Source organism: Carassius carassius, chromosome 41, assembly GCF_963082965.1.
Source record: "Carassius carassius chromosome 41, fCarCar2.1, whole genome shotgun sequence".
NCBI lineage: Eukaryota > Metazoa > Chordata > Actinopteri > Cypriniformes > Cyprinidae > Carassius > Carassius carassius.
Genome location: NC_081795.1, coordinates 2,985,176 through 3,045,175, shown reverse-complemented (window position 1 = coordinate 3,045,175; position 60,000 = coordinate 2,985,176). Strand labels below are relative to the sequence as shown.

Sequence of the window (60,000 nt, the reverse complement as noted above, 5' to 3'; positions counted from 1 at the left end):
TTGTATATTCATTAAGGTTTTTATTTTATTATTTGTGGACACAAAGATCTGTTAGCATTAGCATTCTCATACTGCTCATTTCCTGAGGTGTAATTTGCAGTATTATATAGTATATACTGTTATAGTATTTATTAATATTTTTAATTATTTATTTACTTAATTTGTTGATTGGTTTTAATTGTAGTTTTTGTAATTGTATGTGCTTTTATTTTTATTATTATTATTTTTACATTTGTATATTCAGTTTTAATAATTTAAGTACTTTAAAAGTTTTTAGAATTATTTGACATGTAATATTTATTGTATATTTATTTTATGTCATTTTATGAGTTTTAACATTTTTTTATAGTTTTATTTCACAGTAACAACACTGCTTTAAAGTGGACAAAAATAGTATTGGCACATTTAAATCCAGTTCACAATGACATATTATACACCGATGAAACTATTTTTAGCATAAACACTTTTTATGTATAAGCTTATGCAGTAATTTTCATAATTTACCTAATAAACTAGTTACTGCAGTTATTGCTACTTAAAAAAGATTTTATTTAATAGTAACAATAAACCGCATATTTTATATATTTCTGTGTAGCTTTATATTGATTTTAGTTTAAGTAATTCAAGCTAATGAGAAACTGTTTCATTTTTAGTTTTAGTAGTTTTGTATTGTGCTTTTGTTGTTATTTGTGTTATTATTTCCTCATAGATTTAATTCATATTTATTTTATTTTTAGTAATTTAAGCAAACATAAATCATGTTTTATATTTAGTTTAAGTAATGTTATGTGTTTTTGTATTTCTATGTAGCTATAAATGTACCTATAATTTATATTTTAGATTTAGTAATTTTAGCAATTCAAGCTAAAAAGAAATCATTTAAATTTTAGCTTTAGTAATTTTTTTAGTTTGGTGCTTTTGCTGTTATTTGCTTTATTATTCTATTATTATATTGCTTTATTATTTCTGTAATTTATATTTATAAACTTTTTAGTAAATTAAACTGAAAGAAATCATGTTTTTGTTTTTTGTTTTTTTGAGTAATTTTATGTGCTTTTGTCATTGTAGGTTGCTATTTCCATTTAACTTTAATTTATATTTTAGATTTAGTAATTTTAGTCAATTCAAACTGCAACTAATTTTAAGCTTAAGTTTTAGTAATTTTGTTATGTGCTTTTGTAATTGTTATTTACTTTAATATTTCTGTATAGCTTTAATTAAATTTTGTTCATTTGTTCATTGGAAAAAAAGGAACCATGTTAAATTTTTGTAAGGGATCCAATAGTATATCACAAAGCACACAGAAAATACAAATGATAGTGTTTTTTCACTGAGCTAAATGTCAAGTTTGATTTCAAAAACATATCTACATGCATGATCGAGTGCATTTGAATATGGCATTTGTACACAAACCTGTCTCTTTCTCTTTCTCTTTCTCTTTCTCTTTCTCTTTCTCTTTCTCTGTCTTCCTGCTTCTTTTCTGCCTGCCAGTGTCTGTTATGGATCAAGGTCAAAACTTCAACAGAGGTGATTCACGTTCTCTCTCCTGCTTTGTTCAGCTAATTCTCCCAGAGTTCTTGCCCTCCTTCCTTTTCAGACTTTGTTCTCTGTCTATTCCTCCCTCTCTCGCTCTCCCTTTCCGTATTGCTGACAAACTGAGCTACTGCATTCTGGGAAATGTCACATCATCCAGCAGCTAGATGCTCTTTGTCGACACACACACACACACACGCACACATCAGAGTACCTGCAGTCCTCCGTCACCCTTTTCCTCTCTTTCTCGTCTGTCTCTTCCCCCGCAGTGCTTCCATAGCTGACTTTGTGTTTTTCTTTTGTTTGATATTGATGTTTTCTGATAGCGAGGTTTAGGCCGTGTGTGTACAGTGTGTGTGTTTGTGAGTGTGTGCGTCCCTGCGCTTCTGTGTTTTCATGCATCACTGCATGCAATCCTCACTCTCATTTATTTTTGTTTGTGTATATTTGCTGAATGCGTTTCGCTTGTGTCAACAATGCGTCACTGACCTCTGAACCTTGACCTCTTGTCCTGGCTGTGTCTTCGGTCACCTCACAGGCATGTCCACTCACTACAGCAAGACCTGCATGTATGTGGAGATGTTCAGTGTAATGTTTATGCCCAAAATACCCAAATGGATCTCGAGTGGGCAACCAAGACTCTTTTGAAAAACGTGCCTGTGGCGACATTTCTGAAAATTAAATTAGTTGCTTCCTGCAGTTTCCAAAACATTTTTAAAGTGAAATATCCAGGGAGTGACACTAAAATCATGTTCAGTTTCATCCAAAACACATGAACATGAATAAGGTAATGTTTTATTATGTTGGTTGTTGGATGAAATGCTTGGTTATATTAGTATCAAGATACTTTATTTATTTTAACTTTATTTAGTTTTATTCATTTTGCTTTGTGTTTATTTTGTATTAGTTTATTCAGTTTTATTTCAGTTTTAGTTATATTAGCATAGAATTTCATTTCAAACTAAATGAAAATGAGAATTGATTAATAAGGTTAATATATATATATATATGCCAAGGCAAAATTTCTCATTTTCATTTAGTTTCAAATGTATAAAGTATATAAAAAAAGTGTAAAAAGATGTAAAAAATCCTTATTAGTGGCATAAACATAACCGATAGTGTTTACAAAACCAAATATGAGATAAAAATGCATTTACATCATAATTTTATTTCATTATTATCATTTTAGCTTACTTTACTCAGAAGCACAATGATTTACCAGGTCTGCTACTGAGCAAGTTTACTACATCAGAAATACCATACATATGTAGCTATTTATGTGATGCATGAAACATGAAAATAAATAAACAATAAAATAATTGCACTGGAAAACAATGGTGGAATTTACTTTGAAACCATTTTCACTCCGAAATTGCAAGTAAGTTTCACAAATAATTTAAAAGAAACTGCAATTAACATTGGATTAAACATAAAAATTTTAAGTAGAAAGACTAAAAAAACAAATATATATATATATATATATATATATATAGTAGCTCGCACATCATGGCTGCATTGGATCGAAATATAATATTAGCTAGAAAAATTCAAGTTTGCATAATCACAAAAAAATTAGTAATCTGACATGAAAAAAAAAAAGAAAAAGAAAAAAAAGAGGGGAAGTCGTGGCCTGGTGGTTAGAGAATCGGACTCCCAATCGAAGGGTTGTGGGTTCGAGTCCCGGGCCGGCAGAAATTGTGGGTGGGGGGGAGTGCATGTACAGTTCTCTCTCCACCCTCAATACCACAACTGAGGTGCCCTTGAGCAAGGCACCGAACCCCCAACTGCTCCCCGGGCGCAGCAGAATAAAAAATGGCTGCCCACTGCTCCGGGTGTGTGTTCACAGTGTGTGTGTGTGTGTGTGTTCACTGCTCTGTGTGTGTGCACTTCGGATGGGTTAAATGCAGAGCACAAATTCTGAGTATGGGTCACCATACTTGGCCGAATGTCACTTCACTTTTTTCACTTTATGTAATCATAATTTGTGTTAATTTAAAAAGTTGTTGTTTTACCAGCACTAGTGCTCATTTCTGCTGGAAACAGCAGTGAATTATATGTATAAGTACATTTAATTAATTTTTTGGAGTTTCGGAAAGCTTTAATTAGAGGCACGTTTTTCCCATGAGCTTAGGTTGCGAATGGGACGCACTAGAGTCTCAACAAATGCACCATTTGGGACAGGGGCAATGTCTAACCTGTTAAACCTCCCTTCAGAATGACCAAGCATGCATCCTTACATGATTACGTACCTACCGAAGGATCCCCTTAGTTGTTTGCCCACTCGATGTTTACTAACTTCCTGTTTCCTGTTTCTCCAGCATACCACTGGGACACTTCCGATTGGCTGCCGAGTACACGCCTGCCTGACATCCAGGAAGTCCCAACCTATGAGACAGGCGAAGTGGGCGTGGCCTTAGAATCCGACTATTACCTCGGTGGATTCGATATTGACAGTGACTACTCACCGCCTCAGGAGGAGGAGTTTATGTCCCAGGACCAGCTGCCCCCGCCCCTTCCCACCGAGGAATATGACACCTCACCCGCCAATCAACCCGTGTCCAGAGAGAGCACTCTGAGCGGGGACCGCAAGCCCCGCCCACACTTCCACCCCAGCCAATACCTGCCTCCCCATCAGCTGCCACTCGGCTGTACGGGGGAGGAGTTTAGCACTTTTACAGGCAGGGAGGAGCGCCTGTCCGTCAACGCCTCCTCTGCCTCTGATGTTTCCTCCATGCCCTGCGGGTTCGAAGACTCTGAGACAGGAGGAAGTTTGGATAGTTTGGAAGACACGCATATACACCCACATACACTGCAAACTGAGGTCTGATATGCCACCAGGAACTAAAGATGCAGTTAGTGATGTTAACAGGAAGTGTTGTCCCACGTAAAAGACACTAAACTCTTGCGTCTGTCAGATGCAGCAGATTCAGTCTGAGGATTGCTGACGCCGCAGACAGACTCTTAGCTCTGCCCTGCATGAGCAGCTGAAATATAAAAGCACAGAAAGTGTCTGGAAGTGATGTCATGGGTGGGGCCCATACATTTAAAGCAACAAGAAGCGTCATAGCGAACAGAGACCAATGATCTGTAGACGTGTTTTCAGAAAACACCTGGTGCATTTCATTGTTTCTTCCAGTTCCTGATTTGATGGTGCTCCGCTTTGAGTGTTTGAAATATGGATCTGTTCTAAAACCTAGTGAGCCGCCTACCTAGACGGTATAATGCTGCCTTCTAAGATACAAATTGTTAGTGTAATTGTAATTTATTTGGAATTTCACTAAATAAAATCCTCTCCAATTACATTTTTTTAAATGATTAATGCAAAAACAAAACTTGTAATTACATACAGTACAATAAACAAAATCCTAATAGTAATAGCCAACCAAAATTAAAATAGGAAATTAATTAAAATATTAATTATTAAAACATTTTTAATACAAAACCATACAGTTTTGTTCAAATACACAAATTTTTCATGCAAAAACAAAACTTATAATTAAATACAATAAAGAATGAAAATAAATAATATACTAATAGTAATATCAAACCTATATTAAAATTTGGAAATTAATAAAAAATGCAGGGTAAAAGAGGTAGCATCGCACATATACATCCTTGAATTCATTGTAAAAAAATACGCAATATCTGTGTGTTTTTTTTATATTTTTATTTGTGGTTAGCATCAAACTCTACTGTCAAGATTCAATTGTGACTCAAGACTCACATGAAGAAAATAATACAACTAAACCAGCTATAGTGGGTTTGCTGGTCTTAGCTGGTTTAAAATGGTTTAACTGTTCTCCTAGCAAGCATATGTTTAGCTAATGTTTCCAAAATGTCCAAACCCCCTCTATAACGATCAAAAAGATCCAGCTTGGCCACCTTGGCTAGTTTCAGCAGGGGTGCGCTTTGCATCAAACTGGGCAGTTGAGGTGATTTCTTTGTAAATTGTTCCAAATCACTCACTTCAGTTTGGATGCCACCTTAGAAGGAAGCTCATCAGGTTTTGGAACAGATCTGGTCTGTGTGCACAGGTGGATATGAATATGAAACTGTTTTCTATAAACAGTCAAAAAAGCACATGAGTTTGCTGTATCTTCCCAAAATTTAGTTTTAGTGTTTATATATATATATATATATATATATATATATAAATGCATTGATTTTTTTTGCACTTAAACAATAATGTTCAGATTTACAATGGCCCTGTCTAAAATAATCATGTCATGTCACATTTAAGGCCTTGGATTGGTAGTCGAGTTATCTTTTTTGTGAAGCATTAGTCGGATCCTGAATAGCACTATTTTTCAAGCCGATCATTTTAGATGAGTGTTTTAAAGGAACGTAACTTCTGTTACTTATGTCTCCCCTTTTTTGTTTCGTGAAAAAACCACGATTACATATCAGAAAGCCATAAGCAGAAGATCGTCTATTACGTTTGTGTGTTCACAGGTACTTACAATGCAAGAATGACACATGCCTGTAGCATGCAGTCCAAAAACCTCCTTCGGTTCTGAACCGACCCAAACCAGAGAAAGGAGTAGAGTGAGAGAGCGAAGCAATAACGGCGAGTCCGAAAGAGGGAAACGCTGAGAAGTCCTGAAACAGAATACTGAATACATGAAATGTAAAGAAAGTGAAAATCAATAAAACATAAATCAAAATGAGAACAAGGGAGAAGGAAAGAGAGAGAGGCATGAGACTGTGGACCAACTTCAGCTCAGAAAGGCGTTTTGGCCTGAAGGGAGCAGGATTGAGACGTTTGGCAGAGTTTGCACTGTCATTTTGAATGCCATTGGGCAGATTGTTTTTGTAAAAGCTGTAATTTTGACGTCAGTTGTTGTACAGTGTATATAAGTTGATCAGATGCAGATTTTGTAGATATTGAACTGCAATCATGGAAGGGTTTGTGCATCCTGTGAGCATTTGGAGAGGGTGAAATGGACAAACACAAACTCACGTACTTTTGCTGACATTTTAACCGATGTGCGCATCTTTTTTTGCAACTGTTTTTCACCACTTTTTACTTTTTCACAATATCAGTTTCTCCACCCATCTTTTTTAATTGTGTTTTTATTTCTATTTCACAGTGTTTATATTATAGTAAAGGGAATTACTCTGCTCCTGATGGATTCCTGCAGGGGGGTTATTTTTATTAATGATTTAATTTCGCCTTTGATTCATATTGTTCTTTTGACTGTGTAAAACAGTATTAAAACATGCTTGTTATACGTGTGAACATGCTTTCTTCACTCCTGTTTTATTTATTATTATTATTATTATTATTAGTGTGTTTGGTTTTTTATTAATGCCAAGTATTGATCAAACTCATTATCACTTCAAAGTTTGTGGGTGATTTTGTTGAAAGGCAACATGAAATGAAAATTAGTTGATCTTCGTTATCATTACTTTATAAAAGTAAAACTGTTTGTGTTAGCTCAAGTCCATTAAATAATATAAACAGGTACAAGGTTTGATTAGTTGAGATTAATAAATGCTTTAGAATTATTTTTGTAGTTATTTAGCTGTTAACAAATGGAAGCTTTCTTTGAAGTATTACCAAAATTATTCTTAAAAATGTTAAATTACATAAACAGTTATACTTTGCAATAAGGTCCTATTAGTTAACGTTAGTTGACTAACAGTTATCACTACATTTATTAATCGTTGTTAACATATAAAAATATTAATGTTTAGTTCATGTTGTTCAAGTCTACTTTTGATTGAAATGGTCAAATTAACAATAAATTTGATTGCGATCTAAAATATAAAATAAAGATTTAATATTAATGCTTCAGAAGTATGATTCATTGTTCCTGTTAACTAACGTTATTAATGTTAACAAGTGGAAACTTGTAAAGACCTTTTTATGATCTAGTCTAATTCTATAAAATTAAATCCTGCCTTACATTATATTCAACTGAATTTGGAAATGCTTCCTGTTATGGAAGATATAAATGTTTCATGGTGTCTTAACACCTAAAAGTATGCAAAAGCCATACGCTGTGTAATAATTTCTATGTTTGACCAGAACACACACTAAAAAATCTTGTTTTGAAGATTAACACTTAGCTGGCGAGTGCAATAACTCCACATCAGATGTTTACAATCGGTGTGTGTATAATAAGAGTTCGGGATCGATAGTAACTCATCAGAGTCTTTGCAGAAGCGAGGAGAACGTATGCGGTTTGCTATTTAATCAGGTCTGTGTAAGTGTGTGTGTGGTTGGAGTGTAATTAGACTCTCACTTTCAGAGCCTCAGAGGCTCATTATCTTCTCCAGCACTGTGGCTTTTGGACTGGACAGGGTGCTTAGATTTCTTGTCCTCAATCAATTTTCAAACTTTAAGGGCCTATCCAGCTGAACTGATGTACATGTCCTCTCTGATCACGATGGGATTCTACTGAGAAAACCTCCAGATTAAACATGGTGGATGGCGGACATAGAACGTTGCAAAACTTCATGATTACTGCTCTATTTTGATGACAAGAGAGGTTCAATTCTGTTCCAAAATTAGCAGCTAAGAAAACAGAAATTTATTAATCATGGAAAGAGTCATGGAAAGTCATGGAAAATGTAATAATAATTATAAATACTGTAGTTCATCAGATGGTCAAATTTGCTCACAAGCAATAGCGAAGATCAATTAGTAAGTGAATAGTTCACCCTGTAATGAAAATTGACAGAAAACATGTAGATGAGTTTATTGCTCAGAAATGGATGCTCTGCAGTGAATGGGTGCCGTCAGAATGAGAGTCCAAACAGCTGATAAAAACATCCTTGTAATCCACACCAGTCCATCAATTAACATCCTGTAAAATAAAATCCTGCCTGTTTGTAAGAAACAAATTTATCATTAAGGGGTTTTAACTTTAATACCATCATTTCTGCCCAAAATATTTTTTATATAATATAAAAAGAGTTCATAATCCATAATAACACTTCCTCCAGTGAAAACATCCTTCCCTTATTGTTTTCTCACATCAGATCCACTCACATATTTGTTTAGTGCTGCTTTTGACAGTTTTTGCTCATAAATGGTGCTAGATCTGTGCATATTTCTCTCCTGATTCAGACGTGACAACTTGAGAAAGCAATATTATGGGTAGAGGACTGTTTCAGCTGGAAGCAATGGTTTGGAGTTTAAAAAAATGCCTTAATAATGGATTTGTTTCTTACAAACATACAGATTTTTGTAGTTTGAAGTCTGAAGGTTTGTTAGTTTGTTAGCAAAAAAAATTTAAATTGGTCTGTTCTTCACCCAAAGCTATCTTGAAATATAGAGCATTAGTCATAGTTGTTTTCATAAACTAAAACTATTAAAATGTTTTTCATTAATTTTGATAAATTTGTAGTAAAATAAAATATAAATATTACCAGAAATACTTTCATTGACAAATAACTGAAATAGAAGTTGAAGAATTAAAATTACTCAAACTAAAGCTGAAGTAAAAAATAAAGCTAAACATAAATAAAAAAATAACTAATAAAATAAATAAATAAACATTAAATTATATAAAGCATGAAATTACTAAACTTTAAAATGAAAATAAAAGATAAAAGTTAACTAAATTTTAAAGGGCTCATTTGATGGATGCTTTTTTAAAGATAATAATTTTTTGTATTTGTTGTAACAGAATATATTGACATGCTCAATAAACATTATTTTTCAAATATTGTACATTATTATAGGTCCTCTATGCCACGCCTCTCTCTCAAATGGTCGTTTTCTACAAAGTCCCTCCTTCTGACAAGCACAGTCTGCTCTGATTGGCCAACTGACCCAGTGCATTGTGATTGGCCGAACCTGGCAAGCTTTCGTCAGAAATGTAACTCCTCTTTCCATAATCGCAAGCTTCACCTTTCAAAATAAATGTAAAGACCATTAATAACGTCTTAGTTTTACCATCAGTTCAAGCCCGAAAGAGGAACAGAGTCGCGTGACAGACTCAGTGATGAAGCTCGTATGTGTTTGCAGAACACAAGCCACGTACGGTTAAGACAGCTGACTCCATTGTGCGACCCTCTCCATCTCTCTCTCACACACACATACACATGGAGCGCAAAACTCTGCATTTGAACAGTCAATAGCAAATACTTAAACTAATAACAAAACATACTTACAGTAGCTGATTCAGGAGCGCCAGATTGTCGTAGCAAAGTAGGAATGACCTCCTCTCCTAGGTTCATGAAATAGTTGTCCATAAAATGCGTCGCTGTTCTGTTGTGAGTAATCTTAAAGATTCCTAAATGTATCTCCTTTCAGAAGGCCAAATAAAGTGCTTTTGCTTTCTCCTAGATACACACAGCATCTCCCGGACATGACTAACTGTGTTACTGAAACCAGCCTTCTTTCTTTGTGTGAACATTTGGATTTGAGGCTTTAGTTTTCTAACTTTACAGATCTATTTTTTGCAACGAGAGACACTCCAAAGAGAAAGAAAAATGGAAATCGCATCATATGACCTCTTTAATAAATACTATATTAGAAAACATTGCTAACATAAAGCTGCTTGAAAGCTCAAGTACTGATGATCTTTTTTCTTTTTCTTTTGTAGAATTAAAATTTTCAATTTGCCACCTAGCAAGCACTTATTGCCAAGAATGCAACATCTGGAAAGTACTGCAAATTTGTATCATATTTGCATGCAAAAATCAGATAAACACCTCAAGAGCCAATTCACGTACAGTGTAAATCATGAATGCCATGAAAACAGCTGCTGAAGGTTGTTCTCACATCCAACCGGGAACTTTTTATGAAGTTTTACAGGCTAAAAGTTATAAATACAACATATACTGCATGCTTTCAGGATGGATTCAGCCCTTCTGCGTTTGCCTGAGAAGATATTTTCATTGAATTATCATAAACACCTAGAAATGGATACAGGGCCCTTGGGGAACAACTGGAGATTGTAATATCGCTCTCTAACATGTTCACTGTTCTGTTACATGCATACATAATTGCTTTTTTTAAATGGACTAGCATCTTCCTCTCTGTCCTTCTGCAGTCTGTTTTGTTTGTACAATAGCATCTGTATTTTCTCCATGCTGTCTATTTAGATCATTTGTCCTCACTCGAATGTATTTAAAAATGCAACAAGCGTAGTTGTAGTTTCGGCCCTTGGTATTATTCATTACCTCTGCTGAGATATTCATGAGCAGGATCTAATCGAGCACACAAGGCAGATGAGGACACATTTGCTAATGTGTGGAGATGTGTTGTGGCGTGACACCATGTCAGAGTTTGCAGGTGGTCTTCTCCATCGAATCTATCTTTATCCCCTCTGTTTGCTGCAGTAATTGTGTGTGTTTTTGTCATTTATGTCACTGGCTGTCGAAGAACTCGCTGCTGTTTGGTTGCTGGGGATTTTGAGCTTCAAGGGTTTAAATTGCAAGGCTCAGGTGTGACAAACAATTAAATGAAGACAATCCTTAATGGTTGTCATTATGATCACTAATGGTCTTCTTAACTGAAGGGGTTTGTTGTATCTGGCTGGAGACTGATGGTCTGCTGGGTTCAGGTTTTGTCAGCCAGGCTCTGTTCGATCAGATTGAGTTGGTTCATGTTGTGTCCTGCCCTACTGCTGTAACAAAGACCTGTTAAAAACCAGCACTTGTGGTTGCCAGATATTCACTTATATTTCAATTATATACTTTATTATTAATATATAATTATATACGGTACAACAGCAACACTTGTAAAGCGAGGAAATCAAAGTAATCAGTAAATGAAACTTTTTTGTATTTAAGTAAAATAAACTTTTAATAAAATAAAATTGTAAACATTTAATTGAATTAAAAATTAAATTAAAAAGAAAATTAAAATGAAAAAATATTTTATTTAAAAAAAACTGCCATGTAATTACCAAAGCAACATTTATAAATTAAATTTTGTTTAATCTGATGTACGCTAATAACTAAAACTAAAAAGAAAAAATAATAAAAATTTAAAAAGTTAACGGAAATTACTGAAACATGTAAAAAATATTATATATATATATATATATATATATATATATATATATATATATATATATATATATATATATATATATATATATATATAAATGCTTTGAAACGATGCTGTCATCCAAAATAAAAGATTTTATATAATATATATGTGTATGTATTGTGTATATTTATTATGTATAGAAAAATACACACAAAACATATATTTGAAAAATATTTATATGTATTTACATGCATATATTTGTTTATATAATATATAAATATATTAAACATATAAATAACATATTTTTCTGAAATATATACATGCATGTGTGTGTATTTAAATATATATAATAAATATTCACAGTACACACATATATTATGTAAACTATATATATATATATATATTGGATGCGTTAATCGTGATTAATCATTTGACAGCTCCAATATATATATATATATATACGTATATTGTGTGTGTGTGTATATATTAACTTTTATAAGGTAATGTGTCCCAAATTAATTTGTAAAAATAAAATACATTTGTAAATAAATTAATAAAAATATATAAGTTGGTATATTAATGTTATATAAGTTTATTTTGCTGGTGTATAGACTTTTAATCCTGAAAAAAATAATAATAATAATAATAAAAAATATATATGTATATATAAATGTTTCTTGATCAGCAAGTAAGCATTTTAGAATTATTTCTGAAGGATCATGTAATGGTGTCTATAATTTACAATATAATAATACACGACAGTGAACAGTATATATATATATATATATATATATATATATATATATATATATATATAATTTTGTTTTTGTTGTTGTTTTTCAATGTGTTCTTATAATATTTTCTTTAAAAACACAAATATATAAACCTAAATAAATGTCCATGCTTGAAATGTACTGAATTAATTTTTTTTAAGCAGGGTGAGTTTTCATTTTTAATTTCTTTTTATTTTTTACTTTTATTTAAGTTTTAGTAATTTTATTGTCTTTTTTATTTTTAGTTATTAGATTTTTTAAATGTATCTAAATGTTTTTCATTTATTTCAGTTGTAGTTATTTTAATACATCACATTAAACTTTTTATTTTTATTTTATCTTTCATAACGTTTATTTTATTTCAAGTAGCAAAAATGTTTTTATGGTTTTAGTAAACCATGTTGGACATGGTGTGTGTGTGTGTGTGTGTGTCCATTTTGATTTCATGCTTTTGCCACATATATCACACTGAACTTGTTCATAAACCTGACAGTAAAAAAAGATTTTAAGAATTTGAAAAGTAATAGCAAATTTGACAAGAAATTGCATTAGAAAATATTTTCAATTCTACTCTATTTTTTTTATAATATGTTAAAAAGCGATTTTATCACATTCTGCTTTCATAATACAGTTGGTTTTATCTCCACTTTAGTTTTCAACTGTGAATGTTTTATAAAAAAAATGTTATGAACTTTTAGAAAGGGTTAGTTTGATTGAATGCATGACCTTTGACAAAACATACAGGAAGTGTTTTTCTTCATGTTTTAAAATGTTACAGTTTATTAGCATTGTTTCTCCCTGTTGTCTGTGCTTCACCACTGTTATTGTGTGCTGCTTGCAAAGACTGAATTGGCACCCGGATGTTCTTTAGTTCACCGTGTGTGTGTGAATGTACAGAAAAGCTATATTCTGTCCTGGTTATGTCGTCTTGTGTGTGCATGTTCTCTATCTAGCTCTTTGTAAAGCGTGAATGAAGCAATAGATCACAGTTTTGTTTTCCAGGATTGCGAGTAGAAAGCGCATTACTTTGCCTTTCTCGTTCTCTTCCCCGCAAACCACAATTTTCACTTTCTTTTTCTTTTTGTTCTTTTAAAGTTTGTAATATTTGTTTTTGTTCTTTCTCTTGCCCCCTCAATCTATCTCATCCCCTGATTAACAGAGAGACAGACAGATAGACGGGAAGAAAACTGAAGCATGAACTGACTTCAGATCAGCTCCAGCTCAGCTTTATTAGATGCTTGGACTGACTGTAGATTAATAGAGATAAACATAATCAGTGTAAAGAGAGGTAAAAACTCTACATAATATGACGATAAAGACAGAAGGGCATTTGTCATTTAAACAAGACTTACAGTAACTGTCCTAAGTTTCCTTCCATCGTTCTTTAGTGAATTCATCTTGGGATACAGATTGTACCCTTGTGCTGACTTGTGTGATGGTAACATCAAAATCAGTGGAGCGTCTCAGAGAGACTGATGTAACATAAAAGATTGATGTGAGATAGTTAAACCTGATAATGGAGACAACATGTCAGCAGGGAGCAAAGCAGAGCGATGACAGATCAGTGGACATGTTGTTGTGAACCGGTGATGCATGAAGACATGATCAGGACGAAGCTTTGAGATCCAGTGAACTCAAAATGTATTTGCACAATAAAGTCACACTTAAAATGTCTGTTGTTATGTTAAATACAAAATATCAATATCAGCTAGTTTGAACAAATGATTTGAGATTTTCTCAAAACTATCTTCACCTTCACCTGACATCAAGGAAGAAAAATTACAATGTTAAAGATGTGAAAGTTTTGTTTATATATTTTGATTTTAATATACAACTTGCTAAATTTAATGCATATGAAAACAAGGCTGTGATGAATAGACTTGCAGTTTTTACAATGGCATGCCCTGTATAAAAGTGCTACATCGTGTAATTTTCATAACTTTCACAACTATTATGGAGTTTCTGTCAGCTGAAGACATTTCATCAGATGAACAATTATAAACCATTGGATGCACTGTACTTTTATCCCTCACAGCCTTGTTTTCATTCATGCCAAACATTAAATATGGCGACTACGATTCATAGCAAAGTCCACACCACAACTACAATGATAACAACACAGAAGAATGATATTGTTGGACTGACTTTCAGAATTTTTTTTGTCTAGCTGATGATAAAATTATAAAACACTTGCACACAAAAAGCAAATTCAATTATTTGGGCAAGTAGATAACATACAAAGTCAATGCAAAGACGCAAATAGATGCAAATTTTCACACGGTAATGTAAATGACGTGAACTGAGTGACGCGATTCCCACGTGATATTCACCTCAGTCGTGTCTTCTGCGCAAGTTGAAAAAATTTAATCTGGAGTGGGAAACCTGTATGATGTGTTGTCGCACAAGCCAATCAGGGAAGAGCTTATTGACACATCAGTTTGAGAAAACTCGTTCCGAAATGGATGATAGCATTATTACGTTTTTATTTACAAAAAATATCCCAAGAGTTATCTACAGCGAATAATGTGATGCTTCACTTTTGGTATGTACACAACACAAGCCCGTGTGTCCCCTAAAGTGTTTTTAGCCAGCTGAAAACACTAGGTGCTTATTTATATTTCCTTATTTTGAAACGCTTTTGCTGTTATGATACAGAATATCTGTGGAAGTGTAACTAGTTTCTGCTTTCGCAGATCATTTATTTCTGAATATAAAAATGTTGACACAATATAAAGTAGTTCTACTTGTTCTTGCCCTTGTGTTAATTTTATTTCATTTTTTATCATTGTGTACTGTTCTCTGAGATCCACTTATAATGTTATTTAAAAACTTGCATCATAATTTAGATATTTTTCTTCAAAATATGCACCACATTGGTAGACTATTTGATAATAAGCACAACATGAACTGATAGTATAGCAATAGAGAAACAAGCACACAGCCATCTTTAGAATTGCGTCTTTGAACATCTTTTGTGTGTGTGTGTGTGTGTGTGTGTGTGTAGCTCTAGCATCACTTGCTAATTAGCTGGTGAAGTGGATTTACTAACTGTAGTGTTTACAGAAGTTATCGTGCGCTTTGTAATGTTCGAAGTGGATGTCATAAAAAATGCCAGTAGACTGTTTTTTGCGATTCTGTGCGATATAGGCTACAGTTTACACTTGTGTGACTTTTGAAGCGGCTGTACGTTGTTCTTCCAATGTGAGGAACGGTAGAGACGGTAAAACCTAAAATTTTACTCATTAACCAGTCTCAGAACTGCACAAACCCTTTAACTCACCCACACACACCACTCTTGCACAGACACGCATGTCAATTCTTTTACATGCCCTACAAATGAAATAAAACACATAGAAAGTGACAAGCACCGCCGGACTCGAGAGGGTTTCCTGTAGTTTCACATCTAAGAAAGAGAGGCCTCTCTCTGTCTCTTTCTCTATCTCTCTCTCTTTGTCCCGGAGAAACTTACCCGCTTACATAACCTGATTTTCCTAATGATACAGACGCACACACTCAACCGAAGATTCGCAGCCAGCAGTGGTTTCTAGACGGTAAACACCCCCTTTATTCAGAGCGGTGGTGTCGTGGGTGTTCAAAAAATAATCATTCAAACAGCTGGCACTGGACTGATTTAAGTAGGCACATTTCTCTGCCATATCTGTAAACAGAAAAAAATATGTGTAACGTGTACCTGTGTAAATATTGCTCAGTTGCTGTTTTTCTCATTCTGGCATTGAAAAAAAAAAGTGGAGATGAATCCTAATTTCTAATCTATCTATCTATCCCTATATGTCCATTAACTTTTAAACACACACAAATACATGCATGCATATGCACACATATAAAATATGTAATTATGGCAATCCATACATCACTCTTTCATCATGAGCGTAAAGTTTTGATGTATTTCTATCATTGTGGAAAGATTTATTCAAACCTCACAGGGCTAAATTTATTTCAGTGTCTCCATTATTTATCCATATCCATTGTTTAATTGATTCATAGTTAATGATATGCTGGAACTCTTTTCCCCATGCTGCAAGGAAATTCACAAGGTGAAGCTGTGTTAAACTTGGATAATATTCCTTTCTGACTCAGGTGGTGGCATCCTCAGGGGTGGCACAGGCCCCGCTCCGTCACACTGCTGTCAGACATGCACTCTCTGCAGTGGCTGTGCACTTAAATGAATTGTGACAGAGCGGGTAACTTTTCTTTGGAGTGGCTCCCTGTGTCATACTTCTCCACCCTCTCTCATTTCAGCTGCTATTCGTCTGCACCATAGAAATAGGACAGACTTGATGAAGAAAAAAAAACCTTTTATCTGCTAGAAGCCAGGAAAAGTTCAGGTTAATCAAATCCAGTGGCATAGGTTTCAATTGATCACTTGCAAGGACACATCTCCTCTTAAAAACTTATTTTAAACCATAGGAAATAAGTAAACATTGTAGTTTTTGAAAATTGGATTTTTTAGCCGGCCTTTACTGGCAAGTGTTTATGAGCTCTTCAAGAGCCATAGCTCATCTTTAGCAGGCACGACTCCAGCGCTAGGTCATGGGGACTCTCAGGATGGGCCGACTGTTGGGAGAAGTGAGTGGTGAGGTGGTTGCCAGGCTGCTTCATGAATTTATTATATTCAGTGTTGTTTAAAAGTATGTGTAGTCTCAGTTTTAAACAATGCTTCAGGCGGTATGCCCACGGACCACCTACAGTCCGTTCACACACCATCTAATGTGTGTTGCAAACAGAACTGGATGGCACTTTCTCGACCTAGTAAACTCTAATCTGACTGGCTGACTTCTAGTCCATCTTGGAACAAAGTTTACAATATATGCAGATACACATGCATTTTTGAGGAAGAGATAAGAACTGAGCAGAGCTGAATATTTTGAATAATGTAAAATTGTCTCAATTTACTGTATTTTCTGTCACTCAACATTTTCTGCCTGTGTTTTTTACAATCTGAGATTGCTATACTAGGTTATTTTTTTTCCCACACACATGTCTATTATTAACATATTAATTTATTGTAGATGAACCCACCCCTATGGCACAAATAAATGTGACTGATCATTTTGCATGTCACTTAGAATCTTCATCCTGTCAAAGTGAATGATTTATGGCTAGAAAAACTGCAAAAATGTCTAAAGCACTGGGGGCAGGGCTTTAACTCCCAGCATGCATTGCTGTTTGGGAATATTGGAACAACATATTTTTATATTTAATTCGCTAATACTAAGTTTAGTTAGATGTTTTTTTTTCTCATTACATTGCAAACAGGTATTTATATAATTTAAGCAAGTTAGACCCATCATCCATCAATTATGGGTAATAAATGACGTTCTTGTTAATGAATTTTGTCATTTTCCCAGCTTGAGTTCACTGCTCCGTGCAATGGCTTTTCATTATTTAAAAGAGGCGATATGTTAAAGAGACATCTTTATTTGCTCTGTAGTAATTTTACTACAGATTTATTTGATATAATGTATTCAGATAAATTCTTGGTGTTTGGTGATGGTTGTGGAAGCTGATTTTAAAGTATCGCTCGGTATCAAGCAATCAGTAAAAAAAAGCTGCAAGGCCTTTTAATTCAAACCCGTTGTGGCAGGACGCCCTCACGTGCACCTGCGCGCTCTCAGTTCAAGTTCAGACGCACGCGGAGGCTCCCAGAGCGAGTGAACGGAGCAGCTGTAAACATCGCTGGCGCGCTCGCGGATTTCGGTCCTCAATGAAGAGAGCGCGAGAGACCGGTCGCGCGGAGCGGGTCGAAGGCGATGACTCTCCGGCTGGACTTAACCGAGAACTGGACCGGAAACCGCTCGCTGAGGGACACTGAGTCGCCGAGGGACGTCGCTTTTAAAGCGGCAAAGCACGGAATTACCGCTCAGAAATGCTCGTTTTCTAAGTTGGATTCTTTCATTTAACGACAGTCTTGCCCCTCAAACGCCAAGACCATCGTAGACAAAAAATAAGCGTTTTTTAACGACACACACTTGTGCCAAAACCAGTCACACATTGCACTTTATGGTTTGACACTCCCCAGACGGGAATTCGACCGAAACGGGAGCCCATCATCTGATCTCACGCATCGGATTCCGTCGCCACCGAGTGAATTAATGAATAAATAAAGTCTGACTGACTGGACAGAGCGGCGAGCCGACGCGTCACACGTTTGAAGCTTTTTGACGCCTCTTAGCTCAAGCCTCAATGTAAATAAGGCAAAAGGATGAAGAACTGGACGAGGAGGAAGAGGGGTGAATCCACGCCAGCGTGATTCTTCAGTAATCAATGGGAATACCGGAGACCTTCTCGTGCGTCTCTGCGCTCTCACCGTGAGCGAGTTTTAAAAGAGCGCGCGGCGAGGGAGAACGAGCACTGTGAAGTTGAACGTATTTGTTAATCAAGTGGAAAAAAATGTTTTTATGTGGCACATGAATGAGAAAACAAAGCGCGTCACCGAGCTCCCCAAGGCTCGCTGAGAATGTGGAAATGTTTAATTGTTGACGAGGGTGAAGATGGCAGAGGCTTCGTGAGAAAGATACCGAGCGTGTTTTTGTGAGAGAGGGTGAAGTTAATTCGACATGCCCGAGAATGTCTCCCTAATCAGGAACCGGACGGAAGTCGGGCAGGGTCGCGCTTGGGGTGTCGGAGCGGGCGCGCGGCCAGCATGGGTCGTCATGGTGCTCGCCGGTGTGCTGATCTTCACGAGCGTGGTGGATGTGCTCGGTAACGTGCTGGTTATCATCTCGGTTCTCAGAAATAGGAAACTGAGAAACGCGGGTGAGTGAGTGAGTGCACGCGCTCAGCCAACATTAATTAACGGAGACATGAGGGGATGTTCGCACATTACCCGTTCTTGCATTCAAAACAGCTGAACGCAAGGTAACGGAAACGCATTCCGAGACGCCGTTTCCAAAGTTAAACTAAAATGCAAAACGATAAAAAAAATAAAAATAAGAACGCGTCCCTGGTGAACGACCCTTAAAAGTAGACTATCATTCATTGGTTCATGAAAAGAAGTTATTAGGATAATACGCGTATGACTCATTTGCAGGTTCAGATGAGGGTTATTAATACTGTCATCAGCTGTCGTGCATGTGTTCCCGTGAGAAATTCAAGAATATACCTAGTGCTTCATTCACACGATTACCTACCATTCACGTGTACACTATGGCCTGAGCATGAATGACAATACAAATCTCATACTAAAAGATGACAATTGGTCTTAAATCATTTCCAGTGATTTCCATCAACCGTCCTGCATGCATAAAGCAGTCGAGGCTCTGTATTTGATCCTTTAATTCCTTTCATTGCCTTTAAATCCGTTTTAAGACACTCATCATCTTTTATGAGTGAAAATGTGGAAATTATTTCATTTATTTGTTTTTTACACATCTGTCATTCATTGCTCATGAACCCATTCATTATTTGTTCATTCATTCAGTGTTCATTGAACAATATGTTTCATGGACACTATGGGGATGTTACATAACACACAGATATGAAAGATGGTTAGAGCCAGAGAATAACACTGTGCACTCGAGACTGATACTTTAACGGACATTTGGAGATCACGTGAATGTGAGCTAGAGAGTTGTGGTATGCTTATGAAGATGACAAATGTATGTTAGGATATTTAATTTTAAAATTCAGAGAAAAAAGGCAGTCCTTTGGTGTGCATCAATAATTTACACACACACACCTACATATGTGTGTACCTGAGATTGAGTGCTGGGGTGTGAATTGCATGTCTGAAACCGCAATAGCTCAGATTTACCACCAGCATTTATCACTTGTGTGCTTGCTGTGTTGGTGTGAGTGAGTGTGAGAGAAAATGCAAAGCAATTACAATTAATTTCACTCAGAAAAAGCATTTTATTGAAGTACCTCATTCATTAATATGAAGTACCATATGGTTTCAAGTGAAAGATTTTCATTTGCATTGTCTTCATTATTATCTGGCGGTTCTTCCCACTCTCAAGCTTCACATAGCTGTGATCTCTTCATATTGTGAAGTGTACAAAACTTTAAAAAGCATGTTCATTCTCTAAAAGAAAGAATCTAGTATGTATTTAGAAAAAAAAGTCACAAATTGAGATGTGAGAGAGTGAATGCATAAGCAAAGGACAATGTAAAAATAAATAAAAAGGGAACAAATTGTCAGAAAAAAAGGGAAATTACAGGGTAGTTTTAAAATATTATTTTGTTCTGTCTATAATTAGCTTGATCTGACCTCATAATTCTGGAGTTCTTGCCCTCTGTGATGTCTTAAGGGCCAGTGGGGTTTTAAAATGCATTATTTTAGATTTCAGCTTTTTGTTACTCACTACAGCACAGGAAAAATAAAACTGTCAATGGCAACAGAAAAAAGAGAGAATAGGTAAACAGATTTTAACTGCAGTATCTCCAAACAGGCAGTTCATCTCAAACCATTCAACAGTGCTGTGTTATTAGGTCAGGGTTTATATGTCGGCTGTGTTCTTTAATAGCCATCTGTAATATGGAGAGTGTGAGAGTGAGAACAGACAAAGTGAGAGCATGCAGCAAGGGAAGAGACATCTTTTCTATGCATGTCATTGTATCTTTGGAGATTTTTGACATTTTCTTATCTTGAAATGTGCAGGTGGTATCATCCGATCACTGTTTTAACAAATGTACCCGTTCACCAGCACGACCCTGCACTCCAGCTTTCAAATAAAACTTGTTGTCTACAAAAGGATGTAGACAGAGACCGAAATGACAGAAATGCTGATGTCATTCCCCTCTAAACAGTCCCTTTCACTCTTAATCTTTATCTCTATCATGCTTTCAGTCCAGTCAGCTGTTAGAGTCGTAATTGTTGAGCTGGTGTTTATTCAGACAAATAGATTTGGTCCTTGACCTCTCATGTTATGGGCTTCTGCTTGTGTTTGGTAGAGTATATTTGTGTATCACAAGGTGACATTCAGTGTCTCATTAGCATAGAGTTGATGAGCTTGCTGGTGCTCTATATAGATACTCAAAGGGCATGCAATAAATGTTGCCCTTGACTGCATCCTTCACTTTGACCTGTGATGATTAAGGAAACACAAGTATCGGAGCTCTCAAATGATGGCACGAGTGCCTTTTTGTTCTTTTACATGCCCAGCTTTGGGCTGTGTCCAGTAGAACTGCAGGAGCAGGAAGTATTGATTAATGCATCGGATCTGTTTAGTTTTTCCTAAAGGTTCCTATTGCTGTGCAGTTCCGGACAGAATGGCATCCTGTTGGGTCTGGGTAAACTTTATGCAAATTAGATGACAAAACCACGCCCTTACTTCTGTCCAGCTGTGTTCCATCACACCCCGGCAGCCTTGCAATTCCCTAGAGGAAAAGAAAGTGATGTGTTTAAGACATTTTTCTTGTAAAGTTGAGGGTCATATCCCTGAAGAGCAGTAAAGGCCTTTTCAGATGATTGATGAAAATGTTTCCAGAAGCATTGAACTATGAGGAGTGAAGCATTAATCGGATAGTTTTAAATGGAAAACTTTTTTCTTCAGAGGAACAGAAAAGAAGATCTTTTGGGAAAAAAGTGTGGGTTTTTTGTAGATACAATGAATGTACAACACTTGTCAAAAGTCATTCGGCAAGTCATTTCTTTTTGCAGTAATTGTAAGGACTTTTCTGTTAGCTTAAAAGCCATGACACACAAATCAACAACAAAAATGGTCTTTGATGGTAGCTGATGAACATAGTAATTCATGCACACAGTTCAAAGTACTCCACTATGTGAACTGCGTCCCAATAAATCCTGTTAATATGCATTGGGACACATATGACCCTCAGTTTTGTTTTAAATGTCTTACAGTGACAGTAATTTAATGTCTTAATTTTTGTCAAGAGGAATGCAAAATCCAAAATTCTGTCCATGCATTTAAATATGAGGTTCTTATGCATTCACTGAGAAAAAAATTCCTGTACTCTTGGGCATCAGAGTCCTTTTTACTAAACAATGTCTTTCAGGGCTCATAGTCCAAACGTGCTTAGTTAAAGAAAATGTATGGATTATCATGTTTACTTTAAATTTCTAGAGAGAGGAGTATTATTTATTCTGTTTTTACCAAAAATGGGGCATTATGGAGTGCTAAACACTCTCAATAATGTCTGTTTCATTGATACTCGTAGCTGCAGGGTGCCTTTGCACAGAAGGTCCACAAGTGAGACTCATAGAATTCATAGTCTGCATCCAAAATGGCACACTCTTGAGTAGGTTCTTTTTTGAATAAGCAATTACTTCAAGACTGCAAAAAGAGTACATTCTATATAGCATGAATGTGTGTAGTATGATTGTAATGTGGACGTACTTTATTTGCCATGTTCTCATTATCACGTGACCTTATACTCTCCTACTCTATGGCCTCATGGGATGGTAAAGTGTCCATTATATGCACACTTCAGAATCTCTCTGGAAGTTGTAGGTCATCTGGGTACTTTTTGCTGTGAATTTGGACACATTTGTCACATACTGTTTTTCATCCTACTATATAGAAGGGAAGTATGCGATTTTGGATGCAGTCATTAACTAGCAGGAAATCCCAAATATGGACTAAGACATCCATCTATTGCTGTAGTTGAATAAAATGCAGATAGAGATGTTTTATTGTTTATTGTAAAATGGATCCCCATTAACTGTCACCAAAGTGAACGAGCTAGTCTTCCTGGGGTCCACAACAACAACAAAAATCACATAATGTTAATATAAAAACAATATAGCACTACAACATTATATACATCAATACACATCATCATAAATTAGTCTGAATAAATGACTACAGTATTACATTCATAAAATAAATATGTCCTTTCCTTACTCACAATTTTAAATAGTGCATTCTCAGATGGTACCTAAAACAGTCTTTGCCATTCATTTTACGTATATTCAATGGGTCGTTTGTAATTTTAGTTGACCTTTAGATATAGATGACCATACAGGGGCACAATAATCCAAATGACATAAAATTAAAGATTTAGCCACCTGCTCCACAATGTGTGTGGGGACATAAGAAAGACATTTCTTCACCATAGAGATAACACTACCCATCTTCTTCACTATGGTATCAATATGTTCTACCCATGACAGCTTACTATCCACTATTGTGCCCAGTAATTTTACTTTATCTACCTGTTCTATAGGTTCCCCAGACAAGTTCAAACTCATCTTTGGAATTAATGACAATTTATGACTCGATCCAAAAATAATTGATTTGGTTTTTGAGATATTCAGCACCAACTTATTCTGTTTTATCCAATCAGAAACCATATTTAACTCAGCTGATAAAACATAATCCAGTTCACAGACAGTTTTTGCAGCATAATACAATGTGGAATCATCAGCATACATTTGTACAGTACAGTTGCTTTACACAAAACAGATGGTAAATCATTTGTGAAGATGGCGTATAAAAGTGGTCCCAGGCAGCTCCCTTGCGGAACCCCACAGTCCAAGACTAATGTTTTGAATGATGAAACATGAAAGCAATAAACATGTTTGCAATAATATATGGTTCATGTGTACTCAAGCCATCTCGCGTATTTAACTAAGAATAAGGTATATTTATAATTCAGTGCTAATCAACATCGTCTGGATCACAGTATAGAATTCTATAAAATAATATACTTTCTGTCTCATTCAATTATAAAATTTGATCAGAGAAAGAGGTTATTTTAAACACTTGACAGATGTTGTAGTTAATTTTGGAGCAAACAAGATGTGATTTAATGCTATGCTAAGCTAATATGCTAGCCTAGCCCTTATTCACTGGTTGCCAGAATGTGATTTATATTTTATGATTCATTTGAAAATCAGATCAGCATAATATTTCTTTTTTAAGAAGGTCATTTCATACAGAGGCAAAGAAAGTGAGGTGAGAAGTTTGATCAAAGTAATGAGGGAATAAAACAGTGTGACTAGACAAAGGCATTCACTCCTGCAGTCATCAACATGCGCTCCATACTGCCATCACAAGCACAGCAGTCATCTTAAACCTTTGGCGGCTGCCAAAATATTAGGGTCTTGAAGCAGCTGCCATTGATGGAACGGCATTCAGACGTCATATTGCGCATGCGCAACTTCAGCTACTACTTCTTGAAGTTCTGCTGTAACCGTCTACTATAGGAGAACAGAAGGTTTGCCGTAGTCATTACAATGTGACAGATTAGTTAAGTAAATGTTACGGTGTATGGTATATAATAGTGCAATTGCTTCAGTTTATGACTCTTCTTCTGACAATAGATTATCATTTAAAGGGACTGTAAGTAGGAATTACTCCCATCTAGTGGTGAAATTGTATTTTGCATTCAAACTAATTTTGCTCTCCAGCGCCTCGCTTTTTCAAATGCGCGTTGCATCTACGGTAGGCGATATGTACCAAAAAGCTTTGACTGGATGTCTTCTAATAGCACTTCGTCGAGTTTTCCTTCAGGTGAACAGGTGTGTTATTTCAAACAAACTGCAACATGACAACTAACAAACGAATGTTACAGTATGAATTACTGACTGTGGAAAACATGAAATATTGTCAAGATCAAGGTTTATTGACCAATTAATCTTACAAAAATAAAAGAAAATTGACTCCAGCAGTTGTTGACCCTCTTCAGCGTTCACAAATAACACTATACGTGTAAGATACTGAATTACGGTATGCGTCTTTATTATTCAATGCGAGGACACAGTATAACTGATAAATAACAGAAAATGTCAGATAAAATTCAAGAAAAATCATATGCTCTACTAAAATATTTCTATAGAAGTTCTGGGTTACAAAAACTAAAACATACAAATCTAGTTTTTTGCACCTTCGCTACATTACTCAATAGCTGCTATTCATCAAATAGCCTGTTTAACTTTTAACTATAAATGTTCGTCTATCTATATAATAAGAACCAAGCAAAGAAAAAATATTATAATATAGATTGTAACACTGACTTACCTGTCGAGAAGAAAACGTCTCGGTTACGTCTGTAACCTCGGTTCCCCGAGAAGGGAATGAGACGATGCGTCGATAACGCTTTGGGAATGCATTCTGCGTGAGTGCGTCTGAAGCATCCATGTCAACTAGTCCAATGGCGAGAGTGAGCGTCAGGAGTGACGTCACGACCAGGAATTGATAAAAACCCCAACCGGAGCAACCGGTGTTAGCTTCGACAGTGCCGAAGCAAGTCGATCACAGGAACGAAGGAAGTATGGCAGGGAGACGCATCGTCTCATTCCCTTCTCGGGGAACCGAGGTTACAGACGTAACCGAGACGTTCCCCATCGAGGGAGAGACGATGCGTCGATAACGCTTTGGGAACGAGAATACCCAAACCGCCATATAACAAGTGCCTGAGTGTCAACCAGAAAAAAACAACGGCTCAAGAATTAAAAACCTGAGACCCGGGAGTAGCGTCCAGGTCTAGGCTATAAAACCTGATGAATGTGAGTGGCGAGGACCAGCCTGCCGCGTAGCAAACATCCTGAAGAGAGGCCCCAGATAATAAGGCTCTAGAGGCCGCCATACTCCTAGTAGAATGAGCTCTGACCCCCAAAGGGCACGGTAGGTCAGAAGACTCATAGGCAAGAAGGATAGCCCCAACTATCCACTTACTAAGTGTCTGTTTAGTGGCAGGAAGACCTATCTTAGGTGACCCGAAACAAACAAACAGCTGATCGGATTTCCGAAAAGAAGAAGTCCGATGAACATAAGTGTCCAATGCTCGCACCGGTCACAAGAGGTTAGACTTTTCCTGGTCCGATGATGCAAACGGGGGAGGACAGAAAGCCTGCAGAACAATAGGTCTCGGAACAATGGTCGGTACCTTAGGGACGTATCCCTGCTTAGGGTAGAGAAATGCTTTGACCATCCCAGGTGCAAATTCAAGGCAGGTGGGAGAATTCGAGAGAGCCTGAAGGTCTCCGACTCTTTTTAGGGACGAAATAGCAAGGAGAAAGGTAGTCTTAAACGAAAGAAACTTCTCAGAGACAGAATCTAGGGGTTCAAAAGGAGCCCTAGAAAGGCCTTCTAAAACTATAGCCAGGTCCCAGGCCGGCACTCTAGTACGAGTTGCAGGTCTCAGCCTCAAGGTGCCACGAAGGAAACGAGAGATAAGAGGGTCACGACCCAGAGATGCACCATCCACTGGAGCGTGGAAAGCCGAAATGGGCGCCACGTAAACATTTAAGGTGGATGGACATAGACCAGAAGTGAAGCGGTCCTGTAAAAACTCAAGAACTGAGCTAAGAATGGTCTCCACAACCTCAGTTGAGAGACCACTCTCTATGAGTTGCGCCCCCTCAGAGGCCACACCCAAAGCTTCCAAATCTCTGGCCGGGGGTGAAATATAGTGCCCCCGGCCTGAGATAGAAGGTCTTTCCTGATCGGGATCTCCAAGGGAGGACCGTCGAGGAGATAAATGAGGTCCGCAAACCAGATTCGACTCGGCCAGTGGGGAGCTACGAGAAGTAGACTTACTCCGTCCTGGCGGACTCTCTCCAGAACTCCTGGGAGCAGAGCAACAGGGGGAAAGGCGTACAGACGTAGCCTCGGCCACGTCTGTACCATAGCGTCCAACCCCAGGGGGGCTGGATGAGTAAGGGAGAACCATAGTGGACAGTGCGTCGTGTACTGAGACGCAAACAGATCCACTTCTGCTTGGCCATAAGATTCCCATATGAGCTCCACCACCTCGGGGTAAAGCCTCCATTCCCCTGACCTCAGCACCTGCCTCGACAGGGTGTCTGCTCCAATATTCTGAGTCCCTGGTATATACATTGCCCTCAGAGAGCGTAATTTCCCCAGGGACCACAGGAGGATCTGGTGCGCTAATTTGCAGAGTGGGCGCGAGCGCAGACCCCCCTGGCGGTTGATGTAAGAGACCACCGATGTATTGTCTGTGCGGACCAGCACATGATGGTCCCTCAGGTCTGGCAGGAAGTGCCTCAAAGCTTTGAAGACCACCATCATCTCCAGGCAGTTGATGTGCCAAGAGTGATGATGGCTCTCCCACAGACCCTGAGCGGCCTTCCATTACCGCTCCCCAGCCGGTAAGGGAAGCATCTGTCGAGATGGCAACCCGATGACAAAGAGCTCCCAATACCGGACCCTGGGACAGGAACCAGTGTTCTCTCCAAATGACCAAGGCGCGGAGAAACCGCCGCGTGATCTTGATCGTACGAAGTGGGTTTCCCTTCGGGGAAAACCCTCTGGTCCTGAGCCACCACTGTAAAGGTCTCATGCCCAGCAGGCCAAAGGGGATCACATTGTACGCTGCTGTCATGAGACCCAACAATCTCTCGAACTGTTTTACAGTGCGTGACTGGCCTAGCTTTAGCTCTGATGTGGCTTTGAGGATGTTGGCTACACGAGCGGGCGAAAGAGCGGCTCGCATCGTGACCGAATCCCATACCACCCCAAGAAAAGTGGTCCTCTGTAATGGAGATAGCACACTCTTCTTGTTATTGAGCCTCAAACCCAACTTCTGCATATGAGCGAGGACGACATCTCGATGCCGAACCGCCAACTGTTCTGATTCCGCTAAAATCAACCAGTCGTCCAAGTAATTCAGAATACGTATGCCCTGCAGCCTGAGCGGGGCCAGAGCTGCATCTACGCATTTCGTGAGTGTGCGGGGTGAGAGAGCTAGACCGAAGGGAAGTACCCGATACTGGTATTCTTTGCCCCCGAAAGAAAACCTTAGGAACTTCCTGTGCAGAGGGAGGATGGAGATATGGAAGTACGCATCTTTTAGGTCTATCGTGACAAACCAGTCCTCGGATCTGATTTGAGTCACGATCTGTTTGAGTGTCAGCATCTTGAATTTTAATTTCTGAACTGTACGATTCAACAGATGAAGATCTAAAATGGGACGCAGCCCTCCATCCTTTTTTGGAACAATGAAATAACGGCTGTAAAAACCCGATGCCCTGTCGGGAGGATACACCTGCTCTATAGCATTTTTTCGCTAAAAGAGATTTCACTTCTTGCTCCATGACCAGAGCCTGCTCGGGATGCACTACTGTGAGCAACACCCCGTTGTAGCGAGGGGGACGAGAACCGAACTGGATTCTGTAACCCTTCTCTACTATCTGCAGGACCCATTGAGATATATTCGGCAGACTTTTCCATTCTGTCAGACATTCTACTAAGGGAACCAGCCTCTCGAGGCTGGCCTCTGGTGTAATTTGAACAGCTAGTGCGGGGACCTGAAGCCGAAACGCAGGAACCACCGGAGCTAACTGCTCTTGAACCCCCCTCAGAGGGAGCGAGCCCGACGCAGCGTCTGAGAGACACAGCGCCAGAGACCCGCTGGAGACCGCTGCGCCCCGAGGCACCAAGGGTGGCGGGGTTGGCAGGACGGCCCCGTGAGAGCACCGAGACCGGACGGGCACCGTATACTGAGGTGTACACCGCACCGTCTCGGTTGGGGCTGCCCTCACAGGTCTGACCCATTTGGCGTCAGGACTTTTTCTTCTGAGCCGAAGCTTTCTTAGCGAGAAGAACGGTCCTCAGATCCGGCTTCTGCTTAGATTGCTTTGGCTGTGAGTGCTGGCTCGGTCCCCGTGATTTTTGAGGAGGAGCGCGAGACGCAACACTCTCTTTTTGAAAAACACGATATGAGGAGCATGAAGGCTGGGGCTGCCTTGCACGCCCAGCAGCATCAGGATTAGATCGGCGAGGGAGAAAACTTTTAAAAGCTTCAGATTGCTTTTTATTTTCTTGAAATCTTTCAACCACTTCATTCACAGCATCACCAAACAGACCTTCATGAGAAATGGGAGCGTCTAAAAGAAAAGATCTATCTTTATCTTTAATATCTGAAAGATTAAGCCAAAGGTGTCTTTCTGTAGAAACCAAAGCAGCCATAGATCTACCAATAGCACGTGCTGTTTCTTTAGTCGCCCTGAGAGATAAATCCGTAGCCCGACGAGGTTCGCGAATTTCGTCACGGCTGACTCCCTCACTGTTATCTAACTCCCCCAGCAGCTCAGCCTGATAAGCCTGAAGCAAAGACATCGAGTGAAGGCAAGCTCCAGCCTGACCTGCTGCTGTGTAAGCTTTACCCACTAAATTAGATGTGATCTTTAAAGGCTTCGTGGGCAAAGTCGGGTTCTTAATAGATGACACTGAACCAGGGGAAAGATAGCTCGCGTGCGTCTGTTCCGCCCGGGGCATCGCTTCATAACCATTTTCTTTCAGCCCTCTTATATTAGAATAAATGCGCACTTGAGGGATGAAAAGATGTGATGAATATGGCTTATTCCACGATCTAGACAGCTCACTGTGAAGATCAGGGAAAAAAGGGAGACCCCGTGATGTAGGAGATGTTTTAGAAGACAGAAAACGCTCGTCTAATTTGCTTTTAGGACGAGCACTCTGTTCATCAGATGGCCAAGATATATGTAACTTATCTACAGCTCGTGTTAATACATCAACCAACTCCTCATATGCTGGGGAAAGAGATGGCGAATCCTCTTCCCCCCTGGTTGTGTCACCTTCACTGCCCGTTACATCTAACTCCTCGGAGCTAGAGCAACGAAGCAATGAGCTCTCCCCCCGGGTGGAAGAAGCCGCGGGGCGGGCTTCCAACACCGGAGTTTGAGCTATGGATCTCCCAGGTAAGGGAGGAGAAAGAGCCCTCGGACCCGTCTCCAACCCCGCTGAGAGATCCATTTGCGAACCCCAGGAATGCATTCTCCGTTCTGCCTCGGCAGAAGCGGGTCCTGCACCCTGAGGAGCGCGAGGCTCGCCGCTCTTCTCATCCAAGAGTGACAAGCGGGAGCGGAGCATGCGAAGCGAAAGTTTCTCACAAATGCAGGCAATCAGTCTCCTCGAAGGCTGATAACGCATGCTCCACTCCCAAACAAACTATACAAAGCTCGTGTGTATCCCCACCCGTTAAATAACGCGGGCAGGGAGAAGCACACGGTTTGAATAGTTGCTTCGCCATGATATATAAACTTTGAACAAGACAAAAGTAAATATGACAGACAGGTTTGACACAGATCGCTTGCTGAGGCACAGAAAGCTAACACCGGTTGCTCCGGTTGGGGTTTTTATCAATTCCTGGTCGTGACGTCACTCCTGACGCTCACTCTCGCCATTGGACTAGTTTACATGGATGCTTCAGACGCACTCACGCAGAATGCGTTCCCAAAGCGCTATCGACGCATCGTCTCTCCCTCGATGGGGAACAGGCCACTTCAGCGTCTCTTTTGAAATCTTTATCCAGCATTAGCTCTTTCCACCTAGAAAAAGCTTCCCCGACATTAACTCTTTGTTTTCTGTAATCTACGGTCACGTTTCCTTTTACGTTCTATTTTTGACTGTTTTGGCGACGATGTTTTCTTCTCCTGTGGCGCGGCATATGTATGGTCCATAACAAGAATGCAATCCAGACTTTTAAACTTGCCGGTGCAGTTTCAAGCGCCTCTCACTGCTCTGCACCTGCGTTTCTGGCTCTGACCGAAAACGCGTTGTGGAAACGCGTTGGCTTAGTACTTTTTGTCCCTCTCTGCTATTATAGTTTTGCAAGATGGCGGAACTACATGGAAGCCTCCGTCGACCTACCCGTCCCATGTATATAAAGATAATAAATTCTTCATTTACGAGGATTAGTTAGTTGAAACATTGGCATAGGTATTTGTACACCATTGAGGGCATATTTATGAATAAAAATATTGATTTTAGATAATAAAATACCTAAAAAGTTACTTATTGTCCCTTTAATGGCAAAATTAATCGTTCTCTTGTTTAAAAAAAAAAAACGCTCACAGCTGTTGCTTAAAACCCCTGTGCGTTGCGTCTGGGCTAAAAAGTTGCACTTGAACACACCGTGAAGACGACAGCCAACAGCCAACTATCATATATGTTTGAGTGGTAATAGTCTAAATTTGTCATTCAAAAAGCGAAACCGAAACCAGGACCGCTGATATACAAACCGTTACCAAAGCAGCACTGCCATACCATTTTGAATATTTGAATTTTGTGTGTCCTCTTAACTTTCTCATTTCCACGCTTTCATCACTTTCACTTTTCTTCTCATGCACTGGTTCACCAACCTGAACAGCTAATCTGAGTAATCTGTCTCCCCAACTGTATGATGCAGATTCAACACGCTCATTGGCCAAAAACTCAGATGCTCGACAACAGCCTGGTGTTTGCTGCCAGCTGCCAGTCAACTTGGTGTGTCATGGCCTCTTGTAACTTTTTGCTGTGCACACTTGAGATTACCCAGCAATCTTGTAAAATCTCAGTGAGAGGAGGCTCTTTGTCATTTCTGCAAAGAAGCATAAGAGGTCAGAGTTTAAGAGCTGTAAAAGTGATTGGTGCATTTGAAAATGTAGAGGTCGAAGTGTAAAAGTTTGGAATGGAACACAGGCTGCAGAGGTCAGTCAAAAACAGCATCAGTGTCAACGGAGACCGGCCACATCAGCGACGAGCAGTGAAACGTGATCTGTAGCTGACAAAGAAAAATGTTGCGTTTTCTACATGAATGCGTGTGTGTGTGAGTGTGTGGCTATTTTATACAAAACACTTTGATCATCCAACAAAGCTGTTCTATTATACACACACCTACTAAAATTTCCTCAGAGACAGGGTTATTGGTGCCAAGTGAGATTACAAAGTCCCCGAGGACATTGCCACACACTTTAGACCCGCGTTCATTTATCTTATGCGCACACAACACACACACCCAGTTAGGTAAAAGAGATATGGTACTGTGGTAGAACCCTTCATGTGTGTTTTTACCATAGTGTTTGAGTTAGTAAAGTCCTCGTTAGTTTGGGGTCATTAGAGATTTAATTAACATTCAAGTTGACTAAGCACTACTCTCCGTTGCTGTCATTAATGGTTCTGTGTGTGTGAGTATTCTCTGTTATGCTGTTTTTAATTAAATTTAATTGTGTGTGCTTATGTGTGTAAGAGAGAAACCCGGAAGAAACTTTTAATGCTCAGAGGTATGTGGCTCAAAAGACCTAATGGAGTTTTCATGTGTGTCTCATTTCAATATTCCCTTCCTCCTAGAAGTTTCTGCATGATGCAAAATTAATTTAGCTGTTACTTGAGCAAATCTGGCCACAGTTTTTTTCTGACCACAAGACATTGTTGAGCTCTTTTCTGAAACTAGATGTGATTTTTTTAATGTCAGTGGTGCCTAGGAGAAACGGTTGAAGCATTAATGAGTTCCTTTGGTGTGGATTGACATTTAGGCTATTGGCGGCCCAGACCATGATACTGAGTTTCTAGATTTAATATTAACCTGTTTTAATAATAGGCTTGAATCGGTCTTACACATCAGTTGTGCTTATATGTAGTTGAATGTACAATCCAGTTTATCCTAAGCATATATTTGAACCATATACTATGTGTAAAACATTAAAAACGTTGAAAACAGTATATTCTTAGTCTCTCATTGAAGACTTACACGTATGCCATCCCAGTACATATGACTTTCTTTCTTCTGTGAAACACAAACAGATTTTTAGAAAAATAGCACTGGCCTGCATCATACTTGCTGAATGAAATCCAGTATTTTTATGTTATTTTTTTTTTTACCAGTTTTGGGGTGCTGAATTTAAAAATAGAGCTTGTTTTTCTCGGCTATGTCACACTTTCTCACAAAATAGGATGCGACTTAGCAGTTTTGCTTTCGACAACCATTTGTAAGATGAAGAAATCTTGTATTATGACTTAGCAACAAAAGACATGATTCCAGGTTACAACTATTTGATCAATTGTCAGCCTACTTTTTCACATGTATAAACAACTCAGAAGACATTTCAACATTGTCCAATCCTTTGCCAATTGTAAATTACTATAAATTATACAATGTAAATGTTGTAAATTTGATAAATGCATTAAAGATGATACAAATGTATAATTTTATATATATATATATATATATATATATATCGTTTTGAATTCAGTTTTGAATTCAGAATCTTCAAATGAGGTAATATTGGTTAAATCAGCAGAATTTGTTTTCAAGATGCGTGATGTAAATGTGTTGACTATCAACATGAGATAGTCTTCTGTTTCTTCTAGATTATGGATGAATGGTTGCACTCATTTTGAAGTACCAACTTTGAGGGACCCGTCAAATTGTATGGATGAGAGATGGATTATTGTAAAAAATGTAAAAAAAAAAAAAAAGAAATTATGTGACATTGATATTATAGGAGCTTCTGCTGTAACAGCTTTAGCTGCATTCTGGGACCACAGATCTGGTAAATAAAAAAATAATAATTTCATGAATTTTTCCACTGGAATACACATGGATGCTCTCATTTCTCTTACCAATTCACTTGCATCTCTCTGTGTGTTTTGTGAGGTGCTTTTAAAACTTTATTTTCTCTCCTTGTCTTCACTTCTAATCCCTATTAGTGTCCTTGTTTCTAAAGTAGGGAAATGTTCTCTCAAATCATGGTAAGCATTTTACATTTCATTTATGCATTTGGCTTACACTTTTATACAAAGTGACTTTGCATTGAAGATATACAGTTCATTTGTTCACAGAGAACTGAATTCTGAAATATACTGAGTATGATGGTTTTGGTGAACAACATCGATGTAATAAGTTAATGGTACAATCATTTAAAAGCAGGGGCCAAAGTGTTTTTGAGTGTGAAGGCAGCAGTTCAAAAATTAATTCATAGTTTCACACTATTCATCTCCTGAACACTTATTCCTCACACCAGTATGCACCAGGATCACAGAGGTAATGAGCGCAAGTGTGTGTGTATGTGTGTGGTGCTCTACTAAAGCCGATTTTTATTTGTTTCTTTGCTCAGGCATCTCTGTCGAGCTAAACTCTGTTTTCAGGTTCAAGAGCATTCTGGCCCAGTTTCTGAATAAGAGATTAGACCAAATTTCTCTCTCAGAAAGCCTTTCGACATTCCAATTAAAACATTTAAAAGTCCAGCTGATTTTTTTCCTCTTGCCTGTTAATCTTCTTGTGAGAAAGGTCGAAAGAGAGGGAAGGCAAATTGAGTTGTAATAAATGAGAGGAAAAGAGATGGATCAGAAATCAGATATGGTGAGAGATATTGACACAGAGCGAGAGAACGATAGCAGACACTGATGGATCCAAATGAGAAAGATAAAAAAATTAAAAAGAAGAGACAAGAGTTAGATAAGAGGAAATGGGCGGCCGTGAAAGTTGACAGCAATTTGTGTTGAGCTTAAATCATTCCATTTCTGGCGACATAAGCGACCATGCAATGCAGTGTGGGCTTGTCCTGTGATGCAACAATTTGAAAAGGTTTACATTTATGCAAATGAGCATCAATGGAATTTAAACAGTGTCAGAAAGTGCCATTCTAAGGGTGTTTAAATGAATAGAGCATCAGTCATTTGCATGAGGAAGAGATTATTAAGATAAAATGATCACTTTCTATATCAACTCTTTTTTTTTTGCAGATGCATTCAATTGATATTCACTGAATGCATGTATCCGTTACAAAAACTATTTCAGTTCTGTAATGCATTGGTTTAGTCATACAAGTTTGTGTGTGTGTGTGTGTGTGTGTGTGTGTGTGTGTGTGTGTGTGTGTGTTTGTTTGAGAAAGAGAGTGTACATTACTATGTTGAATTCAATATTAACTCCATCTTTGCTTTAAATGCTTATACAACCTGATCTGAGGAGAAAACCTCAACTCCCAACAAACCAGTACACAACACATGCATGCGAGAGACCAAGTGGTAAACCAATCAAACGTGCACAAAAAGTGTGGTGTCTGCGACACTGGGTGTAGAGGAGAACTCAGTGTCACAGACACCGCACTTAATCTAATGGAGCTGAACTTTGTGTGACCCAAACAGGCAAGATACTACAGTGTCTGAGCCTGTCCTACACACACACACACACACACACAAATGCTCCCACACTCCCAGACATGCAATATGTCAACAACAGTTCAGGTGCTGTTATCAAGTTACCCTTTTTGTGTCTTTGTGTTCTACGTTTGTAAAAATGTATATAGAAAATACATTCATTTTATCTCTAGTGGCAAATAAATGCTGCATCAGTGTCATGATTTCATGAAAAAACAAATGTCTAAATCTGAAGAACCTCATGCATTTTTATTGGAATCTGTTTTCCACAGCTGTACTAAACAAGTACATGTTGTACTAAACATGTACTTAACATGAAATTGCTGTTCTGACACTGAAGAGCCCTGTCATTGGTTTAAATCTTATTCCACACAGTTATATATTAAACATATATTTTTTTAATCTAGATGTTAGTAGCTATACTACTGTCCACTAAATGTCAGGAAGTTTTTTTTTTTTTTTTTTTGTACAAGTCAAAATTTTTATTCAGCAAGTATGAAATGTTTCTTGAGCATCAAATCAGCATATCAGAATGATTTCTGAAGGACCATGTGATACTGAAGACTGGAGTAATGATGCTAAAAATTCAGTTGTGCATCATAGGAATACATTTTTATGTCTATTTTAATCAGTAGTGTAGTTACAGTACTTGACTACGTCTTTGTGTTGTTGCCATTTCTAATTTGCTGTTTTTTTTATATAATGTAATAATCAAGTCCGTGAAGTTGTTTTAATGTAATTTTGAGTTTTTACAATTTAGAAACTGGTAACTATAGTCATTTTTCTTCATGATCTGAATGTAACAAAACAGTTCACCTTACTCTAATGCCATAACTTGGGTCTTGTGTTTAAATTTTTTCTCTGTGTGTGTATTAGGTAATGCATTTGTAGTGAGCCTGGCTTTCGCCGATCTCCTGGTGGTTTGCTATCCCTACCCTCTGGTCTTGCATGGCATGCTGCACGCGGGCTGGTTGCCCGGGGAGTTGGAGTGTAAGGTCAGCGGCTTCCTGATGGGTGCGAGCGTCATCGGCTCCATCTTCAACATCACCGCCATCGCCATCAACCGCTACTGTTTCATCTGCCAGGCCAACACCTACGAGAAAATCTACGGCCGCGCTGGAACCCTGGCGCTACTGATGTTAGTCTGGGTGCTCACCGCCATCGCCATTCTTCCAAACCTGGCACTGGGGTCGTTGACGTACGACCCTCGCGTTTATTCATGCACCTTTAGTCAGACAACAAGTGCAGGCTACACCATTGCTGTAGTGACCGTGCATTTCCTGCTTCCTATCGCGGTAGTAACGTTCTGCTATCTGAGGATTTGGGTGCTGGTGCTCCGTGTGAGGAGGCGGGTCACAACCGACGTCAGGCCACGCCCCCGTCCGGGTGAGTTGCGCCACTTCTTGACCATGTTTGTCGTCTTTGTGCTGTTTGCTGTCTGCTGGGCGCCACTAAATTTGATCGGCCTGGCTGTAGCGGTGGACCCGCCCCGTGTAGCACCCTTGGTCCCCGATTGGCTGTTTGTGGTGAGTTATTTCATGGCATACTTTAACTCCTGCCTGAACGCTGTAGTGTACGGACTACTCAATCAGAACTTCCGCAGAGAATATCGAAGAATACTTCTGTCACTTTGTAAGCCACGCCTCTTCCTGCAGGAGACATCAAGGGGCGGGACTGAGCGCAGCAACAAACATTCACCTGGCAACAACAATAACGATGATCAGCCCAAAGCGAACACAATATAACTTACCAACAATACATTTAATTGTTCAGAGATATCAAAGAAAGAATGCTGCAAAAATGTTATAAATTGTGTCCACTAATATTTTGAAAATGTTGTTTTTATGTCTCACTTTAGATACCACCCCAATACCTCATTTGTTAGAAACCATACAATTATAATAATCCTCAGTATTAGAAAAGTTAATTACATCGCACAAGTATTACAATCACATTCAATTAATGCATGCTTATGACTGAGAACAGTGCAATAAATCATTACCAGACAAAAGGTGCAAGCTTGAGAAAGACGAAGACCGCAGAACATGTTCATCTTCTCCAAACAAGCGCCCCTAGAAAATAACTTATATTTCTCACTGTTAGTTGGAGGCTGTTTTTTCCATCCATCCATAAATTCTCACCTTAAAAGAGCTCTCACAAGAAGGCAGCACCAAGAGGACTCACCGTTTCACAAGTGCTTCCCTAATGATATAACAATATTTAAGAAACGCTCCCTGAATGCTTACACATTTGTGACCATTCAGCACCTTGACATACGTTTTCCCAGCACTCCAATAGTGTTAGCGCTTTTGGCACTGTAGAGCCTCCCCTTGTGCTATGCAACCAATTAATTTTAAACTCAACGGAGAAAGTGTAAAACAGGGCTCCCTTAGGTTTGCAGCAAAGGTTATCCAAACGTTCCCCAAAACACTGCAGCATCATTCTTGTAAAACTCCCCTATTGCTATGCAAACTCAACTTGAGTTACTCCAACAGCTGCATTCATACGAACACTGTTGAACTCTCCCTATAATCTTCCCACAAAATTCCTCTACTACAGTAGGTCTGTGGATGCAGTCCTATGGGAAAATGCCAAACTGCTGCATGAACATGCTTTTATATTGTCTATAGGTTTAAAAACATAATACGCTCCCTATGTCTTCATGTGCACCAGAACACATCTGCACATTCTGCACGTTATGCCACACTTACATCGAATCCATTAACAGGGTTCAAATGGGTTCAAAAACACAATTTAATAATATAATAAGTAATGAGCATAGGGCTTCATATTTATTTAACACAATAAATAGACTATTTGTCAGCATCTTTAATTTCTTAAAAGTCTGATTTATAAAAATATTAATAATAAGACAAGAGTTGAAATTATTAATATACCTGCTTTAATATACCAGCATGTCACTCTGTGTCAATTGATATTTTATACACACTTCAAGATGCCAGTCAATCAGACCACAAAAATAAAGGACCAATTCTTCATGAAATACATTTGATAGCTTTGATATACTGTATGATCAATTCATCCAGATACAGTCATTTATAGATAGTTTGAAAGTTAAAACTCATATTAGTGACTAAAATTACATTTTAGTATTTAGTAGTTTCACTTAACAAATAATGTAAGTTTTACTTTGCTTACCCAGTACTAGTTGTCTGTCTGTCTGTGATGATAAGCAATGGGCTCTGGATGTTACCATTTCACAAAGAATGCGCTTTGTGTTCCACTGCGCCTCTTTTGAATAATTTTTGAAAACCGAAATCTTTGATTCTACCTTCTCAGTGTCTTGCACATGCGCTCCCCATTTTTAAATTGGTGTGTATGATTAACTTTTAAAGCACAAGTCGAGATCCTGCAATATTTTCCATGTCACTGAGCTGGCGTTTTGCGCATTTAAAAGCATTTTAAACTGGCCTCTTGTATCATGTCAGCTCTCTGCAGTAAAGCCCGCCGACTAGGGGTGGAACGGTTCAACTTTTTCATGGTTCGGTTTGTTTCACGGTTTCAGTATGGTTCAGTATGTGCTATGTTTATGGAGAAACTATACTTAAAAATATATATATATCCAACTACAACCAGCAGCACAAATAAATACAATAGAATACTATAGAATACAAATAAAATAAACAGTGATTTTTAATTTATTTAATTTTTTTAGGGAGGTCAAGCATTAGTTTTTAGTTACAGAAATTGAATAAAGTAATCAAATGTAAAACAGCACCACATATTTGACTGTATAAATTAAAGATTGTTCTTTATTAAAGTTACAAAAGCAGATTTAAGTTGTCCGTGGTCCCAGCGCGTGCCGAAACGTGTGTGGCGAACTGAACGGTTTGGTTTTTTTCAGCGAACCGTGCCATCCCTACCGCCGACATTTATATAGCCATCTGTTTGGCAGTAAGTTTTAAAGAAACATAATTTACTGAAGAGCTGGATGAGGAAATAATAAAACTGTTTACAGCGAAATTGAGTACTTTTAACTTCTTCGCTTTCTAGAGAATGGAACGTTAATATTAGTTTTAATAACACCTTACTAATTGTTCCTCATTTATTCCTGACATCCGTTCAAAGAAAAGTTGTAAGTTACTGATTTTTAATGCCTTTTCTTCTGGTGTAATTAATGTTTCGTAATTAATGGGGTCATTTGATATATTTTCATGTTTTTCTTTTTCTTTAGTGTGCTAAGATCTGCAAAGTCACAAAGCTCAAAGTCTCCCACAAAAGATTTTTTTTTCTATCGTTTAGCGATTTTGGCCAAGATTTGGTCGTCTGAGACCAATTTTGAAAATCCTAAAAGATTCCTATAATCTTAGGCTATAATCTGTAGTCTTAAAATAAAGTAATGAATATCCGCTGCAATCAAATTTGACCTCCGATGAAATTGTGGCAGTGTCAGAAGTTTTAGCGCACAGTCCTGCAGTGTGACATGCCAGTGTTTTCATGTGGGTGTGTAGTGCTGCTTGCACTATTCTTCTTAAATATCGCCATTCATATGCTTTTAATGATAGCCAACATTACAGCCCCACCTGCAATTCAGCTCACTGTCACTGAACGTGTATGAGGTGATAATTTAAAACTCCAGTTTCATTGCGCGCACCTGTTTTTAACATGTCTTGTCTGTTGAACAGTCTGACATTAATGACAACTGAGATCCAACAGTGTGACATGGTCATCATGTTCGTACAATCTGACAAGTACAATCCTAAAGGACTTAAAAAAATCACACAGTGTGAGCTCACTATTATGATAAGTGGTGTTACATTTCCAACACTAGGTCAGCCAATCAGAGAACACAATGAGCTTTACAGGAGCAGGGGCTTCATGAAATCAACATGTTAATGTACAGTGTGTGTAGATGTGTATATTCTTTGTGTGTATGTGAACTCTTTAAGCCTCACAAATGCAAAAACTAGAATCTGCCAAAAAAAGACGAACTGACGTGAATTCACTAAAACATTAATTTACATTAAAACATTTAACAATTCAGTGGAAAATCCCTCGCTATAAGCACCCATATTTTAGTTTAAGCACACATCTAGCACTCGAAACCAATTGACATGACCAGACATTACATTGAGAAAACTCACAAATTTTGTGTCTGTTTTTGCATAATTCATTTAGTGTCCCAGGTGCTTAAACAATGTAGACAGTTTGCAAATAAACAATTCACAGACATGGGTTTACTTTTAGTCACATTAATCAGTGGATCTTTCAGTTCAGGGTCAGATTTAAGCCTCAAATTTTAAGTACTTCAAATTATGAATACCAGTATCAGTTTTAACAGTTTATTCCGAAGATATTTTGTCTCCTTTTCAAATGGAGCTTTAATTCTGATTCCAGTGAGTAACAATAAAGCTTTATAAAAGGCAGCAATGCACTTTTTGAAATCTTAAGTATACTGTAATCTTTAAAAATCGTATTTTATAATCTTTTGAACCATGGTAAATTTTGGCAGTCTGTTACATTTTTATTCCGCATGATTAAAAAAAGATTTCATCTTTGTGTCTTAGTAAACTGGGAAAAATGTTACTCAAACCCAAACACCACATGGTCCGAGAGTGCTTACGGTGGTAAAAAATACTCCTACGAAGAGTTCAAGTTTACTTGACTGCATTTCAAGTTCTTAGTAAAAAATGATCAGCTGTAAGTTCATATCAGACCATGTGAAGTGAGGGTTTCGACATATTTACCTGAGGTATTACAACACAATAGGCTGCAGTGACCCTTAAGCATGATTTAAAAGCACAACGAAGATGTTATTAGAAAGAGAGTGGCGTATTTGTTCTGTTTACAGTTCCAGTATTATCTTAGTAATGGAGTTTATCGCAGGACAGTGAATGACTCCATGTGTCTCTATGCATTTAAAACACGTCACGCTATCAGTCACCAATATCTTAGTACTCCAGCCGAGTGCCCGAGCACTCACATACAGTGACACACACATTCTGAGTATTTTATATCAGTTTGTCTCATGGGTAACCTGATCTTAGTATTTTCGATGAGAGTAGAGTAATCTTAGTAACTTCAATGAGTATCTCACACTTCCTACTGTGGCGAGATCTCATGCTCATTTCTTAGTACCTTTGATGACTATGATGAATAATCTCTGTATTTATGACAAATGTTCATTTAGTAATCTCTTTGTCTTGGTAAACCTGATAAGTGCTGGCATCTTTGTGTCTGCAGTTAGTATTCTTGTCTTGAAATTTTTGATGAGTACTTAAAAAAACGAATAAAAGCTTTTACCCAGCACCTGTAAAGTGATATTCGCATTGGTGGAATAATTATGATGTGCTTTGCTGAGAACGAAGAAAAATATTTATTATTGTATGTATTTGTTATTTATATATTATATATTATTTTTATTACTACCTTCTGTACTTTGATACCATTTCCCAGTTTGTGAGCATCCATTTTGATCACTGTAATTGTACTGTATTTAGCGATTTTTTTTTTTTTTTAGGATATAAAGACTGAGTACTTCTCTTCTTTTCCACTACAAGTACTAAACTGTCTTAAATGAGTTTGCTTAAATGGTTTATGTAAGATGATTATCTAATTTATTTCCAATTTTATTTAAATGTGAATACCCAGAAAGAGAGAAGAAAAAAAAACACTGTGCAGATTGTTACCTCAAGTTAAAGAACAATTAAGTTGAAGCCAATAAATGAAGTAATCTTATTCAACAGGTGCATCTTATCAGTGTGTCTTAGTACTCGGGTAAGTTCTCTCATCTTAGTAATGCTGCTGTAGTGGTGAACATGAACTGATGTACTACGTTTGTAAAACTTAACTTAGTAAATCAAAGCATTAATCGGGTCAAACTGTTTCAGCTCCAGACACTTGTGATATTTCATACCGCAAAATGAATGTGCATGAATGTTGACTGTTTTATTTGAAGTTTTTGAATTTTTGCGCTTAAGGAACAAGGTACTGAGTGATTACTTTTGGACAAATCACGGAGTGATAAATTGCTAAGAAATAAAATGGACTGATGGGAAAAAAGAGCCAAGAGGCTTTAAAAAATAATGTGACATGGTCAAAAATGACACCATGATGAGTGCTGGTGTAGGATTTTACATGTTAATTAAACTTATTTTTAAGAAGTGTCCAATTGTGTTTGACTCTTTGTTCATCTGATGGATTTGCGTTTAGTGAAGGAGTGAAAACACCATCACAACCAGTGGACTTAAAACAAGCTGCTGGAGACCTCGTCCCCCTCTTTCTCACTATATAACCATCCTCAAGTGGTCCACTTTTCCTGAATGCTTAAATAAAGGGCTTTCACGTTTTCTTTTTCCTTTCCCCTCCAAAGTCCTTTTCTTGTCAAACGCCTTTTTCCATCATCACTCAATCATGACCTCCCCTTATCACTCACATCACTCTATTTCACCGTTTTCTTTGTCTCCTCATGCCTTTTTCTCTTTCTTTGTCAGATCCTATGCTTATTTAAGAGTGCTTGCTAAATCAAACGTCAGTATAACTTGGGTGGTGATTTAAACTCCCAAAGGCACACCAAGAACGGTAACTTAAAAAGAAAATGACACCGCAACAGCATCACAATAATAAGTACGCACTCCAATTACATTGTTTGTCACTTTAAATGTTCAAGCTCTTTAAAACTGGAATTTAGAGCTATATCTTTATCGTTATCATTATAGTTTTCATCCTTGTTGTAAACTTCATTAAATAGTGGAGCGTAACTTGTCCCAGGGCATTTGTGCTACAGACAGATACCTAAAATTGTGTTTTGTTGAGGAGAGGTGTGCTCTTACTTTTCACAGTAATCAGATTTTCATTTGGTAGATTATAAACTGCCAAAAAAGTGACCAAGGTGAAGGACGATCTAGAATATCAAAGAGACTTTAGATTTGGGAAACCTATTTTAAAACTATTGAAACAGATTACAAAGCTAAAAGGCAATACAATTTACAAAAAGTAGTCCACTAAGTACTAAGCTTAAAGTAGCTTACTACATATAAGTTCCTTAATATATTTTAAGTATTATATTTAAGTATATATAATGTTTTATAATATATATATATATATATATATATATATATATATATATATATTAATATATAATTTAGATATAATTTTATACTTGAAATATAAAAACTAAAAGAAACTAACTAAAAGAAAAACATTTGGGATACACCATAATTTGTATAACGACGATAATAAATGATGGACGGATTTAAATATTCTTCTGCAAAATAAGGATAAATGCTAAATCCCTTCTCATATATGAAGGTACTAGAATCAGTGAATCATAGTTTGAATCTTTTAATTTATATGAACCGTCTGAGTGAGCCAATTCACTAGAATGAATCAGAATTCCCAACACAATAAGTAGCGAGCAGTTCGAACGAACTGATTCATTAGAATGATTCAATTGTTTCAATGCTACATGTGAAACCGAGGATCCAATTAAAACGAATCAAATCTCTACAATGAATTGAGTTCCTCTTTAGAAACTTGAGCTGCTTCAGAGATGCTTTGGGAATGCCTACAGCGTGACCAGCTCTGAATCACATGTGTAATCCATCCAATGGATGGGCGAGACGTCATAGACGGGTGACGTCAGAGACCAGGAAGCTTACAAGCACGTGTGGTGAAGCTGGCATTAGCCTTCTGTCATTCAGCAAATGCTCTCTGTGTGTGTCAGTCTGATATTCATTTGTGAGTCTTATTTAGTGTTGTTTGTCACTCATAATATCAAAAGCACGAAACAAACTTAAGCACAAACTGGGCGAGGGCAGGAAGCATTTCAAGCTGTGTGTTTCTCCCTGCCCGCGTTACATTACACATGGGGATACACACAGTTTGTGAATTGTCTGCCTCGGAGCGGAGCATGCAGGGAGCGAGGGAGCCTTCACAAGTGTTCCCAAGTATCAAGGGAGCCTTCACAAGTGTTCTCCGCGGAGCTGGTCCCGCTATCGCCGAGGCAGAGCGGTGATCACACTCGTGGGGTTCGTAGATGGATCTGGTGGAGGGAATGGAGACGGGCAAGTCCCTGTCTTCTTCCTCACCAACCAGATCCAGCACCCATTCTCTGGGATCGGAAGCATGCTCCGGCACTACATCTCCGAGGAGGATGACGTCGTGGCCTTCAATGAGAACTTCCTGGGCATCTCAATACGGAAGCAGACATCCTGTCGAGGGAGGGGCCGAGGCCCGGGGGAATGGCGGCTTCACACCGAGGTGGAGGGCACTATAATACACCCTTGCCCGGAGCTGTGAAAGTTATGGGTGTGGCCTCTAAGGGGGCACAACTCATAGCTTCTGGTCTCTCACTGGAGGTTGTTGAGAACATCCTCCAGTCCAGAGCTCCCTCCACAAGGAAACTGTACACCATGAAGTGTAAACTTTTCATTTCTTGGTGCGGAGACCACCAGCTCAACCCAGTTAACTGCCCAGTTGGTACACTCCACCTTTAAGGTCTACGTGGCCGTCATTGCAGCCTACCACGCCTCTCTTGGTGGCCAGTCAGTGGGAAAACACCCCCTGATTACACATTTCCTCTGTGGTGCGCTGAGGCTGTGGCCTCCTAAACATTCTAGTGTCCCTACATGGAACCTGGCTATGGTGTTAGAGGCTCTCTGTAATCCTCCATTCGAGCCAATTGAGGAGATTTCTTATCGCCACCTCACTATAAAGACTGCTTTTCTGCTGGCAAGCTGTGAATAAGGATGGACCAGTTGTTTGTATGCTATGGTCCCCCTAAGCGACCCTCAGTTGGTGGATAGTAGATGCCATCTCTATAGCCTATGAGTCCTCTGATCTCCCCTCGCCCTTGGGGGTCAAGGCTCACTCCACTAGAAGTGCGGCGGCCTGGAAGACCTTCTTAGCGGGTGTCTCAATGCAGGACATCTGCAGTGCTGTGGGTTGGTCAATGCCCTTTACCTTTGTCAGGTTCTATGACTTAGTTATGCAAGCCACTCCAGGTTTTTCTGTTTTTTCGCCCTAGCTGTGCAAGTTCACACACTAGGTGGAGATTTGAAAGTCTAGCGGTGTGGGCATTCTCATTCCCGAAGTGTTCTCCGACGCAGTTAGAGTTCCTGAAGAGGAATGTCTCAGGTTACACATGTAACCATAGTTCCTTGAAGTGCCACACTTCCGGCATTTCTGCCGGCACTTGCTAGAGGCTAATGCCGGCTTTGCCGCACATGTTTTTAAGCTTCCTGCTTTTAAGCTTCCTGATCTCTGATGTCATCCTCCTATGACGTCTCGCCCAGCCATTCGACGGATTACACATGTGATTCAGAGCTGGTCACGCTGGAGGAATTCGCTGGAGGAATTAACTGCTGTTAAAGCTAGTAGTGTATGTAGTTTATAGTTGTGGGTATAAGCTTAAAGAAAAAAAAAAAACCTAGCAACTGCATAGCAACTCACCTTAGCAAACGCTTAGCAAAACCCTGGCATTCACATCACAATGCCAGAATGCCGATGTTTTTCTTAAGAAAATGTGTAAATTAAGCTTTCTTTTTAGTGTTATTCTTTTATTCTCATTATCCTTGTATAAATCTGAGTCTGTCTTATGTGAGCAGCTAATCTGATTGGCCTCCTGCCTGCATATTAACTATCAAAAGTTTCTTCCGAATTCAATCCATTTTCTATGTGGGAGAGAAAGCCACATTCAATCATATCGAGGCAGTGGGAGAAAAAGAGGCGGTATGTGATAACCGAGGTGTACTGACAGTCAGACAGACATAAAAAATAAAGCTCTTGATTTTCCTCACTCTGATTTATATGCAAATGAAATCTGTCAACAGTTGATATCTTCCAATTGAGAACCGTGGATGTTTGTGTGATTATGCATGAAAGAGTGAAAGTGACTGAGAGGGATTCGCCACAATTATATGAAAAATGAATCTCAGATCTGTTAATGAAAGGCTAAAGCTTTTTTTATTTCCCCGAGGGCATTCCTGTAGGACACCTTCAAAAGTTTTAGAAGCTGCACAAACTTCCTGAGTCAGGCTGACTTTCTCAAAGCAGGCACTGACAGGAACTGATTCTGTTAAGCTCAAATTATTACTTTTAAATTATAGCTCATACTTAAGGTTAGGGATTTAAACAAACCCCTTAATCCTAAATATTAAACTTAGGTGTGTAACTCATTTCACACCATTTTATGCTACAGATATGAATGATATTCTACTTTTGTCATGGAGAGCTCTGTGTGATCAGACGTACAATTTTTGTATGTAAGATGTATAAAATAGGTTAAAAAAAACTCATTTTGTCAAAATAAGCAACAACACTCTAACCCAGTTAACAGGGAACATTCTCAGAACTTTAGCTACCAATATGGTAAAGGTTGTCTCAAGTAACATTAATAGAATGGCTATTCAAAGCTATTTGGTATTTATTACTGTTTTCAAAACTTTAGCACAAAAGCATTATTTATGCTTAGTTCATGGAACATTTTTAACCAAGAAAAAAACACTCCTATTATGTCTGCAAAATGATAAAATGGTCCCTTAACATGAAGAAACGATGAAAAAAAAAGGAACAGCAGTTCTTAAAAAATATTTTTGTTAGCTGGGAAAATACTCCAAACACTTACTTGAGCAATGCCTTAGAAATGACTCACAAATTACAACATTTAACACAAATATAAAAACAATTGTGGTTTTAATTATGTATATTAATTTATATATATATTATATATTATATATATATATATATATATATATATATATATATATATATATATATATATATATTGTGACGAGTCAGCTGACTCCTCCCTGATTGTCAACGGCACCCCATCCTAAATCGCCGCCCTTCACCAGGCTCCCGACTGGAGTGGGTGTGTGAGAGGAGGGGCGCTGGACGAGTCAGGGCTGACCCGCGATCCGGATGGGAACCGCACCCGTTTACACGGCCGTCGGGCCAGGATGCCTGGCCGTCCATCCCCTGCCAACGCCGCGGCCAACGAGAGTGATGCGTGTGCGGCCGCCGGACTCCGCCCCTTACCTGGACCCTTCCTCCATGATCAGTGTTGCCAGATGTACGATAATTATCGTATTTGTACGATAATTTTTACCTCTGTACGATGTACGATCAATAATGAAAAAAATCCCTTAAAGTCCCCGTGAAACAGAATTTGCAAACAACTTTTATCCAGTGTTGTGACGTATTTCTGAGAGAAACGGAATAATAAATGAGGAAAATAGTGGGCGTGGCTTATTTTCCAACTAGCACCTTGATTGGATCTAGATAAGTAGGTGTTTAATTAAAAAAATGGAGGCAGATCTAAACGCAAGTTTACAATCGGTTGTTCACTCGGCTTGTGAAGTGCTTCGAGCACATCCGTGACCACTCTGTTATCCCTCCTTCCTCGAAATGTAAAAATCGAGCCATCTGGACCGTAACGAGGGAATTTTAGGGAAAGGGAAAAGTGTTCCGTGAGTTCCACAACCAAAAATGCACCTCCTCGCCATCTCTCCTTTCACGCGCTGTCAATGCTCGCAAACACACAGGCATCCTGTCTACTGTCAGTTGGAGGGGCGTGGTTACGGATTAAGCAGACACCTTATTCCTCAAGCCTACGTCATCAGTGAAGGTCCTCCAATGCAGAGGGGAGGGGCATTTTCAGATTTTGATTAAAGATTATGAAGCCAAAAAATTTTTTTGTGTGGATTGACTCGCATGGATGAATTGTTCAGCACAAAACGATCAATTTAGGCGAACAAAGTGAATATAGTCAATTTTGATTTCATGTGGACTTTAATGTACGATAATTTCAGAATTCTATGAAAATTTAAATGAGGGTAGTTGCAGTCATATGGCTTCTTTACTCATACACGAAATCGGCTCATTACAGACACTCTAAATGCGTTCGTGTGCACCTCAGGGTGTGTTAAGAATGCAGGAGGGTGCCCTGCTTTAAAGCCAACGAGCAATAGTTGCGGTCCATGATAGCAAGAACCCCTTCAACATCTGGCGACACGCAGGATACCGATGAAAGCGGCTCAGTTGTGGAGTAACTGCACCACGCAGCAACAACTAAATTCCTTTTTCACTGGACGCCACGAAGCAAGTGTTAAAAATAATTTTAATATGATTTAATATGCGCAGCGACGCAGACAGTCACTGAAAATAATGGGATAGTATTTTGTCTCACTGCTTCCGTCAAACAATACGCCTTGTTATCTATTGTGGTAATTTGCAGGTCGTGTCAAAATGTTGTTGGTTTAGAATAGATAAATAACTCTTTTGACTCGTGTACGATAATTTTCTTCCAGATACGATAATTTTGAACTTCTGGTACGATACTTGGACATTTCCAATCTGGCAACACTGTCCATGATGAACACTGCCATACCCACACGAACCCCGCAGCACGACGAGGACACCAGATCCCCCGTTTGTTTTGGACACTCTCCCCCTTTGGCCACCTTTATCCCCTGTTTTATTTGATTTTCTGTTAATAAAAGCCTCTCCGAGGCCTGACACCACGCCCACTGTGTCTGTCTTGTGCTCCTCCCGTCACAATATATATATATATACATACAGACACACACACACGAGCGCGTGTAATGAACTTACATTTACACAGACAGTAAAAAATATGTCCAGGTGAACTAGACGTTACATGCTAGTCCGATATTTTTAACTTACCTTAAAATGCACTAAACTTAATGCAATTACCCGTAACTCTAAAACATGGAAATTAAAATTCTATATAATAATAGTAACAGTAGTTATATTTTAAAGACAGTTGCATATTATGCGTTTTATGTTAATGCGATTTTACTCGCATTAAAACATTCTTTTTATCTGCAGTGTTTAACTGTTAAACATTCCAGTTGAATTTTCCCGCCTGTAGAATATTGAGGCGTGTCATCTTCCGAAATCATAATTTAAGCTCCATCTTTTCACATGTGACCGTTTGTTGTACGTCAGGCGAATGAGTTATGAGCGTTTGTCTCTGTGTCTGTGCCACACTGAACTTCAGCACTTACTCCAGATCATTATGAGGGTGAAAAATGACAGTCTTCCAGACTTCTATCTGCCCCAGGTCTCGTTTCAGACTTCTTGCGTGTGTGTGTGTGTGTGTGCTTAAAGGACCAATCCACGGTGACCTCTGTATAATCATCAGTAGTGACGCGGTTATTATGGGCTGTCTGCCGTGTGTGCTGTGAATGATGACGCCTTTGCTGTGAAAGCAAAAATGTCTCATCCGGTCATATATACTGATGGAACGTTTCAGCAGGGTCGTGCTCGGCCTCATCTAACAATTTGGCAATGTTTGCAAGCGGCCTATTTTTTTCTGGCTCTAGCGCCGTATCCTAACCAGATGTGGTAGAGCGATAAAACACTCTCTTTCATGTAAATCTGCTTTTGTCCTAAACAGCCGCAACAAATGTAATTTTGTTGCTTGGTTTACATCTGTTTTATCTCTAAATCTCTACAATAATGTTCCACATAACTATACTTCAAACGTCATCTGAAGTCTTACTGATCTAGTTTAACTCAATGGCATTTGGTTCCAGCGGTTCTTTGGTGAGTAAACATAAGTGTAATTTTAATTATTTAATTATTGAATCTATATATATGTATGGATTGCAAATCAGAAACCTAAATAATGTTTTAGGATTTTCCACTTCCAACTGTGCGGCTTTGAAAATGCCCCACCCATTCTTTAATGAGTTTTCTCAAGGTAACAAACCTCCTGTGAAATTCTTGAACATGTGCTTGATCAACAAAACACCTCGGGAAAGAAGGTGAATATTGCCTTCAAGTAGAAAAAATCATATGCATAAAACATCAGTTCTTCTGTTGTTGCTCTTCAAAGCTTTAAAGCTTTGAATAGAAGCTCAGGTGAAGTGATTAGCTGAACACACAATGGCTGGGCTTTCAAAGGGCTCGAAGCGCTCTACTCAATTCACTGCCAAGAACAGGGCTGATGGGATTTTATCCTCTGATTGACTTTTGATTTAAGAGCTTTGAATTTACCTTCCTGGTAAGCTAACACTCAATAATCAAAACAATCATTCTCATGCACACACATGCATGAGCAACTTAGTGTTGTTTCTGCTAGTTTGTTTTTTTTCAGTGGAGTCCCTATGAAATAGTCACTATCAACAAATGTTTAAGAAGTCAACTTGGGCTCAGTTCTGTTCCATTAGTTTAAAACCTCTTAAGCCTGGTTCACACGGGACGATTTTAAAATTGTCGGCCGATTTTCCAAACCTGAGAGACCCCACACATGGCGATAAAAAATCACGGGTCTAACAGTTTTGGTCGTACAGTGTGTGGTGTGCAGCCACACGGCAAAATCAACACATTACACACGAACCGATTTGACTCCTGAGCATTCCCAGGTCAGACGGGAAATCTCGCAAAATCCCTCGAGATCAAACGTGACTTTAGAGTAAACAATCATGGCGAACGAAGAGGATGCAGTGGCCATAGTTTGTGCTTTGTTTTTAACCGAAAAAAAACATAAGAAAAACAAGAAAAGGCGATGGTCAAAGAAGTGGAGACAAACATTCACGGTGTTGCCACAGGTCGACGAGTTGGTCCTCCATCTCCGACGTCCACCGGACTTTCTGGTGCGCCATGCCGCCGGCTGTTTTGATTTTGTTTCCCGGTACTTCCTCGCCGCCTCGTCACCTCGCTTTCTGATTGGCTACACGCCACAGTCCACAGGCTGTGTGATCGTTTGTCCTCGGGGGACACCACACACGAGAAGAAATCGGGCCAAATAAATCCAACATGTTGGATATCCCCGATTTGAGATCGGAGCAGTCCCGACATCCTTCCGAGCAGAGGAGAGCAGTCTTAACACACCACACACGGCAGGAATATCTGATCAGATTATTTTACGATAATCGGAGCATCCTTAAGATTGTCGGAAGGGGTGAATCGGGGCTAAAATCGGCCTAATTATCCTGCGGTGTGAACCAGGCTTTAGCCAGCACCCCGACGCCCTCATCCTGAAAGCCTCTCAACTCGCACGTGTCAGTGTTTATGAATAGATTAAATGAAATGGGACAAATTTACTCTTGACAAACTATGTATCATTATAAAGATCTAAGCCTCAAGCATCGACGACAGATCGCTGTTTTTCAATGGAAAGTTTATAAAGACTGTATTTGCTACATTTGTGTAAGCAGTACACATAAAAAACATGAACATTAGAAATGCTGTACATGCCAGATCCGTCATAAACACATCCACAGCTGTAAATCCCGGTTTAGTTAGAAAGGTAAGGGTCCACTGAACGACATCTCATAAAGCACGTTTTGTCCAACGAAGCAATAACGTTGTAATATGGATCATAATTCCTTTGTTTACGTTTCAGTTCTCCAGCGACAGAACTGTTTGTGTCCGTTATGGAATACCTCACGGTCAGAAACTGCGTCTTGGTAGTAAAAAAACGGCATGGTTTTGCAGCGTACAGTGTCACAAACAGAATGAGACGATCCACCAGAAAAAAAAATGAATGAAAGATAGGCGAAAGATAGTTTATTTGAATTTTGGCGCTCCCTCATGGCACGCTCTGACGCACCTGTCAGATGGAGGCGGAACTTACAGCGATCACCTTTTTCTTTGTTTGTTTTCTTTTTCAACAGTTTTTATATATGTGAGAGTGTGTTTTATGTTGAATGTGAATGTATCTGCATGATTACCATCTGTTTGAGTGCAAATCAGCCCAAATCAGCTCGCTATTACTGTATGATCACGGCTATCAAAGTGAACTCGTCTATATGAATAGAGAGAGTGGATTATTTACTTTATGGCACATTTGTGTTATTAACATCTGTATAAGTGGCCATCAGCACATAAGCACTTATTTGCCTCGTAATTCATTGTAAATGCTGCATTTCTAGCAATCTCGGGATTTTCTGTAATTGGCAAAGAAAGTTAGATCTTTTTTTATTTTTCATATTATTCTTATTTTTCTTACTCAGATTATTCTTATTGTATTTTTCTAGTGCTAAAGTAAATCACTTATATGATGTCTAAGTTTCTGTCTAGTGTTTTATAATTGAAAAAACTATGCAGTGGTATGTTTACTGACTAAATAGTCTGTAGAAGCCTTCAATACTATTGGGAAATATATATTCTTATATTTGGGGGGTGGGGGGTCTAGACATAGTCTCAGAAAAATATTTGCAGGAGTCTCATTTTTAATGATATCTTATTCAGATTTGAAATAGAAACTCATGAGACATGTGGCTTTCAACCCATTACTTTTCTAGATTGCTCCAGTACTCATTTCATGTATTTTTATAACAAATAAAAAAATATTTAAGTGTGGTAAAAAAAATTCAAGGCACTTCAGTGTCTATTACTTTTAATATTTTTGAGCATTATCAAATCTGGTTGATAAAAAGTAAAGCCGAAAGTGTCTTCTTTCCAAAGACACCAAAATTATGTTTGTAACACACTGAAGTAGGAAACTGTTACAATTATAAGTTAGGTAGAACACTTTCAGCTGTGAGTCCCATAATGGGGGGGGGGGGGGGGGTGCGGGCTAACAGGTTAAATGTCCTAATCTAGTGCTTGAAAGTAGTAAAGACAAACAGATTAGAAAGTGTGAACAAATGTACCTCGTTGTCCATAAAGTAGGATCTCGAACATGAGATTCAACCCAAGCGTCCCTCCAGATTATTTAATTAAAGATAGTTAAGATTAAAAATGAAGGCAGTGTGTCGGAATGCCAAAAGAATTGTCACAGGAGTAAGTAGTACGTGCTGCGTGTATGCATTTGCATTGTGATTGACACATACTAAATTTATAATCTCCTCATGAGCTTTCATTTTGAACTCCATTATGATTTATTACAGATAAGGGGAATGTTAATTATATGCAAAACTTGCCACCATGATAATAGACAGTTCTGGTGGTTGCAAAGTGGGGTGAAGGGAAGTTTAAGGGAGTGTTTACATGACACCATCTTCAACTAAAAATTGGAAATGTCTTCATGCATTTTGGTGGTTCATTTACATGACAACAGTGTTTTGGGAGCCTGAAAGCTAATGTTGTGAATAAAATAATTTATCCAAAATTTTATTTTATTTTTTCGCTTTCGTGGATCCATGCAAAGTAAAACTTTTCAGTTTTATCCTAATTAATAATAAAACCTCAAGGATTATTATTAAGGGTACATGATATTTAAGGTATGTGTAATGTCTTGAATAGTTGAGCAGTGGTTTCACTGGGAAAATCTTCCTGAAAGTGCCCTGAATGATCTCTGGCGATGTGGTGTGATTACAAACTGGTCCTGACTGTGGAGAAGTCTCTGACCCGTCTGATTAAAACAGCGATTGTGATCAGACTTATTATGTTTAACCAAAGCTCTGACCTCTGTGACAGATGCCATTGTTGGCACGATAAAGGTCTGCAAATGGCACAGCCGTGATCAAAGCCCTAATGAAAAAGTGGTCAAAAGAAAGTCATATTAGCAGTTCTTACCTGAGTCGCAGTAACTTTGAGAAACGTGATGACATTGCATATCTTCAGTTTAGCTCCCTGCAGGCAGCCTTTGGGAAAATCTGACACTTAACCTGAATAACACTGGTGTGTTTGAGAAGAAAAGAAAGTGTATATGTATTATTATAGAATGCACATACAAGCATATGCATGTGCTAGAAATAGAGCTGTGCATGCATTTCACTCTCTTTCTTTCTCTGGCTTCATCTTGTCCTATGAGACACCAGTTATAAAAGTGCATTTATATAAGTAAATACAAGACTCAAACAGAGATACAAGAGCAAGGATGTTAGCACTTTCAAATATCATATCTTGTAATTTTACCAGTCATTTTTGTTATTTTAGGTTATAAAGAATAAGATGCATCATCTTGGACATAAATTACATAGCTATATTAAGTCATATTATGGCTGCGTTCAGTGTGCATAATGTTTGTACTATATATTCCAGCATTCAAGATCAGGATTAGTTTAACAAATCATAGTGTGTTGGAAACAGTGGCTGGGCGCGAAATCAAATAGATTGTTGCAGAGTAAATTGTAAATATAATGATGTCAGTATGTTTTAATATCCTGCATATTTTAATGCATATTTTAATTTTTATTTAATCCATATTTTATTTTAACATGCTGACAGTTACAAATCAATGCAAACAGTGTTAAAGGTGTCAGTCTCCCAAAACGGGCATACTTTCTTACTACACACTCAAAAGAACATACTTTCCAATCATGCACAAAATAAGAAAGTGTGAAAAAGAACAGTCGAATCCAAAAATCTGAAACCACTTGTGCATTTTTTCAATCAACTTGTACAAAGAGTCACATGATCAATGACAATTGTTTACTTTTTAAATTTGATTAGTGAAACAGAAATAGTACTGTTTTTAAAGTATCACTTTACATCATGTCTTTTTTTTATTATAGAGAAATACAAAAAAAAATTAATAAAAAAAAACTGTTTAGGTCAGCAGCCATGGTTGCCAATCAGTGTGTTAAAATATGCCAAAAATGTACAAATTTTGCAGAACACCATGTAACTTTTGCAGTTTAAAACTGTAATTTACACATCAATACAACAACCAATGATAATAAGCCTTTAACATATATAAAAACTGTTGAAAAATAAAAGAAACAAAGAAAAAGGCGATCGCTATAAGTTCCGCCTCCATCAGCTGACAGGTGCGTCAGAGCGCGTCACGAGGGAGCGCCAAAACTCAAATAAACTATCTTTCACCTATCTTTCATTCATTCTTTTTTTTCCGGTGGATCGTCTCATTCTGTTTGTGACACTGTACGCTGCAAAACCATGCCGTTTTTTTACTACCAAGACGCAGTTTCTGACCTTGAGTTATTCCATAACGGACACAAACAGTTCTGTCGCTGGAGAACTGAAACGTAAACAAAGGAATTATGATCCATATAACAACGTTATTGCTTCGTTGGACAAAACGTGCTTCATGAGATGTCGTTCAGTGGACCCTTACCTTTCTAACTTAACCGGGATTTACAGCTGAGGATGTGTTTATGACTCGTTATTACGAAGGATCTGGTATGTACAGCATTTCTAATGTTCATGTTTTTTATGTGTACTGATTACACAAATGTAGCAAATACAGTCTTTATAAGCTTTCCATTGAAAAACAGTGATCTGTCGTCGATGCTTGATACTTAGGCCTTTATAATGATACATAGTTTGTCAAGATTAAATTGGTCCCGTTTCATTTAATCTATTCAAAAACACTGACCCGTGCGAGTTGAGAGGCTTTCAGGATGAGGGCGTCGGGGTGCTGGCTAAAAGGTTTTAACAACCACATGACAAATAAAAAAAAAAAAAAAAAAAAAAAAAAAGCTTTTCCACAAACTGATGTAAATACTAGAAGGTGCACAGGGTTATATACATAAATACAAAACACCATAGTAACACACATGATATGGAAATAATTCAGTAAACAATAATTAAACCTCATAAGTAACATAACACCGACCATATTATACATATCTGATAAAAATAAAATAAAAAACCTATTAAGAAACACTGAATTCTGGGACTGTCAGTCTAAAGTTTTTTACTGTAAATTATAAGATGATTTGTTCTTTTTTACTTCAAGAATGGTAAATGTATTGGTATTTTACTGTGGACTTTTATGAAATTTGAGGTTGGATCTGTTACAGTTTTCCTTGTATAGTAAGGAAACTTACTGTAAATGGATGGAGAGAGACTTTTGTGTGTGTGTGTGTGTGTGTGTGTGTGTGTGTGTGTGTGTTTGGATTTGGATGAGTTAGGGGTATCATCACAGAAGTGGTCTGAGGGCTTTTTAATGAAAGTTATGCAACAGGTATTTTGGTATATCTCATCCTAACACACACTCACCCACTCTTAAGGAGTGAATGTGCATTACTTTTTATTAAATTTTTTTTTTTATCAAAACCGTTTACACATTCACAGCATTTGAAAAAAAAATCACACATGGCCCAATGAGAATTCCCTCCATCTATACGATGGTTCAGTGTATAGAGGAGGTTTCTGAGGCACGGGTGTTGTCGTCGTGGTAACCATGGTTGTTACCATGGTGTCATTATAGGATCAATGGGATTGTGGGACCATGGGTGAGAGAAAGGGCACTGGTGTCAAAATCTATGAACCACTGAAAACATGTTCATATTTTCATATAAATATTTGTGTATAATATTTATAGTGCAACGTGATCATTGTCAACAAAATGTTGTGCTGAACTATGTGCAGTTTAGTTTATTTTTATTTTTTTTTGTAGTGCACTTAAATGGTCCTTTAGTCTACAAAAAATAAAATTAAAGAAATAAGAATAAATATTTTATGTAGTGTCTGAATTATTTTGAGGTCATAAACACTGCATGTTTAATAATAAAAAAAAATAATAATAAAAAAAACGTTTTAGATGTTCATGTCACTCTACAAGACACTGCATGAGATTTAGTTACTACATAATTATGTATATGAATATTTATGTAGTGCAACATGAGCATGATCAATGCCAACAAAAAGAGGGGCAGGGCTATGAGCAAAAGTAAATGTTCAAATATATTTAGCAAATAAATGAGTTAATGTTATGTATGGCAATGTGATTTTTTTTTTTACTTTATAAATAAAATGAAAAAATGTCATATTAACCTATATTATACATCAAAACATTTTTAGTTTTTTCATGACTCATTTTCTGGTTTTATGTCAAGGGTGATAATTTTTGAGCAAGGCATAAATGTGTGGATGATACTGTGATAGATGCGGTACTTGAGTTCCCATTAATGTCCTTTGACATGAATAAATGGATTTTGATTTATTGTGTTAAAAGTAAAGATTAACTAAAAATTACCACATGATGAATCAGTAACGCAATGTCTGTGTCCCACAATATTGTGGTTTGTGTGTTAAATGTTGGGGCTAATTTGAGCGGTATCTAATGATGCTAGACATTCAGATTTGACCAGTTGCTGAAATAATGAGTTAGATTGAGTTTCAGTGCAACACGTTGCTTGCTGTCAGTTATGATCGGATGAGAATCATCCTGGTGGTGGATCATGACTTGATCTTTTATTATAGACTGTTTGTGTCTTGCGTGGGCCGCCTGGTACATGAGGGTACGGGTGGATGTTGAAATTATGAGAACATTTTGAGCATGTTGAAAGCAGCAGCATCATCAATGGGCGTTTGTATCTTGATTTCTATTGTATTGTGTCTGTAAGGCACATTTACTGATGTCAGTAGTAGACATAAAAGCATCTCCACAGCGCAGTGAGACATTAGGTAGCACACAGATTAATAATGTAGTGAAGACATTCACTGGGTTATTCATAGTTACAGGAAGGAAGGTGTTTGTGTGTGTGTATAAAAGTAAAGTTTCTTCTATGGGTTTTGGCAAAAGAAGCTTTTTTTCTTTGCATAGATTTCTTCAGTTATACTAAAACCCTTCACCTTCAGAATTCTTTTTTTTTTTTTTAGTTCATGTGTTATAACAAAGCACGAACAATGCTGGCTATACTACCACATTTTTTTTTTTTTTAGAAAGTATTACATTTTAAAAACCAGCTTCAATACAAGTTTGTGCTGTTGATTAACACAGAAAATGATTCCCCCTTCAGTTCATAAAGAGCAAAATCCTTTTTTACAGTTATTCACTTAAAATTTAGTATAATAGAGTAACACATTTTACAGTAAAAAATATGCAAATTCTAACAAGAATCTTTTATTTTTTATGCTTTTATTCAGCAAGGAGACATTAAATTGATCAAAAATGCAATTTAAAGACATTTTGTTAAAAAAATTAGGTTTCAGTGTTTGACAAGTTTGGCATTTTGTTTTCTATAAAAATATGGAACAGCACAAGAAATATTTCTTGCACTGCAAATTATTCATCATATTAGAATGATTTCTGAAGGATCATGTGACACTGAAGACTGTAATGATGCTTAAAGCTCAGGAATAAACTACAGTTTAATATATAATACAATAGAAAACCTTTCTTTTAAGTTCTAATAATATTTCATAATATTACAATTTTTACTGTACATTTGACCAAATAAATACAGCTTTAGTGAATGAGACTTCTTTGAACATGTAATATAATATAATATAATGCATTATAAAATAGTATAAATATAATATTTATATTGTATATTTACACATTTTAATTACATTAAGTGCATTAATGTGAATGATTTTTGTTTGATTTTATTTACTGAGGGATGAGTATCCTATGCAATCAGCCTCATAAAAACCTTCAGGAAACTTTAATTTACATCTGTACACCATTTCCTTTCTCATTTTTCTTTATTTTGCATTTCTATCCCTGGGAGACAGCAATTAGTGACAGTAAGAAACCGAAACATGCACAAAAAGCACCAGATCTGATGTTTTGTGTATTTACAGCTTATTAACCAAATACCCTTTGCAGTCTGAAACCTACAACGTTGGCAATGTGTGTGTTTGTGTAGTGGGCACTCTCTAATTGGTTAGCAGTAGCGATGATTTAAGCAATGTAATGTGTGAGTGTGCAGGTGCACCAGGCTCACTTAACAGGGTAACAACTCCCGATTTTTGCCAGAAAATCACAAATAATGTCTGCGTCCAAAATTGCATACTCTGAGTAGGTACTTTTTTGAATAAGTAATTACTCCCTGACTGTGAAACGAGTATCTTCTATATAGAATGTATGTGTGTAGTATGACTGTAATCTGGACATACTATATGTGCAGGTCATTTAAATATACTTCCCTACCATATTGTATGAAAAGCTCTATGTGAATGGAGTTTATATGTGTAAATAGTATTCATAAAACAGTAGAGCAAAATGTCCTCAGATGATTTACTAATTCCGGCGAGATTCTGAAGGATACTTTTCATCTGATGGACATTTTACTATCATGAGGCCACAGGAGAGAATCTGTGAATGCATTGTAACGACGCAACTGATACAGGTAGGTCACATGACAATGACACAATGAAGAATATACGTAGTAAGTACCGGAATATACGTAGTAAGTTTTTTACGCTTGTGAAGCAAGTTTCAAAACAAATGCAGACCTACTATACAGTATTAGATTTCGGACGCAAACACCTAGAAAACACCATTGCAACCACATAGCAATGTGTTAACCGCATAGCAACACCAAACTCATTTCAGCATCAAGTTATGCATGAGCAAACAGCGCTAAAACTCTAATTATGCGATATTTTCTGTTTGCAAATGCCTTAGCAATAAAAATGTACAATAGTTTGTCATACCAATAAAGCGTATTAAATCTGTAACAGATACTAAGAGAGAGAGAAAGAGTTTTGCATCGCAAGAATGGTCAGATAATTAGAGGACATCATCTGTATGCGCAAAATAAATTATGATTTAGAGCATCTTCGCAAACTGATATGATCCAAATAACATTATACGAAGGACGAAGGGAACTGTTAATTACTTTTCAAAGGCTTTGCACCGCAATAATCAGAGAATAATTGTGTCTGCAACAGGGACAGTCTGCTGTGATCAAGCTCCTGGTGAGTGTGTGTATGTGTGTGTGCGAGTATCTGTTCAGAGCTTGTGGGCTGTGTTTTTATCCCACCCTCCTGTAGTTCCCCTGTCTCGTACTTAATTGAATATGTTTAATATTTTAGTTCAAAAGGTTCCGGCCGTCTGAAATATATTGATATCAGTGTTGCAGAAGATGGTAATTACTCCAGCAGACGTGTGCTGTGCGCACGTGTGTTTGTGTATGACTTTGAAGTGGACTGTTTTAATTAATTTGCTAAATTATATTTCAAAGCTTCTAATGAAGGGCCGCAGATTAGCATACACAATAAATCCATCAGTGGAAGCAGTGACAGCTCCTCACACATGCACACACACAGTGATATTAAAGCTGGACGTCCTCTCTCATCTCTGTTACGACCTCCTGCATGCGCTGTGTGTAATTAGCTTTTA

At 37.9% G+C, this 60,000-nt stretch overlaps 2 protein-coding genes across 6 annotated transcripts in view; both read left to right on the top strand.

Annotated features, from left to right (window-relative positions):
* The window catches only part of LOC132123450 (protocadherin Fat 3-like), a 128,968-nt gene extending 123,805 nt beyond the window's left edge, over positions 1 to 5,163 (top strand). For 3 of the 5 annotated variants that reach the window (XM_059534065.1, XM_059534062.1, XM_059534066.1), the window contains one exon: positions 3,852 to 5,163. In XM_059534065.1, coding sequence (XP_059390048.1) covers positions 3,852 to 4,360 — 509 coding nt within the window. In that variant the 3' untranslated portion in view covers positions 4,361 to 5,163. Of the gene's footprint in view, positions 1 to 1,491; positions 1,528 to 3,851 lie in introns of all 5 variants that reach the window. The other 2 variants (XM_059534063.1, XM_059534061.1) reach the window with 1 other exon arrangement.
* Positions 5,164 to 17,964: 12,801 nt separating this feature from the next.
* Positions 17,965 to 38,498, top strand: LOC132123449 (melatonin receptor type 1B-A-like). The gene is made up of 2 exons (XM_059534060.1): positions 17,965 to 19,035; positions 35,961 to 38,498. Exons 1-2 carry the CDS (start codon positions 18,837 to 18,839, stop codon positions 36,827 to 36,829), a joined length of 1,068 nt encoding a protein of 355 aa, XP_059390043.1. The 5' UTR covers positions 17,965 to 18,836; the 3' UTR covers positions 36,830 to 38,498.
* The last annotated feature ends 21,502 nt before the right edge of the window (positions 38,499 to 60,000 follow it).

Coding starts and splice junctions, on each gene's coding strand:
- LOC132123449 (XM_059534060.1), top strand. CDS start 18,837: ATGCCCGAGAATGTCTCCCTAATCAGGAACCGGACGGAAGTCGGGCAG. Junction 19,036..35,960: donor TAGGAAACTGAGAAACGCGG/GTGAGTGAGTGA, acceptor TGTGTGTATTAG/GTAATGCATTTGTAGTGAGC.